This window comes from Heloderma suspectum, chromosome 3 (genome assembly GCF_057233095.1).
Source record: "Heloderma suspectum isolate Gila_16-S chromosome 3, 16-S_ref, whole genome shotgun sequence".
Lineage (NCBI taxonomy): Eukaryota > Metazoa > Chordata > Lepidosauria > Squamata > Helodermatidae > Heloderma > Heloderma suspectum.
Genome location: NC_139460.1, coordinates 119502305 through 119574393, shown reverse-complemented (window position 1 = coordinate 119574393; position 72089 = coordinate 119502305). Strand labels below are relative to the sequence as shown.

General features: G+C 45.1%; 1 protein-coding gene across 2 annotated transcripts; it reads left to right on the top strand.

The window, feature by feature from the left end:
* The first annotated feature begins 24773 nt into the window (after positions 1–24773).
* On the top strand, positions 24774–65992 carry LOC146350127 (granulocyte-macrophage colony-stimulating factor receptor subunit alpha-like). Of its 2 annotated transcripts, XM_084844292.1 has the most exons (10): positions 24774–24863; positions 36742–36865; positions 42549–42708; positions 42796–42962; positions 43792–43919; positions 44803–44829; positions 50161–50287; positions 54625–54718; positions 62850–62928; positions 63813–65992. In XM_084844292.1, exons 2-10 carry the CDS (start codon positions 36781–36783, stop codon positions 63894–63896), a joined length of 951 nt encoding a protein of 316 aa, XP_084700418.1. In that variant the 5' UTR covers positions 24774–24863; positions 36742–36780; the 3' UTR covers positions 63897–65992. The 2 variants fall into 2 exon arrangements, with proteins under 2 accessions (XP_084700418.1, XP_084700419.1); XM_084844293.1 differs by lacking the exon at positions 36742–36865 and having other exon boundaries at positions 24805–24863; positions 63813–65806.
* The last annotated feature ends 6097 nt before the right edge of the window (positions 65993–72089 follow it).

Sequence of the window (72089 nt, the reverse complement as noted above, 5' to 3'; positions counted from 1 at the left end):
GACAGATGGCTGTCCAGCCTTATCTTGAATACCTCCAGTATGGGAGAGCCCACTACCTCCCTAGGTAATTGGTTCCATTATCCTTCCTTTCCAGCAGGTACCAAAGGGTAGCACTGGGAGAGGAGGTGTCGGACCCGTGGCCACTCACTTGTGGGGTGCCACAGGGTTCCATTCTCTCCCTGATGCTATTCATCTATGGGAAGCCTCTGGGGGCTATCATCAGGAGGTTTGGGGTGCAGTGTCATCAATATGCAGATGACATGCAGCTCTACCTCTCGTTCAAATCTTCACCAAGGTTGGCCGTAGAATCCCTGTCCAAATGTCTGGAGATGGTGAGTGGCTGGATGGGGAGGAATAAGCTGAAGCTGAACCTTGACAAGACCGAGGTTCTTTTGTTGACCTGGTGTTGAATGGGGTACAGCTACCCTTGAAAGACCAGGTCCGCAGCCTGGGGGTCATTTTAGACTCCCAGCTATCCATGGAGGTTCAGGTGTCAGCTGTGAGCTAGACAGCACTGTACCAACTCCATCTGATACGGCGGCTGTGCCCCTACCTTCCTGACCATCTGCTCCCATCAGTAGTACATGCCCTGGTCTCCTCTCATTTAGACTAGGGATGTACGAAAGTCACTTACCTTTTCGCGGATGTGATTCGTGGTGAGGGGGAGGCGCTCCGTCCCTCCTGCCGGAATCCTCGACCAGGGGGGAGGCGATCCGGTCCTCCCCTCTGGAATCCTGCCTGGCCAGCTCCGTTCCACAGCAGCTCCGCAGAGCAGCTGGCCATGGCCATCTGCAGCTGGAGTTCCGGCCATGGACTGGCTGCTGCGGACGCAAATGGCAGCCGCCATAGCAGCTGCCATTTGCATCCAGCCAGGCTGCCGTGATAGGCTACGTAAGTATTTACGTAGCCTATCATGGCAGGCAAAAAAACCAGCGTACACAAATGGTGGCAGCTACGGCAGCCGCCATTTGTGTCCCCTTTTTTTTGCCATTTTAGCCTATGTAAAAGTTTACATAGGCTATTACGGTGGGAAAAAAAAGGAAGGCAAATAGCGCCCACTATGCGATTTGCGTTCCCCTTTTTTTTCGCCGTAATAGCCTACGTAAATATTTACATAGGCTGAAATGGTGAAAAATAGGGGACGCAAATGGTGGCCGCCGTAGCCGCCACCATTTGTGTACGCTGGTTTTTTGTGTGTGGGGGTTTTTTTGCATGCCGTGATAGGCTACATAAATACGTAGCCTATCACGGCAAACAGCAGACGCAAATGGCGGCCGCGGCAGCTGGTCGAAAGACCAGCCGCCACCTCCGGAGCCGCCACTGGAGCTGCCACCCCCGGAACATCTGCCTCAGATAAGCTTCATCCCGGGGGGGAATCCACGGGGGGGCGGCGGGTGGGAGGCCGTTCCGTCACGGATTTTGGGGGGCTGAATGCCAGTGCATTCGGCCTCACTGAAATCCATGGCAGAATTCTCCGCCATCCCTAGTTTAGACTACTGTAATGCACTGTACGTGGGGTTACCCTTGAAGACAGTTCGGAAGCTGCAGCTGGTGCAGAATGCGGCAGCTCGCCTGATTAAAGGCAGCCGCCGGCATGATGACATCACTCCGGCGCTGAAGGAGTTGCACTGGTTACCAGTTGTTTTCTGGGCCAAATTCAAGGTGTTGGTTTTGACCTATAAAACCCTATATGGTTCTGGCCCAGCCTATCTTAAGGAGCACTTCCAGCAACACCAGACAGGCCACTTAACAAGATCAGCCTCGGATAGCCTTCTCTCTGTCCCATCAGCCAGGACAGCTAGGCTGGTGAGGACGAGGGAGAGGGCCTTCTCTGTGGTGGCCCCCACTCTGTGGAACTCCACCCCTAGGGAACTCCACCATGCCCCCTCTTTAATGAGCCTCTGCCATGCATTAAAAACGTGGTTGTTCAGGCAGGCATTTGGGGTGGGTTAGGGTATTTTTAGAAATATGATGTTTTAATGTAGAATGTTATTGTTTTAAAACTGTTTGTATTCCTGTACATCGCCCAGAGTGGCCGGGTGACCGGCCAGATGGGCGATTAAGAAATTTAATTAATAAATAAATAAATAAGCAAACAGTTCTAAACCAGGCTAAAATCCTGCAACTTTACTGGGGCTTTCTGCTTCTGTTTTCTTTGCAGAATTATGATAGGCTCCTTTAGACAGCGAGCATATCATGTGGACTTGAAAACTTCCTTTCTTGCCAATGCTTTATATGTTCAATGAAACAGCACCATGTAGTGGCTGAATTATAGTGCTATGCAGGCATCACACACTGCCAATATGCCACGTTAATTTTTATTTCAGCTTATCTCTGATCTTTTTGAAAGCAAGATAACTGAGGAAAAGCATAGGAGACATCCTAGAGGTTGACGCTGATGTGTAAAGGACCTGCAAACTTCTATTAGTGGCCAATCACGAGCATGCAACAAATCGCTCATGTAGAGAAGCCCAAAGTATATGTGCAAAAGGCGGGTTTGTTTAAAGCAGGGGGTTCGGTGACTTTTTCACCAGTGCAGATAAGCTTGCTAGAGTTGTTATGAGGTACCAAAAAAAAAGTAAACGTAATAAATGCTCTTTACAAAAACATGCCTTTTTAGCAACTGCATATTGAACATATCCAAAAGCAGACTAGTCTCCCCCTCCCCAAATCTGAAATGATGTCTCTGCTTTCCACCACCCAGCAGAAGTTAATGAGTTGACCATGACAATGAGGTTGCCTTTAATAGGTTTCATTCATTCATGTCATGGTGCATTTAATTATGCATCTCTTTAACAGCAGCTCATACAAGCGTGGTTGGTATATCACAGCTCTATACACTTATAAATACATTCCAAAGAGGTCAACAAACCAGTATATATACAGCTATGCCTATTTAACTGATTGCAGTCTTAGGTGTCCAATGAAAGAAGATGAACATAAATAATGAGTACTCCAAGGGGAAATGTTTTGAATAATCTATATACTGTATGTTTTCTCAAATGGCACAATATCAAAATTCAAAATGTTCTAATTTATTCAAATATACATGGGAATGCGATGGGGGGTGGGAGTAGGATTTTTAACCAAGTGGTTCTCATTAGAATGAAAATGGCCATATATCCTTCTCAGTAAGCACACAAGATTGTTTCATAACAAGAAGATATTTTTGGCTGTCTAGACTTATAAAGCTTTATCTGATGACAATGTTAAAAAAATTCCACAGGCCAAAAATCTATATCCACTTCTTTAAGAGAAGTTGTTGTATTATATCTGAATGTCCTGCAGTTATAAATGATAATGGTTCCCCGTCTTCTCAGTGTATATATTCGCTTCACTTTTCAATTACATTCATTTTTTCTACTCTTTTTTCCCAGTACAAATAATTCCAATTCAAGGAGGCTTTGTCCAAAGTAGAGGCAGTACAGCTAACCCTGCACAGCTGTAATGTTTTAACAGTATGGCAGAGGCCATTGCCACAAACTAATTCCTTCATTTCATGAAGAAGCCTGCTAGAGGACTTTTTCATAATATGCTGTAGGACATTTGCCACCCCGAATATTACACATCTGAAACTATTTTGGCATGTGGAACCTCTTCAGCGCCTCCTGAGGAAATATTCCATTTAAACATTCTCAAAACTCTGCGATATAACAGCAATGTGCTGGTACATGCTGTTATTCCCAACTGCAATTCAACTGGATGGCCACTGGGGAAGAAAGCCAGTCCACACACCTACTGACCTCCGTGATATTGACCACATGAGCTGGGCTGCTAGCATTTGCCTCTCTTACTCAGCACATGTGTGACGAATGGTAAGGTTAGTCTGCGAATAACGTCACTTGAAGTTCCACCAAGACGTCAATAACTTTCACTCTACCATCAACCTGAGCTTAGACCAGACCAGAGAACAGGTTGCCTTTCTGGATACTACTGGGCAATTATATAATGGCCATATAAGCACCACCTTGGAAACCCACTGACCACCACACATACTTACATGTTTGCAGCTTCCACCCAGAACACACCACAAACTCTATGGTCTACAGCCAAGTGCTGCAATACAATTGTGCCTGTTCAGACTCATTGGACAGAGACTCACATCCTCAGGTTTTTCATCAGGCAATTCTCAAACTATAATACCCACCCAACAAAGTGGGGGTGGGAGGACACAGATCAACAAGACCACACTGGTTCCCACAGATCACTAACTACAGGACAGACCTAGAAGAGAAAACATTAGAAAACCACTTCTTGTCTTTATCTCCCATTAAAACCAAACATATAATCAATGAGCTGCAGGCCATCCTGCAGAATAACACTTCTCTCTCACAGGCTTTGGGTGGTAGGCTTTTACGAGCTTACAGACTGTCACCCAACCTAAAACAACCACTCACTAGCAACAACAGACCACTGCAACAAACCTAGATGCCAGCTGTGTCCCTGCATCAACTCCAGAACACTATTACAGGACTTCATAATGTCATCCACAACATCAAGATTCACTCACCTTCTCACCTTCCAATCTGATATATATGTCATCATCTGCCAGCAATGCCCTTTTGCATTATACATAGGACAAACAGGCCAGTCTCTACACAAAAGAATACATAGACACAAATCTGACATCAGAAATAGAAATGTTCAAAAAACAGTGGGGGAACATTTCAGACTCCTAGGACACTCTGTCACTGACCTTAAAGTGGCCATTTTTTTAGCCAAGGGAGACTAGAATGAGAAACTGCTGAATTAACATTTATTCAAAGGTTCAATTCTATCTCCTGCAGCTTGAATTGGGTTTTTTTTTTTTTTTGTAAAAAATCACACTGCTTGTCTTAATTAGCTTGCCCAATGCTAGGATGTTTGTGTTATCAGCAACAACAGTTTTGTTAATAATGCAGTTTTCACTGTCTGTTCTTTCTGCATCTCCTTTCTTTTTGACTGCACTGTTTATTTCCCTCCCCCAACCGTGTGTGTCTGTATATATCGATATCTATATCTATATCTATCTATATCTATATATCAGGATAACACTTCATGCATCCGATGAAATGGACTCTAGTCCACAAAAGCTTATGTATAATAAGCATAATATATCTTTTAATCTTGAAGGTGCCACAAGAATCTGTTATTTTGTCGATATATAGCTTAGTCACTAGATGCCACTTGACTAAGTTGTATCTGAGTGGAGTCAGGAGTTCTTGTCTAGCTTTTCTGACTGACTGGTGTATCATCTGAACCTTCCATGACAGCTGCCAAGAACAGCCCTGCTGTCACTACTGTCTAGGGCTGTGCACTGCTTTGGCCCAAGGCCCGAACCCTGAGTTGAAGCGGGCTGCTTCAGGTCACTTTGTGCCCCTTCCAAGGCGAAGCGGAGGGAGCACAAAGTGACCCGGAGCAGGTTGGGGGCTCACCGAAGCACTCGGTGTACTTTGGAGCTTCAGCCCCCAGCCTAGCCCTCCCGGCCCAGCCCCGCCCGGCACCTCCAGGTCCTTACCTGAGCCACCTTCACTGCCGCCTTCTCCACTTTCTCTGCCGCACCACCTCCGCTGCTGTCTTCACTGCCGCCACCGCTGCTATCTTTGCCCCCACTGCCTGCCCCCACCACCTGCTGCCACTGCCAGCTCCTGAAGCCTGGACGTGCGGTGACTCTTCTTCCAGGGAGTCACCATTTTTAAAATGGCAATGTCCTCGAACTTCCAGGAGGTTGCCATTTTAAAAATGGCAACTCCCTGGAAGAAGACGTGTCGCTGCACATCCAGATCTCAGGAGAAGGCGGCAGCAGCAAAGACAGCAGCAGCAGATGGCGGTGGCGCAGGCGGCAGTAGCAGTGGCAGCACGACTGTCAGGGTGGACACTAAGCCCATAGAATCCCAGAGTAGTTCTGATTCTGAGGAAGAGCAGCCACTCCTGGGAGAGGAGCACGCTCATCCTTCCCAGGGCCAACAGCTGGCAGGGATTCCTCCCACCAGCATTCCTAGCATAGATAGCAGTCCCGGGAGTGAGAGAGCGCGGGAAGCAGACTTGCTGGACGTGCGACGCTGATGCAGGGAGCAGCGCCAAATGGAGGGTGCAGAAAGGAGGCGTAGTGCCCGGTTGGCGCGCAAACAACGGTTGCGCCCAGAGGATCCAAGGGAAAAGGGGAGGGACTCTCCCTAGCCCATAAGTTCAGGGTCTGCCAGTGATTCTCCTTCAAACAGGGACCAACTGTTCCAACTTAGGGCATAGGTACTCTGCTGCTCATATCTAGTTGCTAACAGTAGAGTTGTTAAGTCGTAAAAGAGGAATAAAGCTTTGAAAAGAATCCCTTTGTCTGTGTCTGGACTTGGCTACTGGATTAGACTCAGAGACGCCTCCAAGGAGCCCTTGACAGTGACAGAAAAGGTGGTGGCAGCGCAGCGGTGGAGAAGACAACGGCTGCAGTGGCAGCAGAGGAGGAGGAGGCCCAGGTAAGGAGTTGGGGGGTTGTGCAGGGACATCGGGGGGACCCGAAGTGGGGTTTGCCAGCTGAACCCCACTTTGGGTTTGGGGCTGAGGTGGGTCGGGGGGGCCCAAATCTGCTGAAGCCAGATTGGGCCCACCTTGGAAGCAGCAAAACAGCTTCTGAGTCAGATCAGGGGGTCCCTGACAGAAGGACAAAAAATTAAGAGGGTAGATAGGTGCTGCCTATCCTAAGCAGGGCAGGAGAAGCACGGAGGGGATTGTGCCCTCCACACTTCCCCTGCCCTAATTTTTTGGCTAGACAAAAGGGGCAGTGTGGAAGTGGGGGGAGGTTGGTTCCCAGAAAACAGCATATCCTATGGCCATCTAGCCGCTGTCTAGCAGCCATAGGATTGCTCCCTCAGTGACTTGCTTAACATCAACTACTAATTTTTTGATAAGCTTAGGATTTGAACAAGAGTCATAACCACTGTGCTACATTTATTCAAATTATGCCTCTGTGTGAATTATTAGCAAACAATTTACATACTGAAAATGGAGTTTGTTGGCATTGGCTAGAAATGTAATTTGTTGCAATCAAATTATAGTGAAATTTTAAATGCCATGTTTCTTGTAGGTGGTAGAAGTGGGATTGTCAAGGTTCCCCTTATGACCTAAAATCCCTTAAGGATATCTTGCGTCCTTAAGAGTCCCAACTTCCTTCTTTTACCTTCCCTGTCCCAGTAACGTGGGGCTTAAGCTGTAGACCTGAGGTGATTGACACTCTAGATGCAGGGTTTAACCAGTTTACTGGTAAATTAAAGCAAGCAAATCACAACTAAAAGTATTTACACAATAGAGTAGAGATGTCCGTGGAATCTGCCACAGACTCCAATGAGGCTGAATTCCAGTGAATTCAGGCCCCCGAAATCCATGGCAGAATGAATGCACTTACCTGTGCCTCTCCGGACCGAATATCCACCCCCGGCCAGTTCCGTTCCGTCTGTGTGGAACCCGGAAGTAAGTGATCGGATGCAAATGGCGTCCACTATGCCATTTGCATCCCCGTTTTTCCTCGTGATAGGCTACAAATCTCTATTTACATAGATACTTACATAGCCTATCGTGTGAAAAAACAGGGACGCAAACGGCATAGTGGATGCCATTTGCATCCCTGGTTTTTCACATGATAGGCTACGTATGTATCTATGTAAATAGAGACATATAGCCTATCGCGAGAAGAAGCAGGGATGCAAATGGCGTAGCTGACGCCATTGCTTCCGGAGAGCACTGTAGGAGCCAGGACAGAGCCGGCCAACTCAGATTCTGGGGGGGAGGAATGGATTGCTTCCCCCCCGTTGAGGAGTCTGGGGGGAGGAACGGATTGCCTCCCCCCTGGTGGACCCCCCTCGCAGATGCGAGGTAAGGGGTTCCGTACATCCCTACAATAGAGCTGAGTGATACAAAAGGCCTTAAGGGAAAATAAGAGTTGCAAAACACAAATTCTTTTACCCTAGCTTTACTTAGACTTCTCCAGGCTGCTTCTTCCTGCTCCTTCTTCATGTTCTGCTCTCTGACTCTCTTCTTACTGGCTCTCTCACATTCTTTATATACTCTGCTCCCCCAAAACCTAAAGTACTGCTTCAAACCAGAAGAAATTAAACTTAACCGGGGAAATTAAACTACTCCTCTGAGAGATACCCCCTCACAACAAAAACTCCAGGCCTCTAAGCCTGACTTTTTTTCCCTTTGCCTCTGTGGGCCTCAAATCTTCACAGGGACACAGATGTAAACTTAAAACTAGTTAAAAAAGCTGTGCCTTTTCAAGCACTATGTTTGCTTCTTTATTAACAATGGAGATCCTTGTTGTTGTTTCGGGTGGTTTTTCCATGTCGTTTTTCCATTCTCACCTTCTGACACTGGCATTGCCAATAGCAGAAAGCAATTGGTAGAAAACCACTTTAGACTGAACAGTTACGCCATCCAGTGGTGGATACTGAATGTGTTAACATATTGTTGAATACTACACTGAATTGTGGTTTCATATATACATGACAGATTTAGCATGATCAAATTTGTGAAACTGCTTTTAGGGTTTGACACATAGCAGCACACAAAACAAAGATACAGCTTCCACGCAAAATCAGTATGGAGTAATACAAATTGGCACCAAAGCACAGACTGGTTGAACTTGGAGTCAAGTCCCAAGCCCTCGTCAGACACGTGATGTGGCTATGGGAGTGCCTGCAACAACTGCTGCTGGCTCTACCTTTTCCTTCCTCAAGATAAGTTTTTCTTGTTTTTGCTTTGGAAGGGGAGGAGGAGAGAGAGAAGCAGGAGGCATTCCCAAATGTGTGTTTCAAAGGTTCAAACTGAGCACTCAGCAAGCCCTTTGAACCTTTGTGGGGTTCAGTTGCACCGCACAAAAAAGCCTGAAGCCATTTGGGGGGAGTGGCTTTTTTTAGCCACTGTGTGGGGGTGCGGAATTGGAGAAGCGAACAGCCTGTGTGTATGGGGGGGGTAATCCTGTGCTGTGGTCCCACCCAAACTGGGCTGCATGTACCTACTCTAAAAAAGAAAGCTAAGTCTCAGCTACACATTATGGAATTAGCATAACATGTAGTTTGACCCTCAGATACAAGGTGTGGCACATCTCCTTCACATCTGGGATGACAGGTTAGTCAGGAAACTGATAAACACACAAGTGGTCCCAATCCTTCACACTACTACATACCCCTCTACTGCCCCTCATGGGGAGGAGGGCAGAAAGATAGATATACAGCCAAGGTGATTTTTATAAATTCCACCTGGGAGATGTCAGCTGCACCCTTTCCAGAAAAAACATAGGGATCTCGCTAGGATCATCGGTCCTTCTCTGAACGTCACATGGGCGCTATATGGGGATGCCCTGAAAAGGACTTCAAAGCATCAGCTGGTGCACAGTGCTGTGACTTGCTTCCCAGGAGGTGCAATGAAGCGGAAACACATTCAGGCAGTTTTGTAGACTCATTCTACTGTGGGTCTACTTTTAAAGATCATTTGAGAAGTTCCCAGCTCAGTGTTACTTCTTCATAGGCGTTAGAATGACTGTTGCAAGGTCAGAGCCTTTAAAGCCATGTTCCCAAAGAGATGGGACGATCTCTCAAAGAAAGCATAATAATGCACACATCTCTTGACCTTGAGGGGGAAAGAAGTGCAGAGCCTACATCTGGGGAAAGGTATTTGGGTACGCTTTATTGGTTTAATAGGTTGCTGGGTCTTTCTTAATGCTTTTAATGATTTGCTGTTGTAATGCAAATATCGCATCCTTTTATTGCACATTTGTATGGTTTTAATTCGACTGTTAAAAGCCATTTCAAGAACATTATGAATTTTTTTACAAATAGATATAGATATCAGTCAGCCCTAACCAGATGTTCCCTTCCATTCAAGTTACATCTGCTTTCTATCATCTTTTTTACTTCTCAAAAAGAGGAAGAGATGCTGTTGGGAGTACTTATATGTGTGACTGTGCCTATGTGGTGACCGCATCCTCTGACATTTCATGTCTTTTGGCATGGCTTCAGAAGGGAAAGACATATGGGAAGAGGAAGTTGGTCTCAGTGATACTGGTTTATTATAAAAATCACTGCACGCTATGTTATAAACAGCAGAATCCTGTGCCACCTTACAAGAGTTAGGACTCAACTAGACATGAAGCCAGAGAGAAATTAACAAGATCTTCCACGGTTTGAAAAAATGTTAGCAGCATTTGTGAGGGAAGGGTCTAATTTAGATTGGGACCATGACACTAGGGGAGCGGTTAACTCTTTCTCCATGCAATTTTCTCTACCAATTTCATCCTTTCCCCCTCCCACCACCAGCTTCTAGTTGTCATACAAGGCAAAATTTACAGGTTATCATGCAGATGTACAGATTTATTATGTCTCGATAAATGTGTGTGGTTCTTGAGATCAGTAGATTCACCTGTAAGATCAGATTGGTGGGCATAAGAGACAGAGCCTTCTTGGTTCTGGCCCCTCTAGTCCGGAACTCCCAAAGCCATTGGGACTATGGTTTTAAAGGCTCTGACTTTGCTACAGTCATTCTAATGCCTGTGCAGAAGTGATCCTGAGGGGTTGTGCTCTAAAAGACGGCCAGGAAATATTATAATGCTACAGTGCTATTCTATGATGTATCACAAGATTATTTGCTGTTTTGCAGCAACAGCCTAACATGGTTAGCCCCCTGCTGGAATCTGTCTAAACCACAGAAAGGAGGGCCTCTGAAAGATGGAGCAAAGGAGACTTTTTTCAGTGGTGAGCAGGGAAACCTCATTCTTATCTCCAATCAGTCATCAACGGTTGGAGCAATTTAAAGACATTTAAATTTAAATACCCTGCTGGCTATTTAAATGTTAATAACCACTGAATTTTAGAATTGGGCTGTGCTTTGCATGCCTAAAAGCTGTTGCACCGGGGCTCACTTCTGAAAGTGCATGGAATTGAGCTATGCTCTGTATGCCTGGGGCAAAAATTTCCAAATTGGTGAGCATTACGTTTGTGTATGTGTGTGTGCAAGCGTCTGTGTGTGCACCTGCACTCACATGTGCAGCCCCTGCAGCATACCCCAGATGCAGCCCTCGGGAACAAACATGCTGTGTACCCCTGGTCTAGAAAATGCTTACTGCCAAATGGTCAGCATGATTATAGGGATATATTGCCACATATTTCCATCGTACAGAGTAGCCCATCTTAATTGGAAGGGGTGTCAGTTGTGTTTACTGCTATGAGTCAACTATAGTTTGCTTCTGCGCTCAGGCATTTGGCTACAGTGGGTAATAAACACAAGTGCCTGATCAAGTGGTTGTCAGAGCAGGATAAGACTGACTATTAACTTGCCTAAAACTACAATCTTAGGAATGATTACTCAGAAATAAATCCCACTGAGTTTAATGGACTTTCTTTCAAGTAAAGATGTATAGGATTGTTCCATTTACATAGCCGTTACACTACAAGGAAGTGGCGGGGAAAATCCCCACAAAGACTTTTCCCTATTGTAAATTATTATTATTAATTAAATTTCTATACCTCCCCATAGCCGAAGCTTTCTGGGCAGTTTACAAAGGTTAAAAACATTAAAAATACAACATGCAAAATTCAAAAACATAAAAACACACCAACAGACAGTATACACAGGGACAACATATATCTAAAAACAACTTTGAGCAATCAGCCAAACCATAAAACAAACCCAGGATCAATTAAAACTAATCACATGCTGCCAAGTGCCTTGGAAAAGAGATAAGTCTTGTTGTTGTTCAGTAGTTAAGTCGTGTCCAACTCTTCGTGATCCCACGGACCATAGCATGCCTGACCTTCCTGTCCTCCGCTCTCTCCTGGAGTGTGCTCAAGTTCATATTCATTGCACTGGTGATGCTATCTAGCCGTCTCATCCTCTGCCATCCCCTTCTCCTTTTGCCTCAAATCTTTCCCAGAATCAGGGTAGGGATGGCAGATAATTCCGCCACAGATTCCAGTGAGGCTGGATTCTTTAGAAGCCTACGCAAATAGCGTAGTGGGCGCTATTTGCGTTCCTTTATTTTTCATAAATATTTACGTAAGATAAATCAGCGAAAAAAAGGGAACGTAAATGGCGGCCGCCATAGCCACCGCCATTTGCATACGCTGGTTTTGGGGGGGGGGGTTAGCCGTGATAGGCTACGTAAATTCTTACGTTAATATTTTAGGGATGTACGAAAGGTACTTACCTTTCGCGAATTATGTTTATGGTTGTGGGGGAGGCGTTCCTTCCCTCCCCCCGGAATCCTTGCCGGGGGGGAGGCACTCCATTCCTCCCCTCCCCCCAGAATCCTGGCCGGCCGGCTGTGCTCCGCAGCAATTCTGCGGAGCCGCTGGCCAGCTCCGCCAGCAGCCGGACATCCGACTGCTGGCTAGCAGGGACGCAAATGGCGGCGGCCGTAACCTATCACGGCTGACTAAAACAAAAAACAAAAAAACGCGCATACGCAAATGGCGGCGGCCACGGCCGCCGCCATTTGCATTCCTTATTTTGGCACGTCTTAGTCTACGTAAACATTTACGTAGACTAAGACGGCAAAAATAAGGGGAACACAAATTGCATAGCGTCTACGCTATTTGCGTTCCCCTTATTTTCGCCGTCTTAGTCTACGTAAATGTTTACGTAGACTAAGACATGCCAAAATAAGGAACGCAAATGGCGGCGGCCATGGCCGCCGCCATTTGCGTACGCGCTTTTTTTTTTTTAAGTCATCCGTGATAGGCTACGTAAAGATTTACGTAGCCTATCACGTTTTTTTTTTAAACCTAGCCGTCATAGGCTACGTAAATCTTTACGTAGCCTATCACGTGTTTTTGTTTTTGTTTTTAAATTGAAAATGGCAGTGGTGGCAGCCGGTCAGAAGACCAGCCGCCGCCGCCGCTGCCGCCGCACCGCCGCACTGCCGCCGCAGCCGCCACCGAACCACCACCGCAGCCGCCAAAATAGTTTAGCTTCAGCTTCCGGATCTGTCCTTCCAATGAGCATTCAGGGTTGATTTCCTTGAGGATGGACTGATTTGACCTCCTTGCAGTCCAGGGGACTCGTAAGAGTCTTCTCCAGCACCACAGTTCAAAAGCATCGATTCTTTGGGGCTCAGCCTTCCTTATAGTCCAGCTCTCACAGCCATATGTTACTACTGGGAAAACCATAGCTTTGATGATATGAACCTTTGTCAGCAAGGTGATATCTCTGCTTCTGACTATGCTGTCTAGGTTTGCCATAGCTTTCCTCCCAAGGAGCAAGCGTCTTTTAATTTCATGGCTACAGTCACCATCTGTGGTGATCTTGGAGCCCAAGAAAATAAAATCTGTCACTGCTTCCATTTCTTCCCCTTCTATATGCCAGGAAGTGATGGGGCCAGATGCCATGATCTTCATTTTTTTAATGTTGAGTTTCAAACCAACTTTTGCACTCTCCACTTTCACCCTCAACAAGAGGCTCTTTAGATCCTCTTCGCTTTCTGCCATTAGGGTGGTATCGTCTGCGTATCTGAGGTTGTTGTTAATTCTCCCGGCAATCTTAATTCCGACCTGTGATTCATCCAACCCGGCGTTTCTCATGATGTACTCTGCATATAAATTAAATAAGCAGGGCGACCATATACAGCCTTGTCATACTCCTTTTCCAATTTTGAACCAATCGGTTGTTCCATGTCCAGTTCTTACTGTTGCTTCGTGACCCCCGTACAGGTTTCTCAGGAGACAGGTAAGGTGGTCTGGTACTCCCATCTCTTTAAGAATTTGCCACAGTTTGTTGTGATCCACACAATCAAAGACTTTAGCGTAGTTAATGAAGCAGAAATAGACGCTTTTCTGGAATTCTCTTGCTTTCTCCATGATCCAGTGAATGTTGGCGATTTGATCTCTAGTTCCTCTGCCTCTTCGAAACCCAGCTTGTACTTCCAGTAGTTCTCGGTTACTGCTGAAGCCTAGCTTGTAGGATTTTGATAGGGATGACAGAGAATTCCACCACGGATTCCAGTGAGGAATCCGTGGTGGAATGGCCTCCTGCCCCCCTGCCCCCCCCCCCGCAGAATCCCCCAGGACAGCACTTACCTAGGGCGGATGCGGCAGATTCAGCGGCAGCGGTGGTGGTTCTGGCAGCGACTCCAGCGGCGGCGGATCCGGCGGCTGGTCTCCTGGCCGGCCACGGCTGGGCCGCTGCAACCACTGTTGGCATCCTCCTTGCAGCTGTGATAGGCTACGTAAATATTTACGTAGCCTATCACAGCTAACCCCCACCCAAAAAAAGCCAATGTACGCAAATGGCGGAGGCTACGGCGGCCGCCATTTGCATTCCCTATTTTTTGCTGTTCTAGCCTTTGTAAATATTTACGTAGGCTATTACGGCGGGAAAAAAAGGAACACAAATAGCTCCCACTACGCTATTTGTGTTCCCCTTTTTTTTCACTGTAATAGCCTACGTAAATATTTACGTAGGCTAGAACGGCGAAAAATAGGGAACGCTCTGGCGGCAGCGGCTGGTTTTCCGACCGGCTGCCACCACTGCCATTTCCAGTGTTGTTAAAAAAAAAAAAAAAACACGACGTGATAGGCTACGTAAATCTTTATGTAGCCTATCACGTCTGACTTTAAAAAAAAAAAAACACGCGCGTCCGCAAATGGCGGCGGCTATGGCCGCCGCCACTTGCGTTCCTTCTTTTTGGCCGTCTTAGTCTACGTAAATATTTACGTAGACTATGACGGTGAAAATCAAGGGGAACGCAAATAGCGTAGCGGGCACTATTTGCATCCCCTTTTGATTCACCATTTTAGCCTATGTAAATCTTTACGTAGGCTAAAACGGGGAATCAAAAAGGGACGCAAATAGAGCCCGCTACGCTATTTGCGTTCCCCTTGATTTTCGCAGTCATAGTCTAAGTAAATATTTACATAGATTAAGACGGCCTAAAAGAAGGAACGGCCTAAAAGAAGGAACGCAAATGGCAGCGGCCATAGCCACCGCCATTTGCGTAAGCGGTTGTTGTTGTTGTTTTTACCCAGAGCCCTCCGTGGCTGGAAATCCGGCTGCAGACAGCTCTGGCCTGGCTGGGCCTGGCCAGCTGCTCCGCGGAGCTGCCGCAGAGCTGCCACGGAGCACAACCGGCCATTCGAGGATTCCGGGGGGAAGGATGGAACGCCTCCCCCCCCACACCATAAGCATAATCCGCGAACAGGTAAGTGACTTTTGTACATCCCTAAATCTAGTGCAGTAACTAACTCCAAGGATTTTGTTACTGTACTTTGGCAGTGTGAGAGAGCCTATAATAAACATAAGGAGAGGCAGAATGCAGCCAAGGAACTCCAGGTACTTCCTTTCCACTCACATTATGCCTCCCGGCAGGTTCCTTAGGGTGGGGGGCATTGAACCTTAACAGGGCCTCCAGAGCTTCAATGTCAGCGCTCTCACCTAGCTCAATCTTGTCCAAGTCTCTTCCAGAACTGCAGCTACCAAAACTACAGGCTTAGCTCCCCCCATCTAGTCCAGCCCAGCCACAGTACCTCTCTGGACACTGATATTGCAGGTAGGAACATCCCTCCCTTTTTTATATACCTAGATCCTAACACCAGCCAGCCAGCCAGCCAGCCAGCGGCGCTAAATACACTGACTCTAAGATAACCCATGAAGAGCTATTCACAGGGGAAAAAAACAAAAACAAAAAATTTCCAGCTTTTTGTATAAATTAAAAGATACCCTTATGGTATAGAGCAAGGTCTGGAAAAGTAAATTGTTCTTCCAGAACTGGCAACTGCATCCCCTTAAATGAAAACTGAAGACACCCCCCCCCCAAATCAACTTTCAAGATACTGCCATACGGTTTTGAAAGCATAAAGGGATATTACTCAGTACATAAATTATCCCTGGCAGAACATTTGTCTTAAGTATATTCACCTTAATCCAAATGCTGAACTGATGACCATCTCCCCAGATCAAGAGATATTTTTTTGCCAACGATGTGCTTAGATGCACTTTAATCATTTGATAAATATCTCTGGGAACGCCAAGATATGTTATATGTTCGGGACATAATTTTTAGAGTTGATTTACAGTGCAATCTTATTCATGAATTAGGCTACACGTGTGCTGGATCTGGAAGCTGCACCTGATGCAGAATGTGGCAGCCAGGATGCTGAGGAGAGGATCTAGCCATGCACATAATACTCTATGGTTAAAGCAACTACACAGGCTGCGTATTAGCTACCAAGCCAGTTCAAGGTCCTGACCAGGTTATCTGGCTGATCGCCTTCCCCCTTATAGCTCGGTGCTATCACTAAGATCACTGGATGAGGTCTTGCGGATTGTCCCTCTCTTTATTTATTTACTTATTTATTTCCAATATTTATCTACCGCTACACATCAAGATTTCGGTGAGCAACAAGATAAAAGAATAAAACACCATATTAAAACAATTAAAACATTTCAAAAGAAACAGATTCTGAACTTAATAACCCGTGGCTGGTCACTCAAGGAAGGCTTCCGGAAATAACAATGACTTCAGGAGGTGCTGAAAGCAACACAACGTTGGCACCTGCCTGACCTCCAAAGGCAGGGAGTTCCACAGGAAGGGGACCGCCACATTTAAGGCTCTTTTCCTGGTGGCCTCCAGCCGGGCCGTGGGTCCATGTAGAACCACCAGGGACATGCCTTCTGATGACCTCAGTGACTGGGCAGGTTGGTAAAGAAGAAGGCGCTCTCTCAGGTATCCTGGTCCCAAGTTGAACGTATCTCCTGTCCACCTGGTGGCAACCCAGATGTAGGCTTTTTCTGTGGCAGCACCCATCTTACTGAATGCTGTCCCCACTGATATTCAGGATACCCCTTGCCTTAGAGCTTCTCTACATTACGCAAAATACCTGCATCCTTACAGGGGCATTCTGCTTTTGGTTTCTTTGCAGGATTACGATGGGCTCCTTTACACGGCAGACTCATGGTTTGAATCGAGGAAAGTCCTTCCTTTCTGTGTGTTTCAATTTATAGCCACTAGATGGTGCTGTCATAGCACACGCAGTGAACAGGGAAAAGTGCAGGAGACATCCTGGAGGTTCATGACATCATGTAGAGGACTCACTAACTTCCTGACTGTCAGAAGTAACTCCCATTGTGCTCCCTGAGGCCTGCTCCTGAAATGCAGGTGCATCTGGACTTTCAGGGGAAAGGAGAAGGGGGAAAGCCTCTCTTCACAGCAAAGCTGATTCCTTTTTAAAAATCCCGTACTCCTCCATTAGCTTCTCCTTCTGTTGTCCTGGAAACACAGCCAAGGATACAGGAACATTGATGAGGTAATCAGACCCAACCCAGACTCCACTCAGACTCTACCCAGTCATCAAGAAAATAATTTGATTAATGCTCAGTGGAAACAGCACAGAGCCCCACACTACACTGATGATAAGCCAGGACTTTAAGCACTGCGGAAACTGGAAAAGGAGAAGATGCGATTGGGGAAACATTGCAACAAAGTTGCAAACAAAGTGAAGCTGATAGCATGGAAACATGCCCCAAGTCTCTCCCAGAACTGCAGCTACCAAAACTACAGGCTTAGCTCTCCCCATCTACTCCAGCCCAGCCAAAGACCAGCAGATTTGACCAAATTTAATCAGTGAACTCTTTCCTTATTACAATCACAGAATCATAGGACTGGAAGGGATGCCCAGGAGATAATCCAGACCAACCCCAGGTCTCATTATAAAATAGTATGCCTCAAGTGAAGGGTGTTGTAGTAGTGAAGTATGATGAGTAAGTAGCATGAGCCCAAGAAAGAGCTGCATGCTGGGTGCATGAGCAAAAAAGAAATACAAAATGGTGGAATGATGAATTTGCTCAGCCGAGCAGTAGGGAACAGGCCTTTTCTCTATTAATAGTTTTATTGGTTTTAAAACAACAATCATTAATGGTGATTATTAGAAAAACCTAATAATCTCCAAAGACAGATACAAGAGGGTTTCATAATGTGCTATACTTCTCATTCATTTATTGTTCTTATTTCGTTGCATTTAGACAGTTCTAGTCCCAACAGAGGGATCTGTAGCCCTGTCATATAGTTCTAGACCACATAAAAGAAAAATGTCCCGCTTGAAACACAGGAGACATACAGCCCCAAACTATGCAGTTTTACTCAGAGAAAAGTCCCACTGAGTGTGATGGTGCTTAGTCCCAAGTAACAGTTGAGGCTTGTGCCCCATGATATCCTGATGAGCAAACTAGCTCAAAGTGGGCTAGATGAAACAACTATCAGGTGGATCCAGTTGGCTACAGAATTGGACTCAAAGGGTGCTTATCAATGGGACTTTCTCAAACTGGGGAGAGGTAACGAGTGGGGTACCGCAGGGCTCAGTCCTGGGCCCAGTGCTCTTCAACATTTTTATTAATGACTTGGAGGAGGAGGTGCAGGGAATGCTGATCAGATTTTCAGATGACACAAAATTGGGTGGGATAGCTAATACTTTGGAAGACAGAAACAAAATTCAAAGTGACCTTGGTAGACTGGAGCGCTAGGCAGAAAACAACAGAATTACATTTAATAGGGATAAAGGCCAAGTTCTGCACCTAGGAAAAAGAAACCAAATGCACAGTTACAAGATGGGGGATACCTGGCTCAACAATGCTATAAGCGAGAAGGATCTTGGAATTGTTGTAGATCACAAGCTGAATATGAGTCAACAATGTGATATGGCTGCAAAAAAGGCAAATGCTCTTTTGGGCTGCATTAATAGAAGCATAGTTTCCAAATCCCGGGAAGTACTAGTTCCCCTCTACTCAGCACTGGTTAGGAATCATCTGGAGTACTGTGTCCAGTTCTGGGCACCACACTTTAAGAAGGATGCAGACAAGCTGGAGAGGGTTCAGAGGAGGGCAACAAAGATGATCAGGGGACTGGAAACAAAGCCCTATGAGGAGAGACTGAACGAATGGGGCATGTTTAGCCTTGAGAAGAGAAGACTGAGGGGAGATATGATAGTGCTCTTCAAGTACTTGAAAGGCTGTCACAGAGAGGAAGGCCACGATCTCTTCTCGATCTTCCCAGAGTGCAGGACACGGAATAATGGGCTCAAGTTACAGGATGCCAGATTCCAGCTGAGCATCAGGGAAAACTTCCGGACTGTTAGAGCAATACGACAATGGAACCAATAACCTAGGGAGGTAGTGGGATCTCCCACACTGGAGGCAAGACAAGGCTGGACAGCCAACTGTCAGAAATGCTCTGACTAGGGGTGTACAAAACCCTGCTTACCTGGCTCCACCGGGTTCCGCTTGGGGGGGAGGCACTCCGTCCCTCCCCCCGGAATCCTCGCCGGGGGGGGAGGTGCTCCGTGCCTCCCCCCGGAATCCTGGATGGCTGGCTCCGCTCCACGGCCAAGCCGTGGAGCCGCTGGCCAGCTCCGGCTGCCCGCAGCCGGACATCCGGCCACTGGGCAGCCCTGCAGGGACGCAAATGGCAGCTGTTGAAGCCACCGTCATTTGCGTCCCTTTCTTTCGCTGTGATAGGCTACGTAAGTATTTATGTAGCCTATCATGGCAGGGGGAAAACCCCAGTGTACGCAAATGGCGGTAGCCGCCGCCATTTGCGTACGCTGGGTTTCCCCCCCCCCCGCCGTGATAGGCTACGTAAATACTTACGTAGCCTATCATGGCCTCCGCAGGGACGCAAATGGCATCCCTGCATTAGCCGTGATAGGCTACGTAAGTATTTACATAGCCCATCATGCCTGAAGAGGAAGACGCGAATGGTGGCCACAGGACGGCCGCCATTCACACAGCAGCGCAGACGGGAGCAGGTAAGTGCTCCGTTTCACGCGCCTTTCGTGGGTTGGGGGAGCGGGGGCTTCGTTCCGCGATGGTTTTCAGGGGGCTGAATGCACTGGCATTCAGCCTCACCGAGATCCGTCGCAGAATTCTCTGACATCCCTAGCTCTGACTTGGATTCCTGCATTAAGCAGGGGGTTGGACTCGATGGTCTTATAGGCCCCTTCCAACCCTACTATTCTATGATTCTATGATTGCAGGTGTTTAGGATCCCACTGAAACCAATGGGACAAATTAGTTGCAACTAATTTAGGTCCCATTGCTTTCAATTAGTAATCTTTATAATGTCATGGTGCTTTCCCTGTTTCTGTGCTTTCCCTGTTTCTGTTTCTGTTGTGTTATTATTATTTTTCTGAACATACCAGTGGAAGTATCCTGGATTGAGTTATACTGAGTTACATAAAAGCGTTATAGCCTAGAGCAAAACTGAGGGCCAAACTATATCTTATGCTTTCTACACCTCATTCTAAAAAATTAATTGCAGTGGCCAATTTGGGGGGAGGGGTGGTAGTGCTTAGGGAGGGGAGGCTGCCTTTCATCCCCAGCCACAGCCCTCCAAAACGCCCCCCCCCCAGCGCAGCTACAAGTGATAGTTTAAAAACAAAAGTATCCAATCAGGAGGAAAGAGATACGTTCTGCAATCCACCCCACAAAAGTCAGTCCCACCTGTAATTGAGACTAACTACATGCTACACAGTAAGTAGAAAGTGCATTTTGACTCCACGGCTCTCCCTTGTGAAGTGTTTAGGATGATATTCTACTCAGAAAAGGGAAGATGGAAGTTTACTTCTGTGTTCCTTTAAAATCATGGTGGCAACTGTCTGACAACAAAGAGTACTCTGCAGTGCACAAGCTACTATCCTTGTAGGGCTGAGAAAATGTGAAAATGGAAACGCTGAGAAGAGGAAACACCAACTTGCCCAACATTGCAGAGAGGAAATGCCTCATCATGATGGGTCAATGTTTGGTGACCGGAGAATTATGACAACTGTCTGAATTTTCTGTAGTAGTTTGTCATTTTCTGAGAAGTTTCTTTTTTGCCACTTCCTCATACAGTTGGAGAACTTTGCCCACCTACAGAATATTCCGTGAAATGCTCCCCCTCACTTTGCCACCCAGAAGAAGGTGGGGAATTTTGGACACAACTCTGGATCCAACTCAGTAAATTTTAATATTGTTGAAGGAAGCAATAGGCTTGGCCCCTACTCCTTCCAATCCTCCTTTCTAAGCCCATTGCTTCCTTCACCCACCAGAATGAACTAACAATTCATTCAGCAGTAAAAAGTGAGCCAAAATCTTTTAGAAGATAATTCTCTGAGAAATTTTCTGAGAATATTCCTTCTTACCTCCTGCCACCACCCTCAAACTGTTGGAAAATTTCACACATACAGAGAAAACTTGGTGAAATCCCCCTGCCCCTCATTACATTGTCTGTGAACAGAAGGGAGAATTCTGAAAGGCTATTTTTGCTCAATATCCTCAGAGCTTTAAATGAGACATAAAAGAAAATCAAAAATATAAGGGCTAGGAGAAGCAAAATTCAAAGGACACAGGCATTCATTGCATTGATGCATTCTGTTTAATTTCTTAAGTATAGAGAGTATCTGACATTTCAAGGATTCTAGCTGGAAAGGGATGCTTGCACCTCTGTATTCATGTTTGTAAGTTAATATGCTTTTTTCATTTTTAGATGATCCACACATATGCCATAGCAGATATCATGTTAGAAGAGGCATTCCCCTCTGCGTGTGTGAGAACGGAAGATACTTCTTTTAAGATGATGTTTTGAGGTTTTTATGAGCACTTGTGATAAAAAAAAATTAAAAAACACACCTTAAGTTCAATCAATCAAAGATGTCTTTTTATTCTCGAAACTTTTGACACATGGGGTACGGGGAAGTTGATGCCAGCTCCTTTCTTCTCCTCGGCCAGACATGTTTCTCTGAAACAGATCTTGCAGGTCCTCAGATGTTCTCAAATATTGTAACATTTCTTAAATCATCCCTCAGAAGTTGTTGATATTTCTTAAAGCATATATTATTATGGAACACATCAGCCCTGTTTTCTCCTATGAAATAGGAGTCTCAATACAGCTTTTTGCGTTGGTAAAGCTCTGGGGAGATAATCCTGGAATTATTAATATAGGCTTCTGGGAATGAATTGTAGACCTGTTTCTTTGATATAAGATTGATGATATGGTATTGAAATGTAAGGTTGTTTTTTAAACTGTAAGATTGTTAAGGTTATAGATATAGTTTTTAAAATAGAATGGCATCAGAGGCCGGGGGGTATTGGAGTTTAAACTTAATTCTTTAAGGGGGAGGGAGGGGGGGGAGGGAAGGGGAAAGAATCTTCTTTTTTCTTCACTTCCTTTTCTCCTCCCTTTTCCTTTTCCTTTTCTTTTTCCTTCTCTCTTTGTTATTGTGGTGTCCTCATCAGAATATTGTATTGTTGGGAAACTGTAGTATTGACCAGGTGGTTGGTAATTTTGGTATTGTTTATTTCATTTATAAAGATAAAATAAATAAAAATATATTCAAAAAAAGAAATGTCTTTTTAGTTGATTATAAGTTTTGAAAATCAAATTATCTAACTGATTAATTGATAAAATGTTGCAGGCCTAGTTTTAAAGTTCAGTTATTGAACATTGTAACATTGTAACATAACAAGTAACATTGTTCTTGTCCAGCTCAGCTATAGTAACCTTTTGGCCCGCAATGTGCTAATAATTCAAACTACAGTATCATAAGAGTCTATGGTGCAAAGTTTGAACAGATGTCTTAGGCAAAAAGTGGGTAAGTGAGTTATACTGCACTTTGCACATTCAGTTTTTCACCTACCGTTCATGTACACCAGTTCCATTTATTTCTGAGTAGGCTGGCTGTCCTCAGCTCCTGTGCTCTAAATCCTTTGGTATATCCTGATTCTCTGTACCTGTACCTGTCTTCTCCCACAGAAGAAACAGGAAGGGGGGTGAGTAGTTGGGTTCCAGGCCTTCTGGGGCCTTTCCTCCAAGGAGGTTCTCTCTCTTCCTCCAGGGAGGTAAAAGGGTTTGAGTTCTGATCCTGATAGAGACCTATCAGAGTTGGATTTTTTCTTCCTTTAGTGCCTGTCATCTCCTATCAAGGAAGACAGGTATAGTAGAGAACACAAAATTTGTGTTCTAGTTTGCATCAGAAATACGCCTTTGGGGGATGCTGCCACTCATCCTTGTTCGTATGCGCATCTCAGCTTGCCTGTGTTCACATGTAATGACAAACACAACTCTAAGGAGACCTTTACCAGAGGTGTGGTGTGTACACAGCATATTTGTACACTTCTCTCCAACAAAATGGGGAATAGCTACTTCTAAAATGGGGACGTTAGCTCAAACAGACATTAAGTTCAGAAGTATAAATGTAGTTTTAAGTATTTTTCTCTCAGTGCACAAAAGGCATGTGCATTACGAGAGAAAACTGGATTGGTTGGTGTACCAGCCCCATAGTATACCAGTCTAACAGACTGAACATAAAGATAAACAAAAATTGGAGAAAGTAGTGTTTGCAAAACAAGGAGTGGAAGGTGGCTATGGAAATGGCAAGGCAGGCGATTGGAAGCCTCTGTGACCAAAGAGTCTCAGGTGCTCATGGAGAATCATGCTAGGAAAGGATCAAAAGGAATGATATTAGAAGCCAGTTGGAACCTGGGTTGTTCCTAGAGCATAGACCTGCAAGCATGAGGGAGCCCAAACAGAAAGAAAGAACAACTACTGTACAAATACGAGGGCAGTTATAGGTAGGGATGTATGAGAAATTAATTTCAGTTTGTTTTTTACAAGGATTTACCCAGTTCACACATCCCAGAACTAAACACAGTCCTAAACACAATCTGTGGTCAGAGTCCATACATTTCTGAGTTTGCAATGTGATTTCCAGACCAAAATGAAGTATATGAAATGCATGAAGGAATGCATCATTTTGAAAAACGTGAACAAGCATGGTTTAAACAATGGGAGAAAATACGTACATTTAAAAAATGTGCATAATTTATACATGCATTTGGAAAAATGCACACAAAGTACACATGAGTTTTTGTACACACACAGAAAAGCTCTGGATCTAGTACAGGCATGAGTCAGAATGAGCTTTGAGGTGGAATTCAGAGAATTACAATGTGCTCATGCTTTGTTCATTATCTCATCTCAAGTTATAGGGTTCAAAACAAAGGATACAAAAGACATGATGGCTCAGAGGCTGGACCCAGGATGGGTCAAAACAAAAGATTGGCTCTGGGAATGAAAAGAAAGCTCAGGGAGGTTCCTACCCCCTTGAGTGATTGAAATCTAGCTGGCTATGCATGGTAGCCCCATACAGTACACTCTGAGAAAAGAAGGAGGGGGAGGTCCTTAAATCAACATTCAGACCCTGGGCCTCTCAGAGTCTTAAAGATCTTACATAAGACATTTCCGCACCTTAGTAATAACACTAGTTCTTATGGCAACAAGGTATAGAGTGAGGGAGAGCTGATAGAATCATAGAATAGTAGGGTTGGAAGGGGCCTGCAAGGCCATCAAGTCTAACCCCCTGCTCAATGCAGGAATCCAAGTCAGATCATCCCTGACAGATGGCTGTCCAGCCTCGTCTTGAATGCCTCCAATGTGGGAGAGCCCACCACCTCCCTAGTTAATTGGTTCCATATTTAAAAAAAAGATGCACTGTGGCGACTGCTGTAACTTCCTCTCTATTGTTGTCTCAGGGGGGTTTCATATACCAAGAGATATATTGGAACAACAGGATATTTCTGACTAGGACATTTTTAGGGGATGTATTTCTTCAGTGGGCTTATTTATGGTAATGCGTTATTCTTCATGCACCATTAAATGAAGAACAGAAGGAAGACACCAGAAAGAGCACCACTTCTTTATTTGTCCATATTCACTGGAATTGGAAGTGAAAGTTCTCAGAAGGAAGGAAGCCCTGAAAGACTGAAGCAACACTCCTTATGAGAAACACATATATAAACCTAATTTCATAGGGGAAACACACTTCACCAACTACACTGCTGCAATTTCACTTATCCGTGAGCCCAGATAAGAGGATGAGGTAAGGAGAACTCCCCACCCAGCAGATATCCAGGGGCCACATACACAATATTTCCCAAAATATCACCCATTTTAAGGGGGGAGGGGTAAACAGTAGGACTAGTAGTTACTGTGCTCCCATACCACCCAATCCCAATCTGCTACCATTCCACATCTTACTACACTTACATCTTGTATCACAGGAACAATCACTTGTCTCCACCACCAGAGCCCTAAGAAATAGTTTGCCACTCCCAACCATTCCCCATGTAAACTGAAGCTCCCTAGTTTCCACCTGCTATCACTTGCCCTCCAAAATCCTTTAATAGACCAAAGCAGGTCCTTCTGCCTGTTCTGCCAGTCTAAATATCCCTGCCATCCCAGGCTCCATGCTCCCCTTCCACCCCCTTCCCTCTTGGGTTGCAAAGGTTGTTAAACAGCTCATTTGTTAAGATTGCAGCACTTTCTTGTTGGAAAGGTTATTTCTGGGTTTCCCTTGAACACTGCTCAAGGGGAAAAGCCACTATGCTCTGCCGTGAGTAGCTTTTCCAATACAGCTCTGCTCACACAAGTAAACCCTTCAGTTTATTCTGCTTATCAGCCAGCTCTAACGGCATCTGAGCTGGCGCTCACATTAGATACAGAGGTTTCAAGGAGTGGAAAGAGTACGAGTAGTTCTGTGCATTATAACCAGTTCCTAATGGAGTTTGGGGAGACACTGATGCTCATTGGTAGGCATTTTGGGGTCAGACCATTTGCCAGTTACGAAGGGCTTTGCTTCTTAGTCCTGAGGATGTATTTTCCCCAGTGTGGATATTTATTGCAGTTGCACTGGGGTGGGTGTGTGTGTGTGTGTGTGTGTGTGAATACATACATAGTTTTATGTAGTTTTGTATAATGTTGTACTTGTGCATGGTTTCAGATTCAGAAGATAGTGTAACAGTATTGTGACTCACATAATGTAACAACCACTGTATTGTGTGTGGGTGTGGGTGGGTGTGTGTGTTTTGCCATATTTGTAATAAGTGGAAACCTTGGAATGTGTACCTGATTATTAACTGTCTATTTGATAGATCAGGCTCACAGAACAGGACAATGCTAAAGAAATACTGAATTGTCTGTGGTGATGTTATTGACTAAGAAGTCTGGTATTCATTTAAATTCATCAGTTGCAATGTTTGCACATACATAATGCAGGAGAGTTTCCAAAAGCTTCATTCTCCTACAATACTCTTCGCAATGCCTCTTACGCTATAATCTTATATGTTTCTACACAGAAGTAAGTCCCATTGAATTCCATGGGGCCTACTCCCAGGCAAATGAGCATCAGATTTCAGCCTTAAACATCAACAGAGCAATCCTACTGGAGAAGCAGGTGATCTGAAGTAGAGCAATGCCCGTTTTCTAGTTCAGGGTAGGCAACCTTTTTGGGCCATGGGCCCCTTTGGCGATTTCAGAAACTGTACTAGGCATCACCACAAAATGGCTGCCATGGGAGGCATGGCAAAGGACAAGAAACGTGCTCCAAAGACCAAGTACCAGGCAGAGGAGAGGTGGGGCCACAACACACTAAACAACCCCTTTGAACCCACAGTTTTCAGCACCAGCAGAAACCAATTTCACAGCAATCCCAGCTGCTGGTAAGAAAATGCGTTAATTTTTTTTTTAAAAAAGGAGGAGTAGGGTACCTTGGCAGGTGTCAGGAAAGGTGTCTGGGGCTGCATTGATGCCCACAGGCACTGCCTTGTCTACGCCATTCTGGGTGTTGCTGGATCATGACATTTGAAGCATGTGCTTAGCTGAGGAGCCAATGGGACAAAGCTACCATCTGTGGGATTGTGACTCAATGCCTCTCAGTCAGAATCCTCCCTAAATGTAATGATAGTTGTTGTGCTAGTAATCCTGCGGGATCATGGGGACAAGAGATGGGTGGTACACACTTTTTCTTGCTCTTCCCCCTCCCATTTCCTCCAGTGGGAATACACTAACTACACCAGTTGTTGGGCTGGAATAGTTTCTGGTTTTGTTTGAGGGTAACAAGGGATGCTAGTAACCTGCAGATTCTTAGCCACCCCAATCTTAGCCCCACTGCTGAGAAGCTCCACCACCATCCAGAGAAAACCTTCAGCAGCTGACCTCCCTCTCCATAGCCAGAAAGGGAGGCCTGTAGCATCCAATGTCCCCTTGGCCAACCTTGTTGGGATGACAGGATTGCTTCCTAAGTATTCCTTTAAATATTCCTAGGAAAGGAGAAAGAGTTGGGGTGGCTCTTGGTCTCTCCAATGCCTCTCTTTGGGTTCCCTTTTGGACCTTTAAATTGCTGTTTTTCCCACACCTTGGAACACATCCACCAGTTCTTCAGGCTTAGAAGGGGGCTCATTTTGCCCTGGTTGCTGCTGGAGAAAATGATATGGATCTGCTGGGTCTTTATCTGTTTTCTGCAAGCCTCTTTCAATAGCCTGCTTCTCGTCTTCCTCTTCAATTTCTTTCATTAGTTGGGAGAATGTTGGAGGCTTTTCTCACTACTCTCCCATGCAAATATTTACAAACAACAGTTCATTATACAGAAACCCCATCAGTACTTGGGCAACCTCTCTTTCTCCATCTCTTCTGGTATCATACCACCTTTTGGACCAATTGCTGTAGGATTTTCTCTAACTGGTGAAAAAAGAAAGCTTCTTTCCCTCCTTTTGCATAGTAGTGTGAAGTTTACACAGCAGGTCCTCAGCACTCTTCATACTCCCAGATATGTGCTCCAAAGCATCTAAATGTGCCTATGTACAGATCAACTGTCACCAGAGTGTAGAACATCCATAGCAGGCCCTCTCAAGCTTTCTGTTGACATAGTCCTTTTCTCTGCCTCTGATAACTGCCAATCCTGTATGATTACTGTAATGTGCTGGATCAACACACCATATTCGTCCTCCTCAGGTCCGGGTAGGACACTGTCCTCCAAATCCTAAGCTTCTGTTAGGGGGCAGTTCCAGGTCAGTGCTGTAAAATCTTCCCCAACATGGCCACCATAGCTTCTAACATGGGAGCGGTGGCAGTGTGGACTGCTGTGGCTACTGCTAGCTTAGATGGATGATGATAGATAGATAGATAGATAGATAGATAGATAGATAGATAGATAGGGATGGATGGATGGATGGATGGATGGATGGATGGACAGAGGGCAGGGTGGGTGAAGTCCATGGAAGGACGTTTCCTCTGTCCTAGCAGTGGGCAACTTCTGGCATTCCAGATGTTTTGGCATACAACTCCTGTCATCCCTCACCATTGGCTATGCTGGCTAAGGCTGATGGGAGTTATAGGCCAAAACATCTAGAAGACCACAAGTTGCCTACCCCATTCTATCCACATGGGCTGTTGCTGTTTATTTACCTTCCGTCTCTATTCCTTCAAAAGCAATTATGAATGGTCACTGTCTAGGGAGGCAACAATGTATCAGAGGAGGGGCAGGAGGGAAGATGGAGCCAGGAAGTGACAGTAGCAAGATCACAAAGAGCGATTGGGATTTTTGTTGCTCTAGCCAGGTGGCTCTGAAACCCTTTCCACCAAGCCATGCATAAGCCACTCTGAAAACAACCCACCCTGAACAATCCAACATCAAGCCATGGGTTCCCAGGGTGTGGCCTGCGTGTGGTTAACAAACCACTCTGAATCATCCGGGTTGGGTTCGGATGTCAAAACAAGCCACCCTGAAACAAACAAGACAACCCACTGTATGTCATGCAAACCAGGTCACACACACATACACACAGGCAAAACACCCTCATGACACACTGACATACTCAGAAACACCCAGGCAAAACTCACACATCATACACACATATTTCACACACCAATAGACATATGTACACAGCATGGGAAAACATTACCTTGATCCCATCACACCATTTATGATCCCCAGGATGATCCCTGTCACCCCCATCACCTCCTTCGTTTTTCTGGGAGGCCGGGGGAGCTTCAAAATGAAGTGCTAGGCTGTAGCTGCCCACCATTTTTATTTTCTAAGAATGCCTCTGGGGCCCACAGGGAGGCTGTGCTTTGCTTTACACCATGCCAGCCACCCAGTTAACTTTGTTAAACAGCAGGGGTAGAAAGCCTGGTGAGTGCCAAGGGTGGTAACTGCAGGAACAATGGTGGGTCCCACATTAGGGACCCAGTGTATGACTTCCCTACAGTTTAGTTCAGCATTTGTATCCACTCTTCTGGTGTGCTGAGGTATTTTTTAGGGAAACGTAGTTGTGGAGGTGGGGTGAAGTTAGGAACTATACAGCAACTTACTGTATGAAACAGGTTGGACGTTGGCTAGAGGTAGGGATGTATGAAAGTCACTTACCTTTTTGCAGGGGTGATTTGCGGTGGGGGGGAGGCGCTCCGCACTTCCCCCCGAAATCCTAACCCAGCCAGCTCCGCTCCACGGCAACTCTGCAGAGCCACCGGCCATGGGCATTTGCAGGCGTCTGGAGCCTGCGGACACAAATGGAAGCGGCTACAGCGACCGCCATTTGTGTTCATGTTTTTGGCCGTGATAGGCTACGTAAATATTTACGTAGCCTATCATGGCAAATAAAACAGGAACACAAATGGCGGCGGCTATGGTGGCCACCATCTGCGTTCCCTTTTTTTGCTGTGATAGGCTACGTAAATATTTATGTAGCCTATCATGGCAAAAAAACAGGAACGCAAATGGTGGTGGCTACGTGATAGGCTACGTAAGTATTTACGTAGCCTATCACGGCCTAAATGGGGAAGTGAATGGCGGCCGCAGACGTGGCCACCATTCGCAAAGCAGCGCAAATGGCACCAGGTAAGTGGTTCGTTTCATGCACCTTTTGCGTGGTGGGGGGGCAGGGGGCTTTGTTCTGCCATGGATTTCGGGGGGCCAAATGCACTGGCATTCGGCTTCACTGAGATCCGTGGCAGAATTCTCTGACATCCCTAGCTAGAGCACAAATGCCAGAAGACTCAAAGTGAAGACGACCGAGCACACTCTAGAGTGCATAGTCATGCCTACTGCATGGCAGTGAGGGCAGCAAAGAAGGTTTATTTTGCCGCCTCCATTGCGTCCTAAAGTAGCCATCCAGCAAAGCTCTTCCGGGTGGTCCAGCGGTTGTTAACATCTTCCCCAGTAAATGGAGCCCTGGCCCCATCAAGGACCCGCTGTGACCTTTTTTGCATCGCACTTTGAGGACAAAATCGCTTGTCTCCACAGTGACCTTGATGCTGTTGTTAGTGCAGTACCAGTTGAGGTGTCTGATGCCACCATCTGCTCGATTTTGTGGGATCAGTTCCAGTTGTTATGGCCTGATGATGTGGACAAGATGCTTGCAATAATGCGACTGACCATGTGCCCTCTTGATCTCTGTCCCTTCTGGCTAATAAAAGCTAGCCGAGGGGGTACGACTGGGTGGGTCCAGGGAGTGATAAATGCTTCCTTATGGGAAGGGGTGGTCCCTGCTGTCCTTAAGGAGGCAGTAGTGTGACCACTCCTGAAGAAGCCCACTCTGGACCCAATGGTATTAACTACCACCCAGTCACAAATACCCCTTTTCTAGGGAAGGTACTTGAGAGGGTCGTGGCGGACCAACTGCAGGCACTCTTGGAGGATACTGATTATCTAGACCCATTTCAATCTGGGACTGAATCAGCCTTGGTCACCCTGATGGATGACCTTTATTAAGAGAGGGACAAAGGGAGTGCAACCCTGCTAATTCTGCTTGATATCTCATCGGCTTTTGATACCATCGACCATAGTATCCTCCTGGATCAACTTCGTGGGATGGGTATTGGAGGCACTGTGTTACAATGGTTCCAATCCTACCTACAGGGCTGATTTCAGACAGTAACATTGGGTGACTATTCCTCGGCCCCTTGGCAATTGAGCTATGGGGTGCTGCAGGGTACCATCTTGTCCCCAATGTTGTTTAATATCTATATGAAGCTGCTGGGAGCGGTCATTAGGGGATTTGGAGCTAAATGCCATCAGTATGCTGATGACACACAGCTCTATCTCCCTGTGACATCTGAATCAGGAGAGGCTGTGCAAGTCCTGAATCAGTGCCTAGACTCAGTGATGGGCTGGATGAGGGCCAGTAAACTGAAGCTGAATCCTGGAAAGACGGAAGCCCTGTGGGTGAGTGGTTCCTGGGTCCGGGAGACAGGCTCATTGCCTGTTCTGGATGGGGTTGCACTCCCTCAGAAAGATCAGGTCTGTAGTCTGGGGGTACTGCTAGATCCATCATTGTTGCTGGAGGCCCAAGTGGTCGCAGAGGCTCGGAGTGCCATTTACCAGCCTCGGCCGGTTCTCCGGCTACGGCCTCTCCTAGACAGGATTAGCTTGACCATGGTGGTACAGGCATTAGTAACCTCAGGACTGGATTACTGCAATGTAGGGATGTCAGAGAATTCCGCCACAGATCTCAGGGAGGTCGAATGCCAGCGCATTCACCCCCCCGAAATCAGTGGCGGAACGGTCTGCCCCCCCTGCCCCCCCGGACAAGACTTACCTGGGGCAGATCTTCCTGGCGGCGGCGGCTCCGGTGGCAGCTCCAGCGGCGGTGCGGCAGCGGCGGCGGCCGGTCTTCTGACCGGCTGCCACCGCCGCCAATTCCAGTTTAAAAAAAAAAAAACATGATAGGCTACGTAAAGATTTACGTAGCCTATCACGGCTAAGTTTTTTTTTAGAAAAACGTGATAGGCTACATAAATGTTTACGTAGCCTATCACGGCTGACTTTAAAAAACACACACACAACGCGCGTACGCAAATGGCGGCGGCCACGGCTGCCGCCATTTGCGTTCCTTATTTTGGCACGTCTTAGTCTACATCAAGATTTACGTAGACTAAGACGGTGAAAATAAGGGGAACGCAAATAGCGTAGCGTCCGCTACACTATTTGCGTTCTCCTTATTTTCGCCGTCTTAGTCTACGTAAATCTTGACGTAGACTAAGACATGCCAAAATAAGGAACACAAATGGCGGCAGCCGTGGCCGCCGCCATTTGCGTACATGCGTTGTTGTTGTTGTTGTTGTTTTAAGTCAGCCGTGATAGGCTACGTAAACATTTAGATAGCCTATCACAGCTGACTGCAGGGACACAAATGGCGGCAGCTACGGCCACCGCCATTTGCATCCCTGCTAGCCAGCGGCCAGATGTCCGGCTGCTGGCGGAGCCGGCCGGCAGCTCCACAGAATCCCTGCGGAGCACAGCCAGCCGGCCAGGATTCTGGGGGGAGGGACGGAGCGGCTCCCCGCCCCACCATCAACATAATCCATGAAAGGTAGGTGCCTTTCGTACATCCCTACTGCAATGTGTGCTCTATGTGGGGCTGCCCTTAAGGCTGGTCCAGAAGCTGGAGCTGGTGCAGAATGCAGCATCTCAGCTGTTGTCGGGAGCTGCCCCTTCTCAGCGTGTAACTCCTTTGCTGAGGGACTGGCTGCTTACTTGCTACCAGGCCAGTTTTAAGGTATTAGTACTAGTGTACAAAGCCCTAAACAACTTGGGACCAGTATACCTGAGAGAGCGTCTCCTTCCTTACCAACCTGCCCAGTCACTGAGGTCATCAGAGGGCTTGTTCCTGGTGGCTCCACATGGACCCATGGCCAGTTGGAGTCCACCAGGAAAAGAACCTTCAGTGTGGTGGCCCCCTTCCTGTGGAATTCCCTGCCTTTAGAGGTCAGGGAGGCACCAACATTGTGTTCCTTCCGGCGCCTCCTGAAGACGTTATTCCAAGAGGCCTTCCTTGCATGACCAGCCATGGTTTATTAATTCCACTTTGTTGGGGCTTGTCTTTCTTAAAAAATGTTTAACTCTTTTAACCTGTTGTTTTATTCTTTTACTATGTTGTTCACCGCACCAAAATCTTCTAATGTAGAGCGGCATATAAATATTGCAAATAAATAATAATAAATAAACTCTCTAAACATGCATAGGATTGCACCCTTAGGCTGCAATGTTATGCACGCTTAGACACTTACTCGAGAGTCTTACTGAGCACAATGGGCCTTTTTTTCTAGGCAGACATGTATAGGATTGTGCTGCAGTTCTATACACACTTACCTGGGAATGAGCCCCATTGACCTCAATGATACTTATTTCTGAGTAGACATGGATAGAGTTCCACTCTTAATGCAGTTTCTTTGAGTTGATGATCATGGAGCATATCGCTGGGGGAAATGAGAAGCAGGTGAATGTCTCTTTCAAATTCTTCATTTTTAATGAGCTATACTCATTTTACTGAGTTATACTCATTAAACTTCTCAGTCTTCAGGACGTAACTCCCTCCCCATGGTCTCTAAAAAATAACTGACATAGTGGCCGGGTTCAGATGACATGATAACCCACGATGGGTTAAATAAGTGATGGTGATTTATTTAACCCATTGTGAGTTATCATGTCATCTGTCAGGTATTTTTAAATCCATGGTGGGTTATTTGGCCAAAAGAACCCACTCTGATAACTCAATGGTCTGCAGAATGGGTTATTTAAACCATGGTGGGTTATCGTGTCGTCTGTCGGGCACCATGGATTAATTGGCTCACCTATAGAGTCAGTGGCAAGTGCGCTTCAGATTGCTGCCGCCGCTCTATTCTTTGTGGGCATTCTCTGTGGGATGAAATGCGCAACTGAGAGCACTTAAAGGCATCTATCTCAACAATGTTTGGGGAGGGATGCTGCCACCCCCTTTTGGGTGCACCTGGGATTTTTGCTGCTTTGTGAGTAATGGTGCAGGGTTTTGATGGAGCATCAGGTGCCTCTTGACTAGGGGAGGCTGTGTATGAAGTTTTGTCCTGATCCTGCACGCTTCCAGCACTTTAGAGCCACCACCCCTTTGTCGGGGTAATGCTGGAACCGCTGAATTAAGCCCCTGTACTTTGTCAATGGGTGAAACAGCGCCACTACTCGGGCAAGAGGACTGCAGCAGGACAGGGGGCGGGGGGCGTGTGACTCAGATTACACACATTAGCTTAATAAGCTACTCACAGTCACAGTAGCTTGTTAGCCTGCTCATGTGGCAGGGCATCGTGGACTATTTAAAAAATAAGCTACTGTGAGTAGCTTATTAAGCCACCATGGCTTAAAGTGACATCTGAACACAGCCAGTGAATCAGTCTGTGTCTCTTTCTGTAGTGTGTGTGTGCGTGTGTGTGTATTTCTGAGAGAGTTCCTATGTGTTTATGTTTTCTGTGTTTGTCTGCTGTGTGTTGTAAAAGGTGACATGATAAATGGAAGCTTGTGTTTGTATCTGAGTTCTTCACCATGGATGAGGTATTAGTCTTTGCCGCCTTCCCTTGTCCCACTTGTCTTAATCATAATTAAAATTCTCTTCATTCTACTGTAAATAGACTTGGGGTGCTGTTGAGCTTACGGTGTGAGAAACTGAGATAGACATTAATTTTGGTGGTGTCACAAACCTCATAGAAGTAATGTTCTTGTTCTAATTCATCCCAAGCCTTCTGAAGAGTGCTGGGTTTTGCCTGGAACTGGTGTAATTCTACAGGGAATAAAGGCCAGGCTGATAAAGGCCTAGATGAGCTACCTTGAACTGCAGAGCATCTGGGATCAGAAGGAAGTGATGTCCAGAAGTAGACCAGTGGAACCTTGCTTGTGCTGGAAATGGGAGTAGTAGGATCAGGGTGCAAAAGGAGCATGTGACAAATATATCCACATATATTCAAGGAATATCCAAAACCTGAGTAACCAGGCATTTTCAATGAACAGGATTTCTATTTCTATACCTTATTATACCAGGGTTGGCCAATCGGTGGCCTGGGAACTGTTGAGCATGAATGCACATTGTCACAAATTCATGCTCTGCCATTTGTCTCCCATCTCACAAAACGGGCCATAACACCAATGCTGAGAGCTTTGTTACCAGTGGCTGGTAGGCCAGCTCCAGCTCCAAAGCCAATTTTATCTGTTAGTCTGTTAATCGATTAGTCTTTATTTCCCAAAAGGACATTGTACAGCAGGGGTGGGCAACCTGTGGCCCTGTTTCAAAAGCTCTCTGCGTGCAATCAATTCAGACATCTGGCAAGAGCCATCTTTCCCTTCCCACGCAGTCCACTGCAGGGGAAGGAAGAAAGAGAGAGAAAAAACAGGGTGCCACAAAGAGAAAGAAAAGAGAGTAGCAGAAAGAGAAAAAGGGGGACCCATCCACTTTTGGCTCTGGCCCTGTTCAGTTCTAGCATGCAACCCCAGACAGATAACCCGTGAGGGAATGTGACCTTCAACAGAAAAAAGTTGCCCACCCCTCTTGTAGAGCATTAGGTGGCTATGAGAATCATATACCAATGGCACACCTTTCGATGTACACAGCCCCAAACATCATGTCTTCTTTAGTCAGCAGATGTGGAGAAGGAAAAACAGTGAATGCTAAGAAGCAGTGTGACTAAGGGTGAAAAGAAGAACAGGAAGTCGAGAAAGATGAACAACTAAGCAAAACACTGGGGCTGTAGCAGGGGATGTAAATAAATGTTATTTAAGAAGCAGTATAGATGGGTACAAAATATTGAAACACTGAGGTTCTCTACATGCTCTCCCCCACATATGTGCTGTCTTCTAACATGTCTACATTATCAACATTTATCAGGTTGATACTAGTTTAACTAGTTCTCCCGAAGCACTCTAGAAATTGTAGTTTGGGTTCACTACTGAAAGTTATCTTGCAAGCCAGGTAAAATTGTGATCTGGGCATGTTGAAAAGCCTTGCCCATGTTATACAGCTGGTGTCATGCTTAAACTGCCTCCTTTTGCAGCCTTAGCACCCCAGGAACTGGGAAGATATCATACAGGTTTGGTAGACATGCTCCCCAGTCTCCAAGTCTTCTAGTTGCTTGTTTTACTTTTTTACAGCCATGCAGCATTAAATGTCCAAAGGCACTGCAGGAAAAGGTGGCAAATGGCAATCTTACAGGGCAAGCATTTTAAAGGGCTGACATCTTCTTTTCCTGGCAGTGCCCTTTTAATGGTACATAGCTGTTAACACAGACAATAGGGCATAGTGCAGTTTAAATGGCAGCTGGATGCTAGGGATATGGTTTATTGATCATCAAATTATCTGAGTATAACCATTCATACCTCTCCACTATGAGATCACCATTTTGACTGATTAGAGCAACACTAGCTCCCAACGCACTCCCCACCCAATGCACGCACACACCAGTGGAGGCTGGTGGCTCCGATTTCGGTGGGGCTGTGCATGCATTCTGGGTTTCAGTCAGAACCAGCTAGAACTCTAATGGAGCTATCCAAGGTGATGGACCTATTTTGGGGACAGGGTTCAGCACCTTGTATAGCTCCTTTAGAGTTCTGGCTGGTTCTGACTGAAACCCAGACTGGATTTACAGCCCCACCAAAATCAGGCCCACCAGCCTCAACTGACACATACATACAGTAGGTCAATGCAAACAACATTTTATTGCACAAAACAAAGGGTGCGTTCTATCTGAGGAGGGGTTGTAACTCAGTGATAGAGCACATGCTTTCCATGCAAACGTTTCCTGGTTCAATCCCTAGATCTCCAGGTAGGACTGGAAAAACATCTGCTTGAAACCCTGGAGAGCCGCTGCCAGTCAGTGTTGACAATACTGGGCTAGGCTAGGTGGACCAACAGCCTACTCAGTATAAAGCAGTTTCCTATGTTTCTGTCTTACTGTTCAGAAATGAGAAGACATTAAGGACAACAGCAGCAGCAGCAGCATTCTAAAAAATCATCGGTATTACCTGGCACAAAACCATGCTTTGTATGTATTTAGGTAACAGTATAAAAGTATTAAAAAGAAAGAAAACCCTTCATAAAAATTAGAAATTCAGAAGGAGTTTTACCCCCCCACACACACACACACACACACAAATAACTAAATAAAATTTATCCTCTCTTTCATTTTAGGATTTATTCCCGTCTATTTCTAAAGAAAAGAATAGCAACATGGTAACCACTCTAGGATTTGCTCACATGAGTTGGCTGATTGTGTTGTACTCCATATTAGATGTTGCTTCTTTGCATGAAGAGGGTATGTATGTATTTTCAAGATCTTTTACGCTGTAATGGTATTCATGGGTTTTTGTCTGCTGGATGAGATTGGGATCGGTACCAATCCTCTTACACCAGTGGCTCCTGAAGAGATAGCGGCACAGTGTGGACACACTGGCACTGTGCCACAGTTGTAATGGTGTTGTGTTATGCTTGCGCATAACAGCTATGCTAGAATTAAACTGTGGATGCAAGGGGAAGAAATGGATGGAATCAGGACTTTATTGGGGGAAGAGAGGGTCTTAATCAGCATCCTAAGCTATTACTGTTGTCAGTGGGGACTCTTTATCCAAGTGTTCTAAGGCAAGAGAGTTTCATACCGTGGAGAGAAAAGAGATAAGCCTCCCCTCACCTCGCAAGGCGTTCCAAGTAAGATTCCTGCCCCTGTCCCTGTCAGCACCTGTAATTAATTAAGGGGGGGGGGAGACATAGAGCTGCGTGCTATATATCCATTTTTATTTACCTGATTTATTTATAATGATTTTTAGGCTGCATTTAAGGGTAGATCCCTCTCAACTGAACATCTAATTTGGCTTTAAGTTCTCTACACATGGCGACAGAGTAATATAGCCTTGTGTCACATGGCTTGATACGTAGCATGGGTTATTCCATGGCTGGAGGTTATATACTGCTGTTTGTGTGCCATGATTGCAGCATCAAAATCCTATACTCTATTATGACTATCGTGGAGGAAATAGTGGGACCATCTAGGATCTCCATTGCTTCTACCGGAAGTATTTTAATTCACGCCACCTCTTTCGCAGGTGTAACATAATGCTGAGATATTTTTAGTATTATTATTATTTTATTTAAAACATTTCTATCCTGCCCTATATCATTAAGATCTCAGGGCGGCAAACAGATAAAATCAATGTAAACAATATAAAACAATAAATAATGTAACATCTAAAAACATATTAAACTATTAAACAAGCTAAAAATCAGCTAAAATCTAAAACAATAAAACAGTTAAAACAATGTGCTAGGGAATGCATTTAGCCCTCAAAGGCTTTGGTAAAAAGCCACGTTTTTACTTGGTGCCGAAATGAGACCAATGTCTGCACCAATCAGGCCTCCAAGGGGAGGGCATTCCACAACTGGGGTGCCACAGCAGAGAAGGCCCTCTCCCATGTCCCACCATAGTGTATGTCTCGTACTGGTGGGACGCAGAGGAGGGCCCCTCCAACAGATCTCAGTTCTCAGGCAGGCATATATAGGGAGAGGCGCTCCCTCAAATATCAAGGTCCCAAGCCACTTAGGGCTTTAAATTCAAAACCTTGAATTCCGACCGGAAGTGCATTGGCAGCCAGTGCAATTCCTTTAAAACCAGTGTTATATGGTTTTTATGAGGTGTTCCGGTCAGCAGTCTAGCTGCTGCATTTTGCACTAGCTGCAACTTCCGAGTCACCTTGAAGGGCAGCCCCACGTAAAGTGCATTGCAATAGTCTAATCGGGAAGTTACCAGCGCACGTACTACTGTGTCTAGGTTATCCCTGTACTGACCTCTGATCCAACCAAGCCCTGCTTCTTCTTCCCCCCACCCCAATTCCATCCATTTTGCCTCCTTCGCTGGCAGTGTCATATCAGCCATAGCAGTTCCACCAGTATAATGTAATTGCATAAATCTCCTACATGAATCTATCCTTGGACTCCCCTGGTGCAGGGGAATTTTGGTGTAATCCTATTCCTAACTAGTGGATGAAAATTGAGGACAGGACTGCACTGTTAAATCTGCTGGATATATTTAATGCATGTGCATGGTGAGCAGTGATGTGAGCAAGTGGACCAATTTGTGGGGCCATTGGCATACAGTGATGGTCCTTCACATTGGGGCCGTTCTTTCTGGCTTGGAAAAACATGCTTTATTTAGCATGAGCATGGGTGCCTCTCCATGCTCCTTGGCTTGCCACATATTGGCTACAAAACTGTAGGGCTGCAAACTGTTAATTGATTTTAACTGGTAGATTAGTAAATGTTTGGGGGCCAAACTAGGTGTGCTATTCATGCAGTTAGCAATTGCATGAAAAGATTTTTAAAGCAAATAATAGGTGTGTGGGTTCCAATCTGGATTGTGACTCTGGCAGGAGGATAGGGGGCTTTATCCCTTTACCCTGCTGCAGTTCCTATCTAGAATGGGGGTGGGACAGCACCTGCTATTTGCATTGGAAGAAAATCTTCCATTGGGGCAAATTTTAATTAGTGGAGCAGAAAATGACAGGCATAAATATGTGTCTTTTATGAATGAAATTAATGAAGATGGATGACAGATAGACAGACAGACAGACAGACAGACAGACAGAGGGCAGGGTGGGTGAAGTCCATGGAAGGACATTTCCTCTGTCCTAGCAGTGGGCAACTTCTGGCACACCAGATGTTTTGGCATACAACTCCCATCATCCCTCACCATTGGCTATGCTGGCTAGAGCTGATGGGAGTTGTAAGCCAAAACATCTGGAAGACCACAAGTTGCCTACCCCGTTCTATCCTCATGGGCTCTTGCTGTTTTATTTACCTTCCATCTCTATTCCTTCAAAAGCAGAGCAATTATGAATGGTATTTGAACAAACTACAAATCTTTATTGCAGTCAATAGACCATTCCAACAGATAAAATAAATTACATACATGAAGCAGAATGTTCAGTTAACTTTAGGAAAACAATTAGTCATAGTGGATCTAATAAAAATGGCCAGATTCAGGAATTTGGCCATTTGCTTGGTAATTGAGTTGTCTGAGCTCTAAAGTAATAGGGTCATTAAGAATTCAGTAGGATGACCAAGGAAGGACTGTAAAATGGGATTTAAAAGATCGTTCCTAGCCCCTTGATAAAAACTGCAGAACAATAAAACATGCCATATAATTTCCACCTTGGTATTATTACAAGGACAGCACTTGTTAAGAAATGAAATTTTGTTCTATCTCTCATCAAGACGTTTAGAGGGAAGAACATTAAATCTAGCTAAGGAGAATGCTCTCCTATATTTAGGGATTGTTAGCCAGGGCAGATAGGGCACCCCATCTTTACAAAAAGAGACTGGTAAACCTAAGGACTGAGGGGAACATGGACCCCAAGCAGAACCCCAAAGGTCTTGTAGATCTATATCCAACAACCTCTGTTTCACAATTGATTTAGCAGTTGCTAAATCCCTAGATTTAGGGATACGTGGCAGGTGAGAGCCCTACCGAGATTATTTTACTCAACATGGCCTTTGACCAAGGGAATTCAAAGGAATCTGACAAGATCTTGGATACCAGGGAGTTTATAGGGAGCATCAGTCTGCAGCGAAGCCAGAAATAGATAGCATAGATCCAAGCCAGACAGTTTACATAATTCAGTCCAGCCCCTAACTTCAAGGCAGCTCCAGAAACACAGTTGGGGACACCAAATAACACCCTGAAAAATGATTGGATGCCTTCAAGAGAGCATTTAAAACACAGGAACCAAATTGGTGACCTGTAGAGAATCTGCAAAATGATTTTGACCTAAAATACCTGGACAGCAGCTGGGAGGAATTGCCCACCCCTTGTAAAAAAGAAGCAGGTTATCACACCCATGTTTTGTTTAGCTTTGGTCTTAACATAACATACTTCCCCTGCTCTCTCAAAGAAATAGTTTCATGAAACCATACGCCCAGAGTCCACTTGCTCAATTCTGGAGTTCCCGATGAAGCAGGAAAATCTGACTTTACATTCAGAAAAAACTAATACCTTAGATTTTGTATAATTAATTGTAAGAGAATTTTCCATACAGTAATCAGCAAAGCCACACAACAGTCTCTTAAGGCCCAACCTAGTCTGAGAGATCAAGACAGCATCGTCCATGTATAGAAGCAGCAAAACTTTAGTATGACTCATCTTGGGCAGGTGAGAAGGTAGTGGCATGGGGAAGAACTACCAGATACAAATTAAATAGAATAGGAGCAAGCACACAACCTTGTCTGACTCCACGGGATGCAGCAATGTCATTTGTAAAATGGCCTTGTGGCTACAGTGAACCTGAGCAAAGGTGTCATTGTAAGGGGACTGGATCCAAAACAGAAGTCTTTTGTCAATAGAAAACTGTTCCAATTTGTTCCAGAGACGTGAGTGGGATATAGAATCAAACACAGATTTTAAATCAGTGAAGGGTGCAAAGAGTTTACCACCTTTAGGGGCAGAGTATCTGTAAGCCAAATGGGCAAGGACCAGACAGTGGTCAAAGGTGGAACAGCCAGATGTAAAGCCAATCTGCTCTTCTCCCAGTAAATCATACTCATTAATCCATGCCTTTAATTTAAGACCTAAATAACTATTATAGACCTTCCCTGCTATCGATAACAAAGTAATGGGCTGATAATTGGATGGATCATCTTTGGGACCTTTTTTAATAGATTGGAATTATGTAGGCTTTCAGCCAAGCTACTGAGATAATGCCAGATTGGTTTATTAAGGAGAATAGGGAGGCCAGCAGCAAAGACCACCAACTGAAGTTACTTTCGATCAGCTCAGGAGCAATACCATCGGGGCCAGGGGCCTTGCCCAGCTTTAGCTGGAGAAGTAAATCCTCCACGGTAGCAGGATCAACAGGGGGCCATTCAGGAGCATCAGGAGATAAAAAGGGAGGGGTATTCGAAGCTCCACTGTCATTAAAAACAACACAGAAATGGTTTTCCCAAACAGTAGCTGGGATAGGGCACTCTGGGCGACCGTTACTATTGCTTAGAGCTCCCAATACTAGTTGCCAAAATATTTTGCAGCTGCGAGTTACAGGTGCAGCTATCAGCATTTGCCAAGATTCTCAGAATGCTTAATTCCTTTTATGGTGTAGAAGTTTCTTATAATCTTTCCTAAGCTCAAAGTACGAATGTGGGGGTTGGCACTCATTATTCCCACAATAAGTGCAGTAAGCAGATTGAACGCGGCTGCCAAATTTTACACACTCCCAGTTGAACCATTTATTTCTAACAGCTCTTGGGCCTGATTTCTAATGCAGTTCTACAGTTATTTTTTCACAGATAATTGGTCAAGAGAAGTTGTCCAGAACTGATGCAGTGTAATTTGCTTCTTGGCAGACATAATTTATGCCTGGGCTTTGCCCTGATGGCTGTTTTAATGCTAGGACTCATCCTTAGTACATATGAAGAATATATAAAAGTTCCCCTTAGCAGATACAGAGCACATTTAACTCACAGTGAACAACAGCAAGAGAGTCCTTCCACGTCACAGACTGGGGAAAACCTAGGCTTCCAATCCAAAGGATGCTGTTTCCAGACAGATTTGAAAACCAACATCTCTTTTTCTACAAATTAAACACTGTTTATCGGGAAAAGATTGAGATTGAGAGAAATTATATGAAAGGACAAACTCTGTAGATCAAATTGAAACACTTCCCAGACTTGATCTCCATATTATACTTCATGCCTTTTCTTCCACCTTGTCTCAAAAGAAATCCTAATTTCAGGCATCACATCACAGATTTGAAAGTATGGTCTTACAGACTTTTGAAAGGTGACCTAAGGTACAATTTGAGGCTGGATCTAAAAATAAAGGTCATAGTTTCTGAAGTCCTTTGGAAGGTTTGGTCCACCCCTGGTAAACTTTTATTGATACACATATATGATCTGAGCACTTCAGGGCATTACATAAATGCTAAATATGACCATGCTTTACTTTTATTTCTTTCCAGGCATGAACGGAACAAGAGCTGAAAATTTCTCCTGTGTGGTTTTCTCATACACCTTTAAGGGTCCTTCTATGAATTGCACTTGGGAAGCTGGCAGGAACGCTCCACGAGATACCCAATATTTTCTATACTTTCAATATTACAAGACGAGGTTTTCACTAGGGTAATTCATTTTCATTTCTTGAATTGAGAAAAATTGGTTTTAAATATGCAGTCGATTGGTTTTTAAATGACACTTTGACCTACACAGGAGAGAAGAGAGAGAGTGTCCACATTATATAAATAATGAACATGGAAGACATGTTGGATGCTATTTTCCTAATGTGACCGTCAATCAGAACAAAGTTCACTTCAGAGTGAATGGGTCAAGCAAAGCAATTCAGCACTCTGCTTCTGATCTCCAGCTTTATGAGCATGGTAAGAAAGAGAGGGTGGTGCTTTTAAAAGTTTTTTTTTTTTTTAATTTACTGCTTGTGATAATAGAAATCTTGAAATAAATTATAAATAATGCAGTCAAGAATGGACCACTTCTGAAGCCTTTCCCCAGTAACCCACTTACTTCTGAAGCCTTTCTTCCCCAATAACCCACAAATTCTACACCCCTCAGATTTTCTAGGCTTCTATGAATTTTCAGTGTTTTTAGCCCAGGGATGGGAAACATGTGGCCCTCTAGATGTTGTTAGACTACAATTCCCAGCATCCCTCACCTTTCACTTTGCTGGCTAGGGCTGATGGGAGTTGCAGTCCAAAAATATCTAGAAGGCCACAGGTTCCCCACCACTATGTTAGCCCTTTTACTTGTGGTGGTATAAGGAAGAGCATGCAGACAGTATCCTACCCAGTTGTTCACTAAGTAGTACTTCAGCTCCTCAGTGTAATGTCCCAGGAGAGTAAATGCATTGAGATAACTGAAAAGAAGTAAGCCCTTATTTTTAAATGTTAATAAAATTACCTTTGATTTTATTAATATTGAATACAATTAAATAACTCCAAAGCAATTTTGGCTAACTGTATTTAGGAGCTGAATGTCCTGCATCAATTCAGCCTTCCACACCCTGCCCAGCCTCAGGACCCCTCACTCCAACGTTTCTGGCTATAAGACTGGCCACACACACCCAGCAATGTACATAATTCTCCAGCACTTGTGAAGAGTGTGAGGAGGGAGAGGCGCCACTCAAAATGTCTATGAAATTGAAATTTCACAGATCTCCACTTGTCAGCTACAATATTGGTAATTTCATTTCAGAAAGGCTTGACCCACCACATAATATCACTGTGAATTGTCCTGAACGCTCGTTTAACTGTACAGTAGAATGGAAACCGCCACCAAGCAGCCGTAATGTTAAACCCTACTGCTTTAAGTACCAAATAAAGGTAAGAGACAAAGTTGTTGTCGTTTGTTGAAGAGCCTTTTATTGCTTTTGATAGCCCTTGTTCTGGCTTCAGTTTTTATGGACAGTAGTCCACTTAAAGTGTTTGTTGTTGTTTTCTGCAATAGGCTAACCTGGCTACCCTCTGGAAGATGTACAAATGAAAGCCATAGCAAACAAACAAACAAAGAAAAAACTTTCAATTTTGAAATTCTGCCAGATTTCATATTCTCTGAGAGAGAGAAAGTTAATGCTATTCCATGCCTCCAAAGACTTCCCTTAGGATATAATAAAGGCTTCTAACCCAAAAATGGCTGGTGGGAGAAAACCCAACCCCAAGCAAGGACCCTGTTGCCCCATAGATCTTTGAAGAGGGGTTGTCTTTTCCTCCCACACCAGCTATTTTTGAGGGTGCAGCCTTTATGTTTCTCCATGAAAATCTATGGAGACATCATTGAGATGAAGGAAAGACAAGAAGGTCAAAGAAGAGAACAGAGAGGAGGGGAAAGAAGAGGAGAGGTAAGAAGTGAAAGGGGTGGGCAACTAGTGATACTGTGAGACTGGCAAAGTACACAAGGGAGCAAGATTCAACAAGCTAGATGAGCTGGAAGAAAAGGAGCCAGCTGGCTCAGGACCTCAGGGTAGGAGTTCCACCAGGAAACTGTCCAAGGCCAATCCTGTTTATAATGTTATGCAATTCTAACGAAATCTACCCACAAGGAAGTCAGACTCCCACCCCTCCCATTTTATTAATTGTTGCTGGCAATTGTTGCCTTCCTTGATTGTTAAGGTATACAACTGAATTTGTGAAGTCAAGAGCTTTGAGAAAGTAGGAAGTACATTTTATACCAGTACTAACTAAACATGTAATTATTTTTGTTTCTTAGAATGAAATCACAAATATGACTGGGGATGTAAGTATTGTTGACTTATATCAACACAGAATATATGCAATGAATATAAGTAGAGCATCTATTATCAGGCACATGGTTTAGTAAAACTATTTCTTTATTTGTTTATGTATTCTCTTCTATGACATTCATATGCCGCCCCATAACCAGAGTTCTCTGGGTGCCTTATAATAAAAATATTAAAATACACTTTAAAACCATTAAAAACATACAAATATGTAATATACATTAAGTGGCAGAGAATCAATAAAATCAATCAGTGCAGTAAGATTCTCTAGCAGTACAAACAGACCTTGCAAACTTTCATTTCCTAAACCCTTCACAAGCCTTTAAAGAAGTTTTAGAAGGCCTGAGGGGTAGGGGGAACCCTCCTTACTTGGTGGCCAAAAGTGTACACAGTGGGCAACAGACAAGCCTCTCCTAGGAGGGCATTCCACAATCAGGATGCTTTTGGACAAGCCGAAGTTTCCAGACCATTTTCAAAGGCAGCCCCACATATATGTATTGCAGCAATCCAAACAAGAGGTTACCAGAGAGGTTATCAGAGCATGGATAACTGTAGCAAGACCAGCCACATTAAAGGAGGCAGTTATTAGTAGGGCTTTGCACCGCCTCGTTACAAAGCCCAAATAACAAGGCAAAGTGGGCTGATTTGGACCAAAATCCTCATGATACGGGGTGGGTCAGAGCAGTACTGAGGAGCCCCAGGGCAAAGTGCCCCCCCCAAGTGCCCCCCCCTCCACCTCCACTCTACTTAACACCTGAGTAGTCCAGACAGGCTGTCTCCAAAATGTATCAATGAATCAATGTATCTGAACACTCACACAGAGGGGTATGAGGAGGACAAGGAGGGAGGGGGAAGGCGAGCGGACACAGGAAGGCAGGGGGAGGCAGGAAGGCGAGCGCAGGAGAAGGAGGGACTGTGCTTTGGCGAATAGGAACACTCGGCCAGAACCAATGCCAGCAGTCTCCAATCAGAGAGAGCGGTGGAGGAAGGGGGTACATATACTTCAGTGAAATGCTGCGTTTGGTTATTGCGCTTGCTGTGTCTTTGGGAGAGAGGGCTGGTGTGGATAGATGATCGTGTGTGTGTGTGCATGTGCATTCCTGTGAGTTGTTCCTTCAGTTCATTTGATTATGATTGCCATTAGGCTTTCCTCAAAATTTAAATTAAAAGGGAACAGCTTGGTTGTACTGGGAGTGTTTCCTCGCTCCTTGATACTCCATCCCCTCTGGGACAGTGTCTTGCAGCACCTCTTCCAGCCGCCTTCTCCTATTTCCTTCTACGTCTGACTAGTTTGTTATTTGTATCTGATTAGATTCATCTCTCCTTTCCATATTTTTTCAAACTAACACGGCTTTTCTCAGTTGTTGCTGCTACGCTCTCCCCCGCCCTCCGCCACTGCCATTCCTGTGTTTGTTTATCTCAATTTTAGACTCCAGAAAAGGCTGTGTTTGTTGTTTAACGTCGACCCTCACTTCTGCTTTCTCCATTCTATTTCCTTGTCGTTTTTGTCCATCAACTCTGTCTCTTTTAGATTTTTAAAACTCGGTCTCGTTTCATTTTTAAAAAGCAAACATTGACTTCTGGGCATGTTCCTCCCCCCACCCTTTAAAGCCATATCCAAGCATTTATTTTTATCTTTCTAAATTCTTAAAGGCATATTATAGCAGCCTATAGTGTTTGTTCCCTAGGGATGGCGGAGAATTCTGCCACAGACCCCAATGAGGCCGGATTCTAAAGAATCCAGCCCCCTGGGGTCCGTGGCGGAATGGAACACTTACCTCTGCCTCCCTGCAGAATCCTCTTCAGCCGGATCCTCAGGCTCCGGAGCACCAGCGATACAGCCGCCATGCCGTATCGCTGGCTGAGGGGTATTGACTGCGGATGCAAATGGAGTCCAGGACGCCATTTGCAGCTGTAAAGGTCTTAGTTTAAGGTAAATGCAGCCGTAAATGGCTGCATTTAGCTTAAACGAAGACCTTTATGGCCACAAATGGAGTCCTGGACACCATTTGCGTCCCTGCTTTTTTTTTTTCACACAATAGGCTATGCAAATATTTGCGTAGCCTATCACGTGAAAAAACAGGGCCGCAAATGGCATCCACTATGGCTACCTGGGCTGGAAGTTGGAGGTATGGCACTGCAATGGTTCTGCTCCTACTTGGATGGCCAATTCCAGAAGGTGGTGCTGGGGTATTATTGCTCTTCCCCTTGGCAGTTATGCCAAAGTTGCTACAGGGCTCTACTTTATTTCCCATGCTATTCAACATCTACATGAAACTGCTGGGGGTGGTTATCCAGAGATATGGACTGAGGTGTCACCAATATGCAGATGACACCCAGCTCTATCTCTTCTTTTCATCAAGCCCAGGTGAGGCAGGGGGCATTCTGAACCAGTGGCTGGGTGCTGTAATGGACTGGAGGAGGGCCAATAAATTCAGACTCAATCCAGACAAGATGGAGGTACTATTAGTGGGTGGGTCATCTGCCTGGCTAGGTGATGTCCAACTTATTCTGGAGGGGTTGTACTCCCCATAAAGGATTGGTTTCATAGGTTGGGGGTGCTCTTGGGTACAGCATTGTCACTAGAGGGAAAGGTGGATTCATTGGCATGTAGCCCCTTTTATTAGCTTAGGCTGATATACCAAGTACATCCTTGTCTGGACAGAGATAACCTAGCTACAGTTATCCATCCTCTGCTAACCTCTTGTCTTTTCAACTTAATATGACAAAGACAGAACTTGTTTTTCCCTCCTGAGTCTTCTGCCCAGTATACATTTTCTGGTACCATTAATAGTGTTATTCCTTATCCGGTTGAGGAAGCATGTAGTCTCAGCTTCATTTTCGATTCTCTTTTGTTCCTCATATTGAGGCTTTAGGGAAGCCTTGTCATTTTTTCCTCTATAACATCGCCAAGACTCAACCATTCTTATCTGCCTCTTCTGCTAAGATTCTTGTTCATGCTCTGGTCATTTCTTGTCTTGACTACTGCAATCTTCCCACTGGTCTTCCTTTATCTCGTATTAGTTTTTTGGTTTATTTATTATTTATTTATTTACAATATTTATATTCCGCTCCACATCAGAAGATTTTGGAGCAGTGAACAGCACAGTAAAAGAATAAAACAGCAGGTTAAAAGTGTTAAAACTTCTTTTAAAAAAAAGTTTGGTTTCTATTCATTATTCTGCTGCTAGGGTCATTTTCTTGGCCCATCGCTTTGATCATGTTACTCCACTTCTGAAATCTCTTCACTGGAGTCCTATTCCTTCTAGGATTGAGTATAAGCTTCTTCTTCTGACTTTTAAAGCCTGTCATGGGCCAGCTCCTCCTTTTGTATCACAGACCTGCTTGCGTTCTTTGCTCCTTGAATGCTATGCTTCTTACCCACTCAAGGGTTTCTACTTCCCTTGCTGGGTTCCGTCCATTCTCTCTTGCTGCTCTATTCCTGGAATTCTCTTTCAGAGTATTTGCGGGTCGTTGGTTCAATTACTGTTTTTAAATCTCCATTAAAAACTTTTCTCTTTCCCAAAGTTCTTAGAACTTTAGATATTATTCATTGCTTGGTAATGTTTTATACTGAGATTATATTAGAATAATATAATTTTCCCTACCTTTGTGGCAGGGATTTGCTGTTTTATTGTTTTATTCTGTACAGTGCTATGTGTGATAATAATTACTGCAATGCATTATAGGTGGGGCTGCCTCTGAAAACAGTCCGGAAACTTCAGCTGGTCCAAAACTGGGCAGTAAGATTAACGGGTAATGGCCAACATGATCATATTATATCAGTACTTTTCCATTTACACTGGCTACCAGTCCTTTTCCAGGCCCAATTTAAAGTGCTGGTATTAACATTCAAAGTCCTAAATAGTTTGGGGCCAGATTGCCTGGAGGATTGACTCCTCCCATATACACCTGCCCAGACCCTAAGATCAGCTTCAGCAGTCTTTCTCTGGGAGGCCCCACCAAAGGAAGTTAGGTGGGTGGCTCCTAAGCAGAAGACCTTTTCTGCTTTGGCACCGGGTTTGTGGAATGAGCTTCCCAGAGAGTCTCATCACCAGGCCTTTTTATTTTCCCAGGCATTTAGTTTTTCAGTTTCTGTTTTAAATCTAGTACTGTATTTTACATCTTCGTAGTGAGGCTAGGTTCTATTTGGTTATTATTTTCATTTTTTATACTGTAGTTTTAAACCTTTAAATTTTTATAATGTATTTTATTGTCTTATATTTTATACCTTTAATTGTTGTGAGCCACCCAGAGAGCTTCGGCAGTATAGAAATGTAATAAATAAATACACTGCCTGAGTCATCTCTGCATTCCAAAGAGTGCCCTGGGCTTCAACAGGAGCACCAGCCATAGCAGCAGGAAAATCCTCCAAGCCCTCTGGAGTTCACTGAAATTTAATATGTCCCCCACCACTGCAGAGGGGAAAGGCTGCTGAGAGTCTAAACCTCACCAGGAAGTGATCTGACCATGACAATGGGATAGATGCTAATTCCTCCACTTTCAGATCACCAAATCAAGCATGTGTCCTCTTACATATGTTGGTGCAATGACATGTTGAGACAGCCCCATGGTTGCCATGGCAGCCATGAAGCCCTGAGCCACCCTGAATCCAACAGCCTTGGCATGGAAGTTGAGATTCCCCCAGAACCAAAATTCTAGGGGTCTTCAACACCAAATCTGAGACTACCTCCGTCAGCTTAAGCACGGAGGTCGAAAGGTAGCAGGGTGGGTGGTACACCAGTAGAATCCTTAATCCATCCCAGGTATGAGACACCACCAGTTACCACCAGTTGTTGCCCTAATCTTTCATGAGGCAGAAAACCTTTAAAAACGTTTGAATTGCTGCTCATACCACCACAGTAGCATTTTTCCTTTTTCATACTATAGAAAAAAGCAGCCATTCACTTATATGTGAGGCAGTAAAGAGGTCTGCCACAGGGAGGGTGGCAAACCCTGCTCTCAGTGATGCCAATTGTCTGGGGAGATAATGGATTTTGGCTCCTCCAAGCTTTGGCCTCAACTATGGCCCTTTTAATTCGTCCCTTAGATGTCAGCAGAAGGAGCTAAAAGAACTGAGTTTTCCCATCTACATAGCCCCAGCTTGGAGATGGATTGTATTCCTTGGTCATGTTATAGTGTGATAAAGCTTTGAAACTGAGGAACTACATCATATAATATGTAGGGAAGGGAAGGGATAACTAAACCAAAATGGCAAATACAATAAAACTTGCATGTGAGTGATTCAATGTAAATTGTAATTTCACCTTCAAAGAAAAGTACTTCCACCTTCAAAGAATTAAGGCATATAAATATTCTACTTTTAGATACCTGAAGGTGACACCTCCAAAAGTTTCTCTCAGGGCACAAGATACATCTTGAGATTCCGTACAGGTGGACGAACTTGTTCCCTTACAAGAGAGTTTGGAGAATGGAGTGAACAAATTGAGTTTGGTAAAATAATTATTATATTTTCTCCTCTTGATCCAAACATTCCCTCTAATAGTGAACTGAAGTAGTGAAGTGCCTATCAGATTGGAAGGGAAATGAGGCCACCCAAATAAGAGCAGTTTCTACATATTCATGGGACTAGGAAAGAAAAAAAGAGTGTCCTTTCTTTTTTGCCTCCCCGCCTCCTGAAACTCACCACAGCCTTCCCTCTGAGGCATGACATGAACCATTGTAACAGAGAAGGCTATACTGAAATGGCCCTCAAATGTTGCCCCTCCCCCATTTGTGGGCCTGAATTTGGAAGCCATTTATCTGATTTTCCGAGGTGTGCACCGAAATGCACCCCTTTCCCTTAGCAGTGCTGGTGAGAGTGGCTTTTTCTAATTGTTTTAGGGCTGGGACAGACATCCAGCCCAACGTTCACCACATTTAGGGTGGTTATGGGTGTGGGGATGATGAAAACCCTCCTGAAGGTCACGAGGTGACAGACAGTTATGTGAGGGAGAAAGTTTGGCAGGGGAGGGGGTTGGTAGTACTTATAAATTGAATTGCCAAGTGGCGAGGACTGCTTCCTTCTTTTTTTCCCACTTTAAAAAAACTAAGCTGTGGTGAGCACCCAGCAGCATGCCTATTGTGCAACTGTCACCCTGGAAAGATGCTATGGAATAACTTAGCATCATCCTAGGGGGCTTGCTGTAACAAAAAAATGAGTGGCCCCATGGGGAGATGCTGTGTCATCCTGAAGTGTCTCCCCACAGCAGCCCAATTTTCAAACCATATGACAGCTGCACTGCCAGGTGTTCAGCAGAGCCACAGTCTGGCTTTTTAAAGTGTAAAGGAAAGCGGGGGAGCCCTTGGACCACCTCGAAATTCCATCTGTAAGTACTACTACCCACAGTGATTTAAGAGAAATTACTCCCTTGCCCCGAATTCCACACCCCTTCATTGGGAGGAAAACATCCAGCAGGGGGACCTTCGAACAGGCCTACATTTTTTTGTATTGCTGTCGCTTCTGATGGAAACAACAGCAACATAGCTCTGCTGTCAATGGCTCAGCTGCCATTTTCTTAACTCCAAAGAAACCCAGATTCAGAACCTTCCCAGAGCATGTTGTGTGTGTGTGTGTGTGTGTGTGTGTGTGTGTGTGTTGGTGGGGGGGGGGGACATAGTAGATGCCAATTGGGCGGCCATGTTTTTTCCCTCAAATGGCCCAGAAAGAAACTGTGTAGAGGAAGCTTCCCCCGCTAAAGCTGAGGTTCCCTCAACATATTTTGGTGCACCCCCAAAAGACCCAGCAAGTTCAACCCCTATTTAAGGGGCCTGACTTTGTGCTCCTCCCCCATACAGATTGCTTGAACTATAAGTTCAGATGTTCCTCTTCAGACACCATAAGGGCCCTGTTTCTGGCTAGCTGGAGCCTTTAACAAGACCACCTCTTAGGGAGTGGGGATACAATGAAGCAATCTGTTGTTGGTTCCACTTGTCTGTCTTATAAGCAATTCCTAGTGTTGCCCTCCTGAAAAATAACAACATGAAGGTTGTCTCCCAGATGCTGGCAAGTATCCGGAGATGCACTTAGAACAGTAAGAGAAGCTCACCACAGCATGATTTACCATTATTTCCTACACCTCTCAAGGGGTAATCACAGTCTTTCAAGGCATGCGAAAATGATTAGAGGCAGAGAGCAATCATATGGCTACTAGACATTGTCTAGATGGCCATAGGAATTTTCAGTTTCTGGAAACCAAGCTCCTCCAAGCTTGGTTGCCAGAAACTGCACTCCCCACTCCCTCCCCCTCATAGCTTGCGCAGAGAGAACCGCGCTGCCACTGACGCCTCCATGCTCATAACACGGAGCACAGAGAGACAAAAATGGGGTGTTCCTGGGGGTGGGGATGGGAGGAGACCACAGAAGCTGTTTTAGACAGCTTCCTATGTGGTCTCCAGCCCTGTTCCCGCCCCCTCCCCAAAGCTGTACTTAGACGTGCAAAAACACACATCTAAGGCAAACTGCAAGGCAGCTGCAACATGGAGGAAATCCTCTCCTCCATGCTGCTTACATCTTGCATTGGATAGGCGGTCACCTCCGACTACAGGGGAGGTTGGAGATGCTTATCTCTCTCTATAGGATTGTGCCCAGTGATTAATAGTTTTGCAGCTTCTGAGTGGATTGTTGGACAGAGCTGAAATGTTGAAGTAGCATTCCCAAAATAGGGTAGACTGAGGCCACCTTCACACATTGTTTTTTTAGCAGGATCGTTCTTCTTTAATCACTGGTTTTCACTGGAGCTTTAAACAATACCGCTGCTCTCCTGCTGCTGTCTCACAACTTCCCCTCCCTCTTCCCATGTTATCTGAGAACTGAGAAAACCTGGCATTTTCTGTGCTTGTGAAATTGCCATTTCCCCCCTGTGTATTTCCCCTTTAGCGCTTTGTCCTGCTTTGTGTGGGCATGTGCTTGGGGATGTTGTTGGGCGGTGTTGAATAACATTGTCATGACAACAAATCAGTGGGGGGTCTGGTCACTGACCAAGCTTCCAGTGACCGTTTCTGCCTCTCTCCCATTCCACTATGGGCCTTGAACTGTAAAGTGGTTAACTATCCCAAATGCTTCTCCGAGATCCCCCTGAACACAGCAGTGCTTACTTCTGAGTAAACTCGTTGGCTGTAAGGCTTTCCTTTCCTGGGAGTAAGTACCATTGAAATTTGTGTGGCTTGCTTCTGAGTAGGCATGCATAGGAGTGCATTGTAAGTCTACTTAGAGTAGCAGTCTTAAGGTCTCCCATCTCCTTCAATGCATTTACTTGGAACTTCCCCCTCCCACTGACTTCACTGACTGCTTCTTCTCCCTTTTGCTCACCATTCTGATGGGCTTTTTTCACGCAGCCATTGAATGGACTTGCGCTCATGCCTGTGAAAACATCTGTACAATTGGGAAGCCAGACAGCCACTATCTCTTCTCCTAGCCCACCTTACAGGGTTGTTGGGAAGCCAGAGCAACAACAGCACAAGTGGGGGGAAGCAAGCCAGGTCTAATGAAGAAGGTGGCCCCATGAAGTGGTCGCCTGGGTGGGGGGCTGGTAGGGATTGGTGCATTGACTATATACAAGTCTGTTTGTGGATTTCTTACTTCTGTAGTTGGGAACCCAGAAATCAGTATACCTTTCAAACTCAGTAGTACAAGCAATGTACTGCATTTAATTCCATCACATACTGACATATTTAGCAGAGAAGAACTAGCAGCACCAGCAACCTCAGGGTAAGCCACCGAGAAGACTCTCTGTCCCTTGCCATGAAGTCGGAGGAAGGAGGGGGGCAGGGGACCAGCTCCCATAGCCCACTATCCCGGTCACTAGAAGGGCTTCCAACTTCCCTCCTGCTGTGGAGGAGTGGATGGACAGGCGGAGCCATCAATCATGTTACAGGAACCAATTATCAGGGGAGGGGAGGGGGGCTGGGGCCAGCAGTCCCCTTCTGTCCTTATTGTTCTGTGCAGTTCTGCCCAGCCATGAAAAGGTATAGAGTGGAAGGATGCGCTATGAGAGATGCCTGTATATAGTCTAAATCCTGGAAAGGATCTGAAATCAAAAGGACCGTTTTGTAGTGGGATAAAATTCCAAGTGTGAAGAGAGCCTGAGAGAACATCCTTAGAAATTGCTTTACTCTCTGGCTTTACAGAATTCATGTTTTGACAGCTTGCAACTGATTTAGTAATTAGTTTTACGGATGCATTCATGATCATTCTGATGACACAGTCAGGCAAACCGAGTGCTGTAAATGGCAGTACCGTGTCAGGTTTGAGGGCCCTCTCCAAAGCACTCTGCAAAGAACTTACTGCACGGGGCAGAAGCAGCAAGGCCACTCTGGTCACCCAACCATGTGCTTCTTTTCAATGCTGGGCTCTTAAAGGAAAATAAAATATGCCAGCTGTATGAGCGCTGCCCCCAATAAACTTATCAGAGGGACCACCAGGCTGGCACATGGGAAGAGTCGCTGGTTACATGCCAACCACAACTTTTTTTCCCTTTTAAGAGCCCAGCCCTGAGAAGAGAACCACTGGGCCAGGAGGCTGCAGCAGCTTCCATCTTCTTTCCCCCAAATGTCTCTGGGCCCCCAGTGTAGCATTACAGAAGGATGCTACATTGGGGGCATAACCCAGAGGCATGTAGGGGGTCAAATTATGGCTGGCCCCCAGCCCAGTGCTGCTCCCCTCAGGCCTGTCCCTTAAAATGTTATTAAAAAAAGAAAATAAATAAAATGATGCCAGCATCAGAGCCATGCTGTGTGGTGTGCATTTGCTTCTAATATGCTTTGTGCTAATGCCTGTTTATCTTTTTCAGGCATTGACCCCAATTCATTCCCTATGATACAGTTAGTCCTTGTTGGGCTTGGAACTACCTTAATAAGCTTGCTCCTGTTTTTGATCTGTAAAAGGTAAAATACAATACCCTGTCATATTCACACACAAAGAAACAACAACTAGCACTTCTATTTCATTGCCTTTCTTTTGACATTTGACAACTCTATGTGGGTTTTTTTGCTTTGGAAAAGTTTGGAAAATCTAATTTAAAGAATGCAAAACAGGTGCAGAAGAAAAGGGCATGAGGAAAGGTTACAATGGGTAACTTGGTTTAGAAAAAAGAGGATTTGGAGGGGGGGACATCACAGAGGTATATAACATTGTGGATGTTGTGTAGAAAGTGGATAGGGAGGTTTTTCTCCCTTTCTCATCATACTAGAACCCAAGGGCATTGCTAGGTTCTTAAAAGATCCAGGGCACAGGCCCATAACACAAATTTGCATATATATATATATATATATATATATATATATATGTCTAAGCGCACCTTTGTAGTTGAACCACTTCAGCTCAGCACCAAATCTGATGTTTGGAAAAATGTGTCTTTATGCTTCCTGTTGGCTACCACAGAAAATTAGAAAAAAAAACCTGTAAGTTTTTTCTCTTGGTCAGAACTGGATGATAATTTCAGGCATAGTAGCCCCCTAGAAGGGATTACACCTGCCCAATGTCAGAAAATAGGCGAAGTGTTTATATTTTGATTTTATTTTAAAGGGAACTGCCAATAACATCTTTATTACTTGGAAGAAAGAATTGGATAAAATTTTCAGGATTCATTGCCCCATCATATCTGCCAAATTTCAGAATGATAGCAACAGAGGTTTTTGTGCAAGGGTAGTCTTGACATTTTGAGGTCTCCAGAAGAGGACATACTTATCTCCCTATTTTTCTTGTGGACCATTGTTCTGAAAATTACAGACAGCCTACTAGATTTGTCCCTAAGTAAGAAATAGGGATGTCAGAGAATTCCGCCACAGATTCCAGTGAGACCGGATTCTTTAGAATCCAGCCCCCCGGAATCCGTGGTGGAATGGCCTCCCTCCCCCCCCCCCCCGCAGAATCCCTCCGGGATGGAACTTACCTGGGGCGGATGCGGCCGTGGCGGTGGTTCTGGCGGCAGCTCTGGCAGCAGCTCCAGCTGGTCTCCCAGCCGGCCGCCACCGGGCTGCTGCAGCCGCCATTTGCATTCTTGCAGCCGTGATAAGTACATAAGTATTTACGTACCTAAGTATTTACGTAGCCTATCATGGCAAAGAGCAGGGATGCAAATGGCGGCCGCTATGCCATTTGTGCCCCTGCTCTTTGCTGTGATAGGCTATGTAAATATTTACGTAGCCTATCACGGTAAAGGCAGCCACACAAATGGAGTAGCGGCCGCCATTTGCGTGGCTACTTTTACTACTTACTTATGTAAATACTTATGTAGCCTATCATGGCTGCTTGCAAGGACGCAAATGGCGGCTGCTACGACGGCTGCCATTTGCGGCCGCAGCAGCCCAGCCGCAGTTGGAACTCCGGCTGCGGCTGGCTGCGGCCGGCGGTTCCATGGAGCCACCGCGGAGTGAAGCCGGCCAGGGAGGATTCCAGGGAGAGGGACGGAGCACCTCCCCCCCCACCACGGATGTCCCAGAGCAGAGACAGGTAAGAGATTCGTACATCCTTTGTAAGAAACCAGCAAAGTTTCAGAAGGATAGGTGCAGCAGTTCATGTGGAAGGAGGGTTATCCGAGAGAGAGTGATTTGCTTTCCCTTCACTTCACCCCTTCCACAATAGTTTTTGGGTAAATTTGTATGAAAATGCACAGGTCATTAGAGGTGTCCCCCAGGCAAGAAACCAGCAAGGTTTCTGAAGGATATACATGCATGCAGATTTATAATTACTAGAATTTATTTACATTTCACCAATATTAGCAGTGGGGGAACATGGGTGGGAAGGTGAGATTGCACTCATGTTCTGCTTGTGGATTTCCTGTGGGTATCTGGTTGGCCATTGTGTGAGGAGAATGCTGGACTAGATGGACCTTGGTCTGAGACAGCATGGCTCTTCTTATGTTCTTAAATATAGAGTGCCTCTGAACATATGCAGAATGCTTTTCTTTCACCACCGAGCACTTGCATTCTCCCCCTACCAATTCTATTGCCCTCCATGCAACCATCCTTCCTCATCTTACCATCCCCCAACAACTCTTCATAAAAACAGATGTCTTGTTTTCTGCAACTCCTCTCTACCTCCTCCTTGTTATGCACAAGCTCTCACTGTATCTACCTCCCCATAACTTCATTTGTGCCAAGACTTCACCAGGATTCAGCCAATGAGTCAGTTTTCAAAACTAGGGCTAAGTTATGGAGAAACTCTGAGCATGTACTAAGTGCATCTCCCTCACCACTGAAGTTAGAGTTCATGCACAAAAAAAACCCTATAAATGACAAAACGTGCATAGGACTGAGCTGAAAGGGTAGTCAATTCTAGGGATGTACGAAACAACTCACCTGTTTCGTTTCGTGACATCCGCGGTGGGGGGGAGGCGCTCCGTCCCTTCCCCCAAAATCCTCGCCAGCCGGCTCTGCTCCGCGGCAACTCCGGCTGCTGCTGGGCTGTGCAGGGACGCAAATGGCGGCCGCCGTAGCCGCGCCATTTGCGTCACTTTTTTTCACCGGGATAGGCTACGTAAATATTTACATAGCCTATCACGGCGAAAAAAAGGGAACGCAAATGGCGGCGACTACAGCGGTTGCCATTTGCATTCCCTTTTTTTGCTGTGATAGGCTACGTAAATATTTACGTAGCCTATCACGGCGAAAAAAAGGGAATGCAAATGTCAGCGGCTACGGCGGCCACCATTTGCATTCCCTTTTTTTTCCCGTGATAGGCTACGTAAATATTTACGTAGCCTATCACGGCCTCTGCAGAGACGCAAATGGCGTCCCTGTGTTAGCCATGATAGGCTACGTAAGTATTTACATAGCCTATCACAAGAAAAATCGTGAAGCGAATGGTGGGTGCAGATGTGGCCGCCATTCGCAAAGCAGCGTGAACGGCACCAGGTAGGTGCTCCATTTCGCGCGCCTTTCACAGGGTGGTGGGCGGGGGGGGTTCATTCTGCTATGGATTTCGGGGGGCCAAATGCACTGGCATTCAGCCTCACTGAGATCCGTGGTGGAATTCTCTGCCATCACTAGTCAATTCATTAGACAGAATTGGGTAGGCAGTATATTATAGGGGTGCACGAAAGTCACTTACCTGGTCTCGCAGCTTTTCGCGGTGGGGGGGAGGCGCTTCGCTGCTCTCCCCCTGAAGTTCAGGCTGGGGGGGAGGCTTCCCGCCTCGCCCGGCTGAAATTCAGGCCGGGGAGGAGGCGCCTCTCCTCGCTCGGCCGCAAAATAAAAGGTTTTTAAAAAAAACGCCCCCGTGATAGGCTACGTGACAATTAACGTAGCCTATCACGGCTAGATCTGCAAAGTCAGCCGTGATAGGCTACGTAAATCGTCACGTAGCCTATCACGGGTGACTTTAAAAAAAAAGCGCGTACGCAAATGGCGGCCCCCATAGGGAGCCGCCATTCGCGTTCCTTATTTGGTCGCTGTAGTCTACGTAAATCTTTACGTAGACTACGGCGAAAATAAGGGCAACGCAAATAGCGTTGCCCTTATTTTCACCGTAGTCTACGTAATCTTTACGTAGACTACAGCGACCAAATAAGGAACGCGAATGGCGGCTCCCTATGGGGGCCGCCATTAGCCGTACGCGCTTGTTGTTGTTTTTTTTTTAAGTCACCCATGATAGGCTACGTGACGATTTACGTAGCCTATCACGGCTGACTTTGCAAACCTAGCCGTGATAGGCTACGTTAATCATCATGTAGCCTATTACGGGGGCGTGTTGTTGTTTTTTACTTTTATTGGAATGGCGGTGGCGGCAGCCGGTCGAAAGATCGGCTGCCGCCCCCGCCCCTGACGAAGACCCGACGAACCGCCGCCGGGACCTGCCACCGGGAGGGACATTCGGGAAAGGTAAGTCCCGTCCTGGGGGGGGGGGCAGAGAATTTATCCCCGAAACTACTTCGGGGGGCTGAACACGTTGGTGATCGGCCCCCCGAAGTTTTGGGGAGAAATTCTCCGCCAACCCTAGTATATTAATCTTGCAGTACCATGCTCACAACTCAGGACTTATTTCTGTGCAAACATGCAGAACATCAAGGTGCAAACCTCCCTGCAAAAGTAACTAGTGCTGGAATCTTGTGCACACTTTCCTGAGGGTAAACTTCATGAAATATAATGGGACTTCTGAGTAGGCATACATAGGATTGCATAAATTAGCAATATTTACCTCCCCTCCGCTTAAAACAAACAAACAAAAAACTCCTGTTTTTATTAAAGCTTTCTGTTCAGAGGAACATAGCAATCTATCTTATACTGAGTCAGACCCTAAGTCCATCTAGTGCAGTAGTTGACAGTGACTGGCAGCAGCGGATCTCCAGAGTTTCAGGCAGGATTCTTTTGTAGCCCTACCTGGAGATGCTGGGGATTGAACCTGGGACCTTCTAACAAGCATGTGCTCTACCACTGAGCTACAGCCCTTCCTATTGCTGGATACTGGCAACTGACAAACAAAACAGCCCCAGATTTGTTTCTCTGCAACCATGTGAACCACTTTTCTCAAAGGCTTGAGTGAGGAGAAGGAGAAAAACAAACCCTCTTGTCTGTGTGTATAAAGTCAAATACAGTTCAGAATTCTCTTGCCACAGAAGAGAATTCTCTTTAAGAATTCCCTAAGAAATGCTGTGGGTGAAATGAAGAGAAAGAACAAGATAGGGGAGGGGAGGGGAGGGGAGGGGAGGGAAGAAGAAAAGAAGAATGGTGAATTTAGGGACGTACGAAAGTCACTTACCTGTGACGAAATTTGATTCGCGGTGGGGGGGAGGAACTCCGTCCCTCCCCCCGAAATTCTGGCCAGGGGGGAGGTGCCCCATCCCTCCCGCCGCGAATCCTGGCCGGCCGGGACTGCAAATGGCGGTGGATGCCGCCGTTTGCGTCCCTGCAGTCAGCCGTGATAGGCTACGTAAATGTTTACGTAGCTTATCACGGCTGAGTTAAAAAAAAAAAAAAAACCGCGCGTACGCAAATGGTGGCGTGATTCAGAGAAATTCAGAGAATTTCGCCACAAATCTTGGGGAGGCTGAATGCCAGCGCATTCGGCCCCCCGAAATCGGTGGCGAAACGGTCCACCCCCCGCCCCCCCCCGGGACGGGACTTACCTTGGGCGAATCTCCCTGGTGGCGGCGGCTGCAGCGGCGGTTTGGCAGCGGTTCGGCAGTGGCGGCTGCGGCCGCTGGTCTTCTGACCGGCTGCCACCGCCGCCATTTCCAAGTTAAAAAACAAACAAAAACAAAATGTGATAGGCTACGTAAAGATTTACGTAGCCTATCACGGCTAGATTTTAAATAAATACCAAATTTTTTTTAAAAAATACCAAAAATACCAAAAAAAACAAAAAACAAAAACCGCACGTACGCAAATGGCGGCGCCCATGGGCGCCGCCATTTGCGTTCCTTATTTTGGCACGTCTAGTCTATGTAAACATTTATGTAGACTACGGCAAAAATAAGGGGAATGCAAATAGCGTAGATGCTACGCTATTTGCGTTCCCCTTATTTTCACCGTAGTCTACGTAAATGTTTACGTAGACTAGACGTGCCAAAATAAGGAACGCAAATGGCGGCGCCCATGGGCGCCGCCATTTGCGTACGTGCGGTTTTTTGTTTTTGGTTTAACTCAGCCGTGATAGGCTGCGTAAATATTTACCCAGCCTATCACGGTATTTTTTTATAAATACCAGAGGCCAGGGCAGAAAAGTGTAGGCAGTCCATAGAAGAACTGCCATAAACTCTACCACAGTTGTGAACTTATTTAAACCCTCTTGGAGATGCTTGGCCCCAGCAGAAACTTCCAACAGGAGCTCTCTTGCCCATAAAAGAGAAGTACTAGCAGGATAAAGCTAGCTGAGGCAGCCTTGATGGATAAGGCAGAGACTTCATGAAGACTGCAGAGCACTATCTCATTTTTGCAGACTCCAGAATACTTGAGGGCTCCTTTGCTCTCTTCGGTCATCCTGACTTAGAGAGGTAAAAGATAAGGAGAGAGTATCCCAAGGCAAAGTTGTGGCATTTGCCCCAGTTCAGAGGTTATCTCATAATATATCATCAGTAAATAGGCAACCCCAGGCTACCGGTTTACTTAATATATCAAATTCCTCCCAAAATGAGATGCCGTCTTAGAGTAAGATACATTTCTCACTCTAGACATTGGTCATACAGATTTTCTATTTCCAGAAATCACTCTGTTAGACAAGGTCTGTCTTATGTTTCTTTACTATAAACATATTAGCATAACGATGTCAAAGACAAGGCTTATACATGCTTAGATTCAAACACTTGATACATTCAGCATTATCTTAAGTCAAGGCTTCTAAGCAGAGCAGTAAGAACTATTAGTTTCAAGCTTACCAAGATAGTTGATGGGCAACACATCGGGGGTAGCTGATCTAAGAGGATATCTCCCAAAGCTATGTGTTCAAAGTCTTCTTTATATACTTTTTGAAGGCTATAAAACATGTTTAGATTGTTTTTACTTTATAAATATATGTTCCATTAAGCCACATATCCAAGGAAATATTTCTATTCTTTAAATCATATGTCTAAATAATATAACCACTTATCAAAATAAATGATCATAACAAGATACATATAAAAACATTCCAGAATCCCCTAACATGTTACAGATGTGTTTTGTGACACACAAGAATTATTTATTTGATTCCATCCTGTCTTATGAGTATGTATTCTCCAAAGACATCTTTTGCATTTATGATCTGAGATCAACCTTGTTACTTTCTCTGATCACATTTCTGTAATGATCTTTTAATTATTTATCTCACTTTAAGTCTAATATGGGCACTGACCTCCTAGTGCCCTAAGTGCAAAACCTGGCACCTACTGTTTGGATTCCTTTCATTTTCCTTAGTAAAGCGTACCAATGAGCCAATCATCAATTACTAATGGTTTGGCACTTCTGTTTCCCATCAGGAAAGCCTCAAAGATAAGACAAGTTTAATTACTCTTGTACCAAGAGGCCAATGTGGATGGGTAGGAGAGATACCTGCCGAAGTGAAAATAGACAGCAATGCTGCCGGACCTCACACCCCAGTGAGGAGTGAGCTAGGTACCAGGGCTGCTGTGGACCAATGGGCCTGGAGGTTAAAAAACACCAGTAACAACCCTAACTTCTCCTCTCCCTTATCTAATAAAATCTAGGAAAAGTGGGGGTGGGGGAGAGAAGGATGGAAGCAATGAATTATTATTATTTGTATTTTTAAGGCTTTACATAGAATATTTGCTCTACATAGACTATTTGGAAATTTCAGTTGGTCAATAATGCAGCAAACCAAATGTTAACAGGGGCTGCATACAGGGAGCATGATTCTGTTGTTGAAATGGCTGCACTGGTGTCCGAATTGTTTCTGGGTATAATTCAAAGGGCCGGCAATGACCTTTAAAGACTGGAATGGTTTAGGACCAGGATATCTGAGGGACTACCTTATCCCATATGAGCCTTCCTATTGAGATCATCTTCAGAGGCCCTCCTGTAAGTCCCAATAACCCCTGAGATACATCTAGTTGGGACTAAGGCAAGGGTCTTTTCAGTGGCTACACCTTGGCTCTGGAACTCCCTTCCAAGAGAGGCCTGGAATCCAATTTGTATTTAAATATATAGTTAAATAGCATATTTCCTTCTGACAAAACGGGAGTTAAATCTTTACTGACCACTCCTCTACAAGATGGAAGAGAACTTCAACTTCCCCCAAATGACTATCTACTGTTCTGATCCCTCTAGTCCTGCTGTTCTGAATGAAACAGGGAAACAATCCATAGAAATGAAATATACACCAATATACAAGGCATGCAGTGCTTAATGTTGTGATCTTGAAGTATTCGCTCACAGGTTTTTATTGAAAACTGCAGTAAATACTTCTGCATGCGTGTACATTCACATGTATTTAAATGGTGCATGATTTAATCTATGTCCTATGCATGCTGTTGGATGTGTGCAGCCTTTCCATACACGCAGCTCTCCATGTGCAGAAGGGAGGAGAACTGAGGTGGGGAGGATTTGGAACAGTAGATAATGCCCCAACTCTTTCTCTGTGCAGATCCCACATATGGCAGAAGCTAACTGATCCAGTTCCACAACCAAAAGGCATTATTTGGCAATGTGAGAAGAATATGGAGGTGAGTTCAAAAATGTGTTGAATACAGTGTTTTGTCAAAGGTTTAAAATAATATAAAAGTGAATGTCTCTCTTTTCTATTCATAAATTAGTTTGAAGTAAGTCTTTACTGCTAAGTAGCAAGGGCCATTACATAGGAAGTTTAGATTTCCCCCTTCCCCTTTTGAATCCTCACAACAGTGCTGTGAGGTAGGGTTGACTGCAAATTAATCACTGGCCCAAGGTCACCCCACCTGGAAAGCTTCATAGAACTCCCTGGAGTTAGTCTGACTCTAACCTGGTCTTCCCCAACACAGTGCCCTCCAGATGGTTTGGACTTCAAATCACAACATTCCTAACCATTGGCCATGCTGGCTGGAGCCGATGCAGGTGAGCTAGGCTGGGGAAATGCCTTAGGCAATACACACGCCACACTGGCTCAGATTACACTTTTTCCCTCCCTGCTCCCTTCACAGATACTTTTTTTTCCTTCAGAAAGACCAGCTCTAACAGTCTTTCTGTTGTTTCCTATAAATGACTGATTTGACTGACAATATCCCAGTGCTAAGACTAACTGCTTCAAGTCTTTCTTCTAAAATAAATAGGACTGTCAAATAAACTGCTTTGTTTAATTGAGAAATCTTGAAATCCAAGCATAGTAAATACAATAGCACTTCACTGAAAATGTATTATACAGGGAAAGGTGCAGTATAAAGAGAGACTGTTGGATCGTGTAGCTATGTTTGGAAAAATAAGGAGAGAAGCTCAGTATAAGCAACACAGTGTTTTGGCTTTGTACCGGTCATATCAACAGAATTTTGCAGAACAGAATAATGTAGCAACGGGACCGGGAGAGTTATGAGCCTTAGACATTAACTCAAGAGGACTTTTCTCTTCCCTTTTCTAGCAAATGTGGGTGAACCAGATACCAACAGCGGAGGAAAAAATAACAGTGGTTGAAGAAATGAGTACTAACTGCAAAAATGTATGAGACATTTTCCTCGACCGCCAAGCTACAAACCTATTCGACTAGAGAAATACCATTGTTTTGGGGTGCTACCAGACAGATGGCTCCTAGTCCTAATAAGTCATTGCTCCTGGGCTGTAAGCTACAAGCAGAATTGCGACTGACTTTCCACACTGTCTGGGGATATTGCGCATTTTCTGTGTATATCCCACTATGTTCTGTCTCTATACCAGTGCCCTCAGTGCTATGCTTCCATCTTTTTAAGGGGGCATCTTTTGTCATAAGTAGTGGTTTATTGGGCTGGTGAACTATCAGAGCTCAGCACACATTCACTATACCCTTTGCAGTGGGCACTATTTATATCACCCGCTTATTCTTTTAAAAATGAACATTTTTAAGTACAGCTTAAACACTTTTCTGGCTTTTTTTAATGAAAATAATTAAAATAGCAAAATGGTCACTTGTTCTAGTGCTCTGCCCCTATAATGCAATACTGTGATGTGTGTGTGTGTGTGTGTGTGTGTGTGTGATGGAGGAGGGAATCCTTTCCAGTCACTGCCTTTTTAGCAAGGTGGTTAATGAAGGAGGTGATCAGAATTTTTAAAAATAATTTGTTAAAGCTATTATAGAGGTGTAGCTATAATATTTTCCCTAAGGTAGAATTATAGAGGTATAACACTATGCCCACATAATGCTAATTGAAAAAATCAGTACAAAGAAACCTTTCTGATCTTGCTAAAATGGCAATGACTGGAAAGGGGTTTCTTTTTCAACATTTCAAACAACTACATACTTCATGATAGCATTATAGGGGTGTAGCACTGTCTCATTTGCAGTTTGCACATGCAATTGTTCACCTGCTGTTCATGTACGTCAGTTCCACTCATTTCTGAATAGGCTGGCTGTCCTCAGCTCCTGTGCTCTAAATCCTTTGGCATATCCTGCTTCTCTGTACCTGTACCTGTCTTCTCCCATAAAAGAAACAGGAAGGGGGTGAGTAGTTGGGTCCCAGTCCTTCTGGAGTCTTTCCTCCAAGAAGGTTCTTTCTCTTCCTCCAGGGAGGTAGAAGGGTTTGAGTTCTGATCCTGATAGAGACCTATCAGTCTTGGATTTTTTCATCCTTTGGTGCCTGTCACCTCCTATCAAGGAAGACAGGTATAGTAGAGAACACAAAAATTGTAGTCTAGTTTGCATCAGAAATACGCCTTTTGGGGATGTTGCCACTCATCCTTGTTCGTATGTGGAGCATCTCAGCTTGTCTGTGTTCACATGTAATGACAAACACAACTCTAAGGGGACCTTTACCAGAGGCGTGGTGTGTACACAGCATATTTGTACAATTTTCTCCAACAAAATGGGGAATAGCTACTTCTAAAATGGCGAAGTTAGCTCAAACAGTCATTAAAGTTCAAAAGTATAGACTTCATTTTAAAGGTTTTTCTCTCAATGCACAAAGGGCATATGCATTACAAGAGAAAATTGGATTGACTGGTGTACCAGCCCCATAGTATACCAGTTCTAATGGACTGAACATATAGACAAAGACATGTCAATGTATGTGTGTTCATGTGTAATGACAAACGCAAGTCTAAGGGGACCTTTACTAGAGGTGTGGTGTGCATGCAGCAGATTTGTACAATATTCTCTAACAAAATGGAGAATAGCGATTTCCAAAATGGGGACGTTAGCTCAAACTACCAAAAGACCTTCCTTGAATTACCAGCCACAGTTTATTAAGTTCAGAATCTGTTTCTTTTAAAATGTTTTAATTGTTCTTTTATCTTTGTTTGTCACTACTCCAAAATATTTTGATGCGGAGCAGTATATAAATATTGTAAATAAAAAATAAATAAATAATAAACAAAGGAACTGGAAGTTGTCCACCACAGTCCCATGGTCAGCATTGGAGACGGGTAATTAAATAATCTGATGATACATCATAGTTCTGTCCTTCTTGTGATGCAGTGATCTGAAAGACTGTCAGACAATGGAACTTCTCTTTGAGACAATTCCATGAGCATGGTGCTACTTACTCTATGATCGCAAGTTGTGCTTCTTGTTTTTTATTTCTATTGTTCTGTAATAATAAAAATTAGGAGATGGCTCACTTCTGCTCAGACAGATTTGCAGTGGGTCTGCCTTGACTTCATACCGAACCTAAGCCAAGGTTCAGAAATCCAATGTTTTGTGGTTGCCACTGTTTATCATGGGAAATCTGAAAATGGCTATAACTTTTTTTTTCTCTTGCTCAGAACTGGATGATATTCACAGGCATAGTAGCCCCTCATGTGGGGATTACCCCTGCCAAATGTCAGAGAAATGGATGCTGGGATTTTGAGATATATATATATATACACACACACACACACACACACACACACACACTGCCAACCACTTATTAATATCTGGGCAGAACTGGATGAGAAATGCAGGGATAGCTGCCTCTTCTGTGATGTTCAAGCCTGCCAAAAGAATTGACATCTCACGGTCCCATCCTTGCAAATCAGTCCCTCTGCCAAAGCACATTGATTGGATCTGCTGGTCAAATCTGCCCTACGATTAGATGAAGGGCCTGTCAGTCCCCCAGCTGCACTCCCTCCTCCCCTGCAGGGTTTATCGCGGGAGTCTGTGCAGACCATGTGTATCCGAAACACATGTCACTTATTCTGGGCTGGGGTTTAGTTCTGTTAGCTTCATAGGAAACCCTGCTTCAACTCAGGAACCATCAGAACCAACTGGAAGCTGCCCATTTCTGCACAGAATTCAGAGTTCTTCCGAATCTGTGCCACACCTAAAATAAAATGATTAATTTTTGAAAGTGAAAAAGGAGTACAAATGTACAGTTTATTATACTCCTGTATGCATCAAAACAGGCCCTTTGCAGGGAGTGCGGTACCCCAGGCCTCACACATGGAGCAAGCCACATGAACATTAATGTGCACTGTAATTGAAGTGGGGGGGGGGCCTCAGATGAACAATCAGATCCTCAGTTTCTCAGACTCTTAAAGATCCTATCTCAGAAGTTTCCGCACCCTACTGATAATGCTAGTTGTTATGCAAGAAGGAACGGCACAAGAGAGAGCTGATCACAAAAAGAAATGCACTGTAGAAAGTGCTGTATCCTGCTCTCTTTGAGGTGGTTTCCATATACCAAGACATACACTGAAACAGCAAGATGTTTTTGGCAAGGACATCTGTAAGGGTACAAATTCATTCAGTAGGCTTACTTGGAGGAGTATTCTTCATGCATCATTAAATCAAGAGCAGCAAAATCTTTGGCAAGGACATACGTAGGCGATATATTCACCAGGCTTATTTATGTTGGAGAATTAGTCTTTGTGCACCATTAAATCAAGAACAGCAAAATCTTTCAGAAAGGACATCTGTAGAGAACATACTTGTTAAATGGGCTCATTTATGGTGAATTACAGTACAGTAAGTGGGACTGGGGTGCATAAAGTCCTACACTCTGCAGCTCGCATCAGCCAGGGTGAGAGGGCTGACTTACTTCATTTTCTCCTGCAAAGGCCCCTTTTTTCTTTTGCTTAATCCCACCCCTGCCATTAGATCCAAAGAGTGGGGAATTTGTTACAGCAGCTCCAGGCTAGTGTAAGACGGGTGTTCCTGAGGCCTTTCTGGCAAACAAGGGAGCTTTGCATCCAGTGTACACAAGACCACCTCCGTCATGCCATTGCCCCACCCCTGAAACACCATTTGGGGACTAGCACTAAGCAGTGCAGATACAGCTGTGGAGCTTTCAGCCAGAGTAACTGAAGCAATCAGGATGGACACACACACGCCACCAGACCTCCTCTCCACCAGCAGACAGATACCTCCACCCCATCCAAACCCCTCCCTCAGACAGCTCTCCATGGGAGAGAGGGGGTGGAAGGCTCTGCCTTTTTCATCTACCATTAAATGAAGAACAGCAAGATCATTTGGCAAGGGCATCTCTAAGGAAACTATTCATTCAGTGGGTTTATCTGTGGTGGATAATTATTCTTCAAGCACCATTAAATCAAGAACACAGGAAGACACCCACAAGACCTCACAAGAATTAAGTTAATCAATGAGAATGACATATATAAACTTGATTTCTCAGGTGAATCCCACTTCACAACTGCACGGCTGCAGTTTCCCTCAAACTTCAGCTTTCCTTGAGCCCTGATAAGAGGAGGAGGTAAGGACAATTCCACAGCCAGCTAATTAACCGGGGCCACACACACATTTTTTGTTTAACCAAGGTATCATCCATTTTGAAGGGGGAACACTAGGAGCAGTGGTTACAACACCTTTACCATCCCAACCCAAGCTGCTACCTTTCCATATCTTGCTGCCTAAAACTTTTCACCAGCTTGACAGCAATCACCAGCTCCCACCAGCACCACAGACCTCAGAAACCCTTTACAACTCCCAATTCCTTACCTTCTAAGCTCCCTTGGTCTGACCTGCCATTGCCTGCCCTCCAAGTTCTGCTCACAGACCTAAACAGGTGCATCTGTTCTGCCAGCCTAAACATTGCTGCCATCCCAGCCTCCATCTTGCCACCAACTACTCCCCTGCCTCCAGACACAGAATCCACATCCTTTCAGGGGCTGCAAAGGTTGTTGTGTTGCAAGTTCCACACTCTCTATGCCTGCAGCAGTTCCTTGCTGGAAAAGTGACTTCTGGGCTTCCCTGAACCTGCCCATAGGGAAGAAACCCTACTATGATCTTCCACGAGTAGCTTTTCCAGTCCTACTCTGCATTTATGAGCCACCTCTTAACCAGTTCCTAATGGAATGGAGGAGAGGTTGATGCTCATTAGTAGACATCGCTAGGTCACAGGGCATTGCTTCCTAGCCTTGCAGATTTCTTCCCCCCACTCTCATTCCAGTATGGGTATTCATTACAGCTGCAATATTTTTATATGTATGTGTATATACTTTTGAATTCCCTCATGATTTCACAGTGTAGCGGTATTATTTATGTTACCTAACTATCACTTTATTGTAAACAGAATTTAAAAATATACTATTACCATTTTTTTAAGCAGATCGTTAGGAGACTGTGTTTTTCAAATCAGGCTCAGACAATAGGATAAAGCTTAAGAAGTCATGAATTCTCTGTAGCTGGTTAAAGAACAGAATGCAGAGAATAGGAATAAATGGTAAATTCTCCTAATGGAGGGATGTAAAAACTGGGGTCCCACAGGGCTCTGTATCGGAGCCAATGCTTATCAACATGTTCATAAATGATTTGGAATCAGGAGTGAGCAGTGAGGTGGCCAGATTTGCTGATAACACCAAATAGCAGCATGTACCTTACCCCCTGCATCCAGCTTGCCTGGCCGCAGGAAGGATTTTGCAGGTGGAGAGGGAGGCAGAGATGAGGGGAACGCCATTGGAATTCAGAAATGGCACCACTGGGGCAGGGCTTACCAGTTGTCTTAGGCTATGGAGCGCCTCCATTAGCCGTCTCCAAAGCGCAGCTCCCTCCATCCCACCCTAGATGCAGTGTAGGCTTTGCTGGTCGTCTTTTTGGGGTCCAAGTAGGAATTTCTGGCTCATAGTCGGATTGGCCTTGGCTATGTCTTTTTGCCTACTTCACCCTGTAAGTGGGGTTGGGAGCTGATTTCAGGTGGCTTTGGTCTTATTTAAATACTTAGGTTGATTTGGTCACATTTGCTAAATAGGTGGATATGTGCGGGCACTTTTGGTGGGGAATAGAGTTGGTGAGTGTTTAGAGGCACTGTTTCTGGTGACTGATTGGTAATGCCTGAGGCTTCCAGCTCAGGGTTTTGTAGCCACTGTTGAATAAGGATGACCTTTGAGGCCAACGCACTTCATCCACTCAGAGTGTCGCAGCCCAGGGGCAGTGACAGGGGAAGGCCTCCCATCCCATAATTGGACAGTCCTGTGGGGTGGCGATCAAAGATGCCACTCTACAGGCATTGAATGTCTTGCCCGATAAAATGCCAGGTTAGTCACTGGCTTAGGAGATCTCTACACCTCAAGTTTATTGAGCATTCATGGTTGCTCACTCACTGAACTGTGTGGGTCCATTACATGATGTTGTCGTTGTCCAGTCATTATTCCACTATTTCCTCCCACCTATACTGTGTTTTCCTCAAATGGAAAAAATTGGGTATTTTTTCCAGATATGTGCAAATGGAGTGCCATGTCCTCCCCGGGTATTTCTTCCCTAGTGTGAATGAAGCACTGACTGTGGTTGTTGGGGGCGTGGTCATGATGCCAAAGGTGGTGACGAAGGTCTGATGGTCGTTCAACCTTCCCGCTCCTGCACCATTTTGGCTCCTCACCATTTTCAGCTTGCCTGTTCAAAACAGAGCGGCAGAGTGGCAGCGAGGGGGGGGGGCAGCAGAGCGGAGAAGCAGCAGAGCGGCAGGGGCTGGCCAAAAGCATGGAAGAGGGAGGCAAGGCCTGGGGAGATCGGGGGGGGGCTGTCAGCATGTCAGTCCCCATCCACCAGTAATGTGCAAGGGGAGGGAAAGGGGCAGGAACCCAGGAGCAAGTATCACTGAACCTGGAGCATGTGTAATGCCTTTTCATGGAAACATAACGCTATGGGAATGGCCATCTACAGAGAAGGAAGCGCATGTAAAGGAAGTCAGTTATGATCCTGTATTTAAAATGGGAGTGGAAAGCCCTGTTTTAAATGCAGGATTTTAGGCTGGTGTAGAAATCCCCTTAGAGAAGTTGCCTGCTTAGGTTTCCCTTCGCAGATCTGATCTATCTCAATAAATGTGGCCCAAATTTTATACCAACTACTTGTGTCTCATCTCTTTATTTCTACACACACACACACACACACGCTTTCCTTTCAGCTGCAAGGCATTGCACAGTGCAGAATTGAGTAATGCACTGTCGGCATTAGTAGTGAAGCTCCAGAAATGTAATGGTATTTCTGTTAGGGATGGCAGAGAATTCCGCCACGGATCTCGGTGAGGCCGAATGCCAGTGCATTCGGCCCCCCAAAATCTGTGGTGGAACAGCCTGCCCCCCCGCCCCCCCGCAGATCCCCCCGGGACGAGACTTAACTGGGGTGGATCTTCCAGGCGGCGGCGGCTTTGGCAGCGGCGGCGGATGGTCTTCCGACCGGATGCCACCACCGCCATTTGCAGTCTTGTCGGGGTTTTTTTTTTTTTTTTACAAGATGTGATAGGCTACGTAAAGACTTACATAGCCTATCACGTCTGTCTTTAAAAAAAAAAGCGTACGCAAATGGTGGCGGCTACGGCCGCCGCCATTTGCATTCCTTATTTTTGGCCGTCTTAGAATACGTAAATATTTACATAGACTAAGACGGCGAAAATAAGGGGAACCCAAATAGCGTAGCGGACACTATTTGCGTTCCCCCTTAGTTTCGCCATCTTAGTCTATGCAAATATTTACGTAGACTAAGATGGCCAAAAATAAGGAACACAAATGGCAGTGGCCGTAGCTGCCGCCATTTGCGTACGCGTTGTTTTTTTTTTAACCCAGACGTGATAGGCTACATAAGACTTTACGTAGCCTATCACGGCTGACTACAGGGACGCAAACGGTGGCGGCTATGGCCGCCGCCGTTTGCATCCCTGCTAGCCAGTGGCCGGATGTCCGGCTGCTGGTGGAGCCAGCTGGCGGCTCCGCGGAATCCCCGCAGAGCAGAGCAGAGCCGGCCGGCCAGGATTCCGGGGGGGAGGCACAGAGCACCTCCCCCCCCAGCGGAACCCGGTGGAGCCAGGTAAGGGGCGTTTTGTACATCCCTAATTTCTGTTTCTTGGGCTGTGGGAAGGAACCAGCAGACACCAGGGGGCGCCATGGAGCCACCTAGCAATAGGATAGGTAGCCAAGCCTTTTGTAGCTCACGACATAAATATTTTGCACAGGGGAACTTGGTCTAACTCCTTTCTTCCATTTTAGGATTTATTCCTGTCTGTTTATAAAGGGGGGAAATCAGAATGGCTGTCATTCTAGGATTTGCTCACTTGACCTGGCTCAGTGTGTTGTGCTCCATATTTATTACTTTTGCACAGGAAAACGGTAAGTACATATTTATAAGATGATTTTGAAGGTTTTTTTTAAAAAATAACTTATATTTTTTAATATCACACACACAAAGAAACAGTAGCAGCATAATAGGATTAACAAAAAAAAAACAGCACTCTTATCTTAGATATAGACATTAGTATAAGTGGTCCATATATCTGAATAGGCATCCAAATGAGATTGATGA

Excerpts from the sequence above, each read along its gene's own strand:
- LOC146350127 (XM_084844292.1), top strand. The coding sequence starts at position 36,781 with ATGGTAACCACTCTAGGATTTGCTCACATGAGTTGGCTGATTGTGTTG. Across the intron at positions 36,866-42,548 it reads TGCTTCTTTGCATGAAGAGG|GCATGAACGGAACAAGAGCT; the intron begins GTATGTATGTAT and ends ATTTCTTTCCAG. Across the intron at positions 50,288-54,624 it reads GAGTGAACAAATTGAGTTTG|GCATTGACCCCAATTCATTC; the intron begins GTAAAATAATTA and ends TATCTTTTTCAG.